The sequence below is a fragment of the Mytilus californianus genome, unplaced genomic scaffold (genome assembly GCF_021869535.1).
Source record: "Mytilus californianus isolate M0D057914Y unplaced genomic scaffold, xbMytCali1.0.p SCAF_9, whole genome shotgun sequence".
NCBI classification, from domain to species: Eukaryota; Metazoa; Mollusca; class Bivalvia; order Mytilida; family Mytilidae; genus Mytilus; species Mytilus californianus.
Window position 1 is genome coordinate 37,240,717 of NW_026262745.1, and position 62,216 is coordinate 37,302,932.

At 32.1% G+C, this 62,216-nt stretch overlaps 1 protein-coding gene across 2 annotated transcripts; it reads right to left on the reverse strand.

The window, feature by feature from the left end:
• Window positions 1-36,501: 36,501 nt before the first annotated feature.
• Window positions 36,502-56,454, reverse strand: LOC127716703 (uncharacterized). 2 transcript variants are annotated; one of them, XM_052222942.1, is made up of 6 exons: window positions 56,303-56,454; window positions 51,865-52,010; window positions 50,456-50,783; window positions 48,289-48,614; window positions 47,022-47,242; window positions 36,502-39,921 (listed from the first exon to the last, which is right to left on the reverse strand). In XM_052222942.1, exons 2-6 carry the CDS (start codon window positions 51,998-52,000, stop codon window positions 39,679-39,681), a joined length of 1,254 nt encoding a protein of 417 aa, XP_052078902.1. In that variant the 5' UTR covers window positions 52,001-52,010; window positions 56,303-56,454; the 3' UTR covers window positions 36,502-39,678. The 2 variants fall into 2 exon arrangements, with proteins under 2 accessions (XP_052078902.1, XP_052078903.1); XM_052222943.1 differs by having other exon boundaries at window positions 56,320-56,452.
• Between the last annotated feature and the right edge of the window lie 5,762 nt (window positions 56,455-62,216).

The window sequence follows — 62,216 nt, forward strand, 5'->3', positions numbered from 1 at the left end:
AAACCATGTTGACCTCTACAAAAATAATAACAAAGATAATAAACTAAAAAAAGGGAAAAAACAATATATATGTATATAATAAAACATGTAAATGAAAGGTAAAGCAAGCCATGTTGACCTCTACAAACCAAATAAAAAACCATTACACATAGTAAATGGCTGAAAGAAAAAACTTTAATTTGCAGAGCAAGCCATGTTGACCTCTACAATAGTTGACTAATTCTAACATATAAAAACAATCTTGTTAATCATTACAAAAATTAATCACCATAAGGTAAAGCAAGCCATGTTGACCTCTACCAATGCGTATGCTACTGTGGTTATATTAAAATTAAGTGTGAAAATTATCAGGTCGTATATAATGTTGAAAAGCATCTACCCATGTTAGAATGAGAATATCATAGGTTATTGGCAACCTTATATCAACAGAATGTCTCAACTGTTTTGTACCTCTCAACATCTTTTTAACAAAAATTGTGTCTGTTGGGTCCTTTAAAAACTAATTTTATGTATAAAACTGATGGCTGATATGTATGATGCAAATGTAGATGGTTGATAATTTTGAATAAACAAATGTTAAATAAAAAAATGTGTCTGTTGGGTCCTTTAAAAACTAATTTTATGAATAAAACTGATGGCTGATATGTATGATGCAAATGTAGATGGTTGATAATTTTGAATAAAAAAATGTGAAATAAAATGGACAACCATGACATGAGTAGATGGAAGTTAGAGGAGGGACGACACTCTGCACAAGGCACGCAGTTTTGTCTTATATTATCGATCGGTCGCGGTGGTATTGTGTCATTTATATCAAACTACTCGTGGTGTGGACATCACCGTTAATGACACCTGGACAAGCGAAATTTGTTGAATCAATTAAAAAAACAAGTAATATACAGAAGGGCTGATCATGCAATATACATATACTTTGTACATACAAGATAAACAAATTTGTTAGTTATTTCTTGGCAATAAACATATTTTTACCCAAACTGACTGTTTATTACCAAGGGCTAATTTCGACATCGATAATCATGGAATTCTCAATTTATTCAGTCGGTTTTAAGTTTTTAATCGGGACAAAGTTTTGTAAAATACTAAATTTTAAATATTGCATTATTTCGTCATTTGTCAGTAAACAAAACAGAGATAGCATTAGAGACAATGCAATTAAGCAATCCAATACACAAATAATGCACGATTCAATTATGAAAAAACTATATTTTTTCATGATGGCTATTCATAAGACAAAATTTTTATTTTGTTTTCAAAATAATTAAAATACATAAGAGTTTATATTCCTAAAATAACGTAATTACTCGTGGATTTGACATATATTTTTGATATTTTACTTACTGGAAATCATATTTTAGCCACTTATTACAAGGCAACGGCTGGAGACTTAAGGAGACTTAAGAAGATTTAGAATGTTCGAATAGTGATCTTTGATTTACAGAAATTTGAATGATTTTCACGTGTTGACATTTGTAAAATTAACAAAAATCTGTGCCTCGTGATTTCGCAAAGATCGAATAAAATTTCCCGCCATTACAGTGCATTTCTTTATTGATAGAATTTACTTTAAAGATAAAAAGCACAAAGAAAATATTTCATATAAAGTGATCTTCTATCATTGATTAATGTTTTTATTTCAAAACTTTCTATATTTTCAGCGAGTGCAAGAGAGTATATTTGATATAAAAACATGAACAAATCGATCTGCTCCATATTCAAAATTGTCGAGGGACGCTCAAATCGTACCACGTGACCTACAAAAATTTGCACACAGCACCTAAGGCTGTCGCCCCTCCTCTGGATGGAAGTAGTATAACTCCTGGAAATTTTTTTGGACAAAAATTTGAATAGATATAGGAAGATGTGGTATGAGTGCCAATGAGACAACTCTCCATCCAAGTTACAATTCATAAAAGTAAACCATTATAGGTCAAGGTACGACCTTCAACACGGAGCATTGGCTCACACCAAACAGCAAGCTATAAAGGGCCCCAAAAAATTACTAGTGTAAAACCATTCAAACGGAAAAACCAACGGCCTAATCTATATAAAAACGAGAAACGAGAAACACGTATGAACTACATAAACAGACGACAGCTACTGTAATCAGATTCCTGACTTAGGACAGGTGCAAATATTTGCATCGGGATCAAACGTTTTAATGGTACCAAACCTTCTCCCTTTTCTGAAACAATAGTATAACATCACAACATAGAAAAACACACTATAAAATATCAATTGGAAGGCTTAACTCAAATTAACACACAATGAACGAATACATTTGAATTTGACCTGTGACACCTGAATGCAAATACACACTTAACATTCTATTATATGATGACACAATAGCATCAGATAATGATGCACTAACAAGCTTATCAGTCATAGATGCAAAAATTGAGGTGGAATGGCCACAGGAGTTGGATTTAACCAAGGAGCAATCCGATGTGCTTCCTGAAACGAAAAACGAGACAACAAGTCACAAATAACGTTTGTTTTTCCAGGAATATGTTTAGCTCTAAAATAGATGTTGTACTTTAATGCAGCTAGCACTAATCTTCGAATCAATGTCATAATATTCTTTTCCCGAGATGATGTTTTATTTATAATTTCAGCAACAGCTGAATTATCTGTTAAAACCAGTATATTATGATTTGCCAATAGAGGACCCCATATATCAATAGCTAAAACAATTGGGAAAAGTTCTTTCACTGTAATGTGTAAATCAATTAACTCCGGTGGCCATTCACCTGAAAACCATTTGCTGCCAAAAACAGCAGCAAAACCACCATATGTACCTGCAGCATCAGAAAAAAAGTTTTAAAAACTCAGATGAAACCCATTCTTTAAATAAAAAACAAGATTTACCATTGTAACTTTCAATAAAATTGTACCATTATTTCAGATCTGATCTTGCATCAGAATTAAGATTGATTATATAATGAGGAGATGAATGGCCTATTGTCAGATCAAAAAGCCTGCGTAAAAAGGCTCTTCCAGGTATGATAACTTCGCATGCAAAATTAAAAGACACAATAGGGATTGTAATTCTCTAAGTGAGACACTACGTTTACGGTTGTATTTTCTTAATAATAGCAAAATTTTTTGAATTATTTCTACAGGTAAACGAGCAACCATCTGTGTAGAATCAATTTTAATATCGTAGATAATAATGCAAGTAGTAGGAAGTTGTGTTTTGTCTGATTTGATTGGTACCCCCAATTTATCGGCAAGACAAAGACAAGTTTGTAATGCTCTATAGCATTCATATGAGCCAGCTTTTCCGACAAAAGAAAAAAACATCTAACAAGTGCGATACCCCATAAATTTGAAATTTAGCGTTTAAAATCCAGTGGAGTGCTGTACAAAAAGACTCAAACAGCTGACACGAGGAAGAAGCCCCAATTGGAAGGGAGGCATCATAATAAAATTGTTTGTCCCAATGAAAACCTAATAGAGGATGGTCTTTTTTAGCAATTGGTATTAAGCGAAAAGCATGCTCAATATCTGTTTTTGAAATCAGACATTTAGAACCATAAGATTGGACTAAATCTATAACCGTCTCAATGTTTTGGTATTGTACAGCTGAAAATTCTGGGTAAATACCGGGTTTACAGTGTCACCTTTAGGATATGACAAATCATGTATTAATCGATAAGAATTGGGTTCCTGTTTTTGAACTAAACACAAAGGGGGCATACAAAAAGAGGGAAAGGGGGTTTTGTATAAGGACCCTTAACCCTACCTGCTTCAATCTCTTTATTCAGTTTTGATTGCACAACGTGATAATTCTCCCTTGCACTTTTATGATTTGGAGGAAAAATCTCCTTATTTAGGGATGTAGAAAAACAAGAATTGATTGAAAATCCAAAAGTAAAACCATGAATCAATTTATCTTTCAACTGGGTTTCATTACCTGCTAAAAAATTACTAAGATTTTTAACCTTTATTGACGTTGGAAGTTTTGACAAAGGTTGCTTGTTTTCCTTTTTCCTCTGGACATGAAAGGGTACAGTGTTTTTTGCTGCAATGTACACATTGGTGTTTAAGTTTGCAAAACTTTGCTGTTCATTCCCCTGATTTACAGAAGGCCCAGCAATAGCCATTTGGGAATTGATACTGATGCTGGGCCTTCCTTTGAAAAGAATTTGAACCTGAGTTAGACATTTTTAAAAATTACTTCTTATTCTGACCCGAAAATTCAGTTTGTCTGTCAAATATAGCTGCGGATCTCCAAAGTTCATCATTTATTTCATCCCATCTCAACCCTAAAATTTTCCTTACCTTTCTAAATTTTTCATCATATAATTTTGCTGCTTGGAAACCCAATGACTTGCCTAATGACCTTACGTTAAAACCATACTTAATCAACGCTTTAGCAGACCTCAAATTCTTTTCAAGATATATTGACATAAATAAATGAAAGCATTTATCCATAGGTGAATGGACAAAAGCTCTTTTTTAGATTTCTTATTCGAAAGTGTAATATTTAAATTTTCAAACAATGTTGAATCATTACATGTATCATCAATATTAGATCTCTTTGGCTAACTCGGCTGTGAATCTTTATGTGCTGGTTTATGTTGTTTTATGTATCCGTTTTTATACTGTAGTTAGTCATCATGTATATCTATTATATAGTCATTTTTTTTATTTACTGTTTGCAAAAGTATGAATTATTCTATATACTAGGATTTTCTTATCCCATACATATAACCTTAGCCGTATTTGGCACAAATTTTTGGAACTTTTGGTCCTCAATGCTCTTCAACTTTGTACTTGTTTTGGTTTTCGTACCTTTTTGATCTGAGCGTCACTGGTTAGTCTTGTGTGGACGAAACGCGCGTCTTGCGTATTAAATTTTAAACCTGATACCTTTTGTTCGTATGTTTCTCTGTCCTATATGTTCTCCCATTTATTTGTATTGTAGTCCTGTCATGTAATGTTGTCATTTGAATGTTAAATTTAACATTGCCATAAAAGCAGGAGGTTTGACAAGTCACAAAACCATGTTCAACCCACCATTCTTTTCTTAAAATGTCCTGTACCAAGTCAGGAAAATGGCCATTGTTATATTATAGTTCGTTTCTGTGTGTGTTACATTTTAATGTTGTGTTTCTGTTGTGTCGTAGTTCTCTTATATTTGATGTGTTTCCCTCAGTTTTAGTTTGTAACCCGGGTTTGTTTTTTTCTCAATCGATTAATGAATTTCGAACAGCGGTATACTACTGTTGCCTTTATTTAGAAGGTAACAATAAAGCAAAATTAACATAATGGTCACACCAAACATCAGATTTCACCTTATTGCTAACATGATAATCTAAGGGCATTGAATGTCTCAACATTTGACATGCATACGTCTTTTCATTTGAATTACTTGAATTTAGCAGTTCACCATCAGAAAGAGTGTTCAAAATTGGATCAGAAGAAATTGGTGGTTGAAAAACAACTAACATTGGCCCCTGCGAGTCAGTAGTTGTTTAATTTTCTGGTTGCATATGTGATGACAGCATACCAGTTACTTCATTGATTGGGATCACAGTGTTATCTTTGACCAGTTGATTGCCTGAATTTTGGAATTTTAAAAACAAGGCATCAGCAATGTCATTTACGCTCGTACCAGCTGACTGTTGTTGCATGTGTAGGTGCCTCACGATACCCATCATATAATTGATTGCGTGGAGCTTCTTGTCTGGCCTTGCGTCTCCGAACTGATGGCCTATATATTGGTGGTAGCTCTTGGCTCGGATTTTATTCCTCCACCAAATTGCAATCTTGATCATTTTCCGCGAGGTTTTGTATGCTATAAATACATAAAACCAAAAATAAATAATAATCCTGTATTATCTTTAGATTTTAAAAAATGTTACGTGTATGTAACATTCTTAAACCAAAATGGTATGTTCAGCAAATTCATGCATAGTTGACATGATGATATATCAAATAAAATGTATTCATGTTGGTAAAATTAGATTGGACTATCTATTGATATGCTAATCAATACTCCAAAACCAATTTTTTTTTTAAACCAACCAATATATAAGTAAACAATATACTTAAATTGTACCAAAATCAATCCCTATTGTGACACAACCATTATAGGGAAAGACATTTTTAGTCTCTGATTCAATAAACTAATAATATACTAATATAATAGAACATAAACCATGATTATAAATAAATAATCAATATGTAAATATAAACAGAGACATATATTATATATCTCTGATATAAATAATATAAACCAACCATAATAAAATATAAATAAAACATTTTTCATGTCACCAAGTGTCACAACCATATGCGTATAAGCAAAACCAGTCAGAGATTTATATAAATTATAAAATTGATATAGTTATGGAGTAATAATATGCAAAAAATTCATAGATAACTAAATAATTGCATTGTATGCAAAAAATCATAAACGATAGTTTGAAAAACAAGTATGCTCGACACTACATGTACGTGAAGGGCTGCCAACAGCAGCACAAACACTCCTAGCGTATATTTCCATACCTTCATCATTAAGATGAACATTATCTCTTAATAATAAATCTTGGGTGTTTTTCCACAACCCCCCTATGAAGGCAGAAAGTCGCATTATCTCTTTGTTCTAGTAAATGCCGAAGTTCTTTGTTTACAATATAAAGCTTGTTGTTATAATCTGTTTCCGGTCTTTCGGAATACATCGGGAGAAGTTGACCAATTACCACGTGGTTAACATGATAGCAATTATTTATGAAATCGGCAAAAACGCTGATATCTCTTGCTAATTTGACGGGCTCATTTTTAGAGGATAAATCGTTGCCTCCGACCTGACGAAAAACTAAATGTGGCTTATATTATTCAATTATATGCATATATTGTTGCTTTTGAACTCATTTATGACCATGGCGAAGAGTGCCTCCCCTTAAACCAAAAAAATCAAACTGAATATCTTTTCCGTCTAAACCTAAATTAAACCAACCTCGATCACAGTTTTCCTGAGTAAATGATTCTTAACGACGAATAAAAGAATTACCAAAATTTAAAGCACGCCGGACCATGGTTCAAAAGCAATTAGTCTATTATAAAATCAATAAATTAGAAATTAACCTTGAAAAACATATAATAATAAACAGTTAAGGTTCGCTTTTACCTTATAATGTGTGGATTCTTCGATGAATGTCTGGTAACCCCTTTCTACAGTATTTTTTCAGTTAAAATTCAGAAACGATCTTTTCTTTCTCCCAGAACAAAGGCGAATGACCGCATGTCCGAGCACATGTAGAAAATGATATATTAATTACTAATCTCAAGAACTGACCAATCAGATAATATAATTATATGATCATGCATGGAACATGCAGCCCTTGACCTAACGCTGATATACTTAAACAAAGAATTTTTTTCTTACACACATGGCATTATAAAACTAAACATTTTCGGAAATTCCAGCCAAAAAATCTTTTATTTACAATAAATATTATTATAAAGCTACGGGGTCTTCTGTATTAGGTTGGTAGATATATGACCTTGAAAATGTAAGTCAGAAGTGACCTTTTGTTAACCGAAAGTAGCCTATTCTTGCACTGATTTCATTAAAAAGCAAAAGTATATAGAAATCATATATTTTTGGAATCAGTGTGACTAAAGTCATCATATGAGATCATAAGAGACATTATCTCCCTTATTTCAGACAAAAGTATTTAGAAACCATATATTTTTTAATCAGTATGAAAAAGCCTGTGATTGATTACCAATAGTAGCTTTGAGTAAACCACAGGTAGCTAGCTTCTTATCAATTATTTAGAAGTAAATGTGAAAAAACCTTCAATTGTTCTCTGAAAAATTGTTTTTTAATTATTTATTTTTCTTTTTCTTCCGCCACTTTTCCTGCGAGAGGATTTTGTTTCACAAGATGTCGCTTAGATATTTGGTATATGATATCTAGCAGTTTATACGCTTTTGAAACTTACACCGTTTAACAGAACACTTTTTCTTATTAAAGTTAACTCCCCAAACACTATTTTCCTTGTGATAGCTACTACTTCGCAACCGTAAAAGAAACCGACAAAATTATTTGACATCATTGCTCGTTACATCCATAGGATGTTGAAAAAAAATTGAGAAAAGCGATCTGGAGACTCCATATGTAAGTTATTTCCCCTTATGAATGTGATATAAGTGATATGTATTTGTAACTGGTAAACCATAAGTGATAGAGACCTAGAGTCTCTTGATTTGAGGTCCAGGTCCACTTAAAAGAACATGAGGTCAAGTTCAAAGGTCAAGGTCATGTTTGAATTTAGATTTTTGGCTCATTAACGCTTCGACTCAGTTTCGTATAAGATATGGACAACAATATTTCCACTAAAATGTTAGTTGCGACATGTCGTATTATATTTATCTTGGTTAAAAGGGTGCGTTGACATTTAATGGAAGTTTAGTTCCCTGTAATGTTTGAAATAATCTGTATTGTGATATCATCAACCATATATAGTAGACACTTATGGCCTTTTGATTAGAGGTGCTTGCTTTATGACCTTAAAATTCATATCAAATTCAAAACTAAATTTGATGTTTTAGATTTTGACCTTTGCTATAAATTCATATTTATACATAATAAAGCCATGAAGTCTTTTGGATTAGGCGAGTATGCATATGACCTCGAAAAGGTGAACCAGAAGTTACCTTTTGTAAACTGGAAGTAGCCATGTTCTGCACTGATTTCATTTAAAAGTAACTAGAACCATGTATTTTTGGAATCAGTGTGAAGTAAAGTATCATTTGACACCGGAAATGACACTGATTTAACCGGGAGTGGCTTATTTTTGATGTTCACAAGACAGTAGTCTATCAGATATCAGTATATATGTATATTTTTTCAATTTTAAGGATGTACTTAGGTCAGATTTTGGAATTTTTGTCAGATTTTCGGACTCCTTGGTTTTTTTCCTACGATACAGGGTAAAATATTTTGCCCCTCAACACCCATTTTTCTTTTCATATAAGACTTCAATAGCTCCTAAAAGGTTATTTACCAAAATTAAATCAGATTCTAGATTTTCTTTCTTTCGATTTGAGACCAAAATAATACCAATGAAAATATAAGGTAAAAGTCTGAGTCATCCTTTTCCCGCCATTTAAAAAACATAAATATCTCGAAAAAGAGCTTCAAAACCTATCAATATTTTTAGCTTATTTCGTTCCTTAACTAATTTATCAATTTTAAATTCTAGATCTTTTTTAATTTCACCTAAGTACATCCTTAACTCAACAATTTACTTTTAGGTTAACAAACTTAATTTTGAGATCTCATTGTTGATGTTAACATGCCTTCCACAGATATCAATACTGTGATGTTTTATGTGAAAAATATATATTTACCAAACCTATCCATTTATGTGTAGGACTTAGAACCGCGATGGTACTCCAAACCGCAATGGTCACAATGAAGTGCGATGGTTTGACTCTGATGTTTTTTTGGATTTCGCTGAAGTGCGATGGTGTCATTGTTATGCTGTCTTGTTGATAGCTACACCGAAGTGCGTTAGTGGTAACGCTTAAGTGCGATGGATTACATAAACTTTCAATTCAAAGGTTTGTCATATTCACATGCCGATGTAAAGTCAACTTGTTTGTAAGAAGCAGCTTTTCGTTTTTCTAAGTGAATCTTCGAGAGTATGTCCCGTTAAAATAAAACAGTCACGGTAAATATTCATTATATTTCAAGTCATAACTGTATTGTTGTAGTTTACTTTGTAAATAAGCTCGGAGAAAAATAAGCCAACGTTCATACAATCGTTCAGAAATTAACCACTATATATTTATTTTCCATTATAACCAGTACTAATAACAATGACTGAAAATCATTGAAATGCAAATACTTCTTGATTAGTCAGAACGCAACAAATCTATTCGGCTGTTGTGATGGAGAGCAAGGACTACGATAGATCACAGAAGGTGGTTTTACTAAAACTGAAGAAAATATGGAACGTTTGATATTTATATAATAACCAATAAAAGAAATCAAACACCGAAAAAATAATTGTACATCTATAGATTTTAAATTGCGCGTCATATAGACCATCGCACATCAACAAAAGGGCCATTTCACATCAACGAAAGAACCATCGCAATTTGGCGCTGACCATCGCACTTCGACGTCCCCATGACACCTCAGAGTCCTATATACTAGTATATGATAGATTAAATCTGTCTTTTAGGTCATGTACATATTTTTGGACATGTGTATGAGCTCAAAGTTATCGCAAAGAAAACTTTTGTCCTCTCTCCATTTGTCGGTTAATCATGAGGGTCGGCTTGAAAATGTTAGTTTAGTCATTCATGGACTCCTCCATTCCCACATTTTAACCCATGCTAAAAAGGCCATCGATCAGATGAATGGGTTATATTTTAACGCAGTAAGGTCACGTAAGGGGTAAATTACAGCTTTTGAAAGACTGGATCTAGGCCTTAGCTTATCATCTCACAGAGAGGAGAAGATACCAAATAGAAAATCAAACCAAAAGTTCAAGAACAATGACAACAATGTCTTCAAAAGAAAAACTACGAAAGGCAAACATAATAGATATAAGAAGATGTGGTATGAGTGCCAATGAGACAACTCTCCATCCAAGTCAAAATCTATAAAAGTAAACCATTATAGGTCAAAGTACGGTCTTCAACAAGGAGCCTTGGGTCACACCAAACAGCAAGCTATAAAGGGCCCTAAACATTACTAGTGTAAAACCATTCAAACGGGAAAACCAATGGTCTAATCTATATAATAAACGAGAAACGAGAAACGAGGAACACTTATGAACCACATCAACAAACGACAACTACTGAACATCAGATTCCTGACTTAGGACAGGTGCAAACAATTGCAACGGGTTTAAATGTTTCAATAGTACCAAACCTTCACCCTTATCAGTATTGTAACATCACAACATAGAAAGACAGACTATAAAATATCAATTGAAATGGCTCAACTCAATCAAAAGACATATAAAACACCAGTGATCATACACTGAACAAATAAATTTGATCTATGATACAATGCAAATACAAAATAAATAAGTCCATAAACACTACACAGACACCTGCAAATTGAACAAAACAGTTCCCTGTCAATTCTTAGGGTGGACTCAGATTCTATATAATGCTATAACAGTTACTGATTCACAAGTTAATGTCTAGTCAATGTCGAGGACTAGAGGATTGGAATGGGGCTACGACAAGTAGAACAAATCCTTAACAATCTGACGAGTGGCTGTGTTTGTATCGAATTCTACATTAATCTTGATTTTGTAGGGAATAGTCATGTAAGCGACTGAGTGGCTGTGTTTGTATCGAATTCTAGATTAATCTTGATTTTGTAGGGAATAGTCATATAAGCGACTGAGTGGCTGTGTTCATAAAGTGGTCAGGCAATACTTGTTAACTATACTCTTTCTGTGAATGTATTTATTTTTTTTATTTATTCCTATTGTTTTTTTTTTTTTTTTTTTTTTTTTTTTGGGGGGGGGGTTATAGTTTATTTTGATAGCTTGTTTTTTTTTTCGTTTTTGTTTGTAATTTTTTTGTTTTTATTTTTCATTGTACAATTGTCCTTTGATGTCTAGCTATACATTTTCCTTCTTTCATATCGTATCCTTTCACGAAACCCGAGGTTGTGGATAATTTTTCATCTCTTCGTGAAAAATATGGTGTTGTTCTGTAAGCGTACTTCATTCCAACATGAAGATCTTCAAGAACATAAAATGCACTAGTGAACTCCTACTTCACACTACTGTGTTCATTCCGTCAGAAAATCTGTGGGGAAAACACGTCAGGGAACTTTAACAGTAGTGTATTTTTTCCAAAAGGAAAGAATATACTGGGCACTTATTGTGCACCCTTACTGATCCATTTTATCCATGAGCATGCGAAGCATAATTCATACAAAACCTTCTTAAAGACAAGAAGGGAAAAACATCTTAATTTCAGATATATTGATAGTGCCCTGTCATTTGATAACCTACATTTCAGTCAGTGCTTGCATCACGTATATCCACTTCCAAAATATTGCTTCATATCTTAATGGTTCCCTAAATATTGACACAGATGGACGACTTCAACTTAAAATATATAACAAACTGATGATATCAACTCCCCATTTGTCAACTTCTCATTTCTCAACAGTAACATACATGTACCCTTTGACATATCGTGTGACATTTGCATTACTCAATTTATACGGTACACTCGTGCATGGTCACACTATACAGACTTCATTAACTGGGTAGTGCTCCAATATACAGACTGGTCAGTATAAATTGAGATGTAGCTCTTTTCCGTCTTTCTTTCTAGATCGGAACCATTACAAGATGAAAAATAGGAAACTCCTTCCACTTCAGTTTTCGATGCTATCAACATCAGCAATGTTCTTTATCACAAAGAGGTAATATCTAAAATTCCACTTTATTTTCAAAATAAGTCTGTTCCTATTGTATTCTACAGTTACACCAAAACCATTGCACCTAAAGTTATCAACTATAAGCAAGCATTGCAGGACCCTCTGACATGTGACTGTTCCCACTCGCCTGATATTCACAGGCCCTCTGGCCATGTCATTACTTGGGATCTAACCATAATTCAACATGAATATCTCCGAAAGGTGATATCTCATGGTCCTAAGTTCAGAGAACCCCAACACATCAATTGGAACCATAGCTTGAAAATAATTATGGATTCCATTGAGGACTACACCAGAGCATGGGCTAAAAGAGAGGCAAAAGATACCAGAGGGACATTCAAACTCATAAGTCGAAAATAAACTGACAACGCCATGGCTAAAAAAGAAAAAAACCAACAGACAAACAATAGTACACAAAACACAGAAAACTAAAGACTGAGCAACACGAACCCCACCAAAAACTGGGGGTGATCTAAGGTGCACCGGAAGGGTAAGCAGATCCTGCTCCACTTGTGGTACCCGTCGTGTTGCTTATGCTAGTACAAACCCGGTAATAAGTCTAATTCGGTAGGTCACATTCGGGAAAAGGGGGACGGGATTGTAGATACGACATTAGAAGAAGAAGTTGAACTGGACACTTTGTCAGAATTTGTTAAAACTATCAAATCTCTGATAATATGTCGAATCCAAAAGTTGAAAAACTGTGTAAATGATTGACCAAAGTCCGTATTCAGAGACAAAGAAGCTGTGAAATATCTATCATCTCTTCACGATACACATGTTAATGTTCCTGTGAACAAAGCTTCAAAACATACTGTTTTTGAATGTAAACCGTACAACTACGAGTGTAGTGTAAGAGAATTAGGAATAAATGAGCACTCAGATAATCCCACATACAAAACCATACCATTTGACAAGGATGAGATTTTTGGTTAATCATAAGTCCTTCATGGCTTCAATGAACATTACATTGAACAGCAAATCTGAATTTACCTTGTTTGTATTGGATACTTAAGCTTCACAAAATTCCGTACAAACAACGGTACATTGCCGACTCATCTGCCTGTTCTACAAAGGAATTGTCCATTAGATTGACAAATATTCTGTTCGCAGTGAAAGACGGTTTTCAGAAATACTTTGAAACTGTTTACTGCTATTAACCATATGTGGATTCTAAAAAACTCTAAAGAACTTCTGGTTAATTTTAAATCTCGATCTTTCTCTGAAATTCATTCTATCAAAACCATTGATTTTTCAACCCTTTATACCACAATTCCCAATGTCAATTTGAAAAATCGTCTAAAAGAAATAATCCACAATGCATTTCAATATAATAATGGTAGCAAATGTATTGATTTGGGATACCGTACGAAATATTTTGTTAATAGTGAACAAAAAGGTAAAACATACTACACCGAGGAACAAGTGATCAGTATGCTCGAGTTCTTATTCACAACATATTTGTTGAATTTGGAGGTAGACTTTTTTTAACAAATTGTCGGCATTCTTATGGGAACGAACTGTGCGACTCTTTTGCCGACTTCTTCTTATTTTCATACGAGTCGGAGTTCCTTCAGACATTTGTAAAAAACAAGAAGATCAAAGAAGCCAGATCATTTAATTTCACATTCAGTTATATTGATGATGTTCTTTCCATTAACAATTCAAACTTTTTCTAATTGAGTTCCATTAGTATATCCTCCAGAACTAGAAATTAAAGAAACAAGAGACATGGCTTCTCTGCCTCATTTTTAGACTCATAGATTACACAAGTGGTCATCTCAGTACCAAAATCTATGACAAACGAGACGATTTTAATTTTGAAATTATAAATTTCCCCTATCTTAGCAGCAATATACCAACTTATGGGATATACATTTCCCAACTCTTTCGTTATTCAAGAGCTTGCAGCTGCTTCTCAAACTTGTGCCTAAGCAGAAAGTTGATGAACTAGGGTTATGGCAAAGAACGTCTCGTCCTTTTTTTAAAAAGTTCATCGGAAGATACCAAGACCTTAAGCTTTTTGATAGCTACTCCGTATCAACTTTACAAATAATGCATGATGGTCTTCAGGTATAAATTCTAGGTACTGACGTTGTTTCTCATCTTAATTACCTGTTATGATGTTCTTTTTATTTGTTTTTTTTATATTTTTAACCCTTACTGTTAAGATCATTTTTGGTAATAACCTTGTAAATAGAGTCCCTAATGAAGATAATGTATAACTTGCAATTTTTTTTCATTCACCTTCCAAATGTATTTTTTATAATTTATGCATAAAATAGTAAGTAGGGGAATGAAATTACATCTAAAAAAATTGGGGCATGAATTTTTAGGTAAAGTAGTGATTTGGTCAAGTTTGAAAAGGTCAAAAATTAGTATGTCTGAAGCTGTCAAACTGAATTACAGACCCTCTTAACTTAACATTTTCCATATTTTGAGTTAGAGCCGATAGACTTTTCTATAATTTTGACATAATTTGTCCCAAAAGTAGAACACTACATTGAAAAAAAGAAATTTTTGATAGAGCAAGTTCGATTTTTTTAATTTGCGTTTTTTGTCTAAAAGAAATGCACTATTAAATAACTGTGTTCTCGGGCCTAAGAGATGAAATCAGTAGATGTAGATTCTTATTTTGGCAGTTTCTCTGAATGATTTTGGGGTATCGACTTGTCAAAATGATTGAAAGTAAAGGATTTGCATCTTTATTTGATAGAAATTGTGTGAAAATGTCCAATTTTCGCATTCTTTGGCTGAAATAGGCATTTTAAAGCCATTTCCATTTTTATGCCTGAGGGGCAAGCTGACTTTCTATCTGACATGTTTTCATGTTTTGATATTTGTGTTCCTTGGTTTCATTCAATTTTGTTTCTATAATCATTTGTGAACCTTAAATCTAGAGAAAAGTAGATTATAACAGAAAAAATGTTCAAAATGTGTTGTATTTATGGTCCTGGTCTAACAGCCTGTTTGAAGGAAGTGAAATGTAAGGAGCTATGTACATAAAATCTGAAGTCCATCATAAAGAGTTCATTAAATCTGTATAAAAAGCACTTTACAATGATTGTTGTACCTGTTTCCTTTCATATAAAACCTTTTTTTTTTTCTTCTGTAGGATAGTAAGTGGTTCAAATATATGCCTGTTGAGACTAAAATTACATGCAAGTTTTCCACTCAATAGTGAAAAAACTTGAATCGGACTATACTGTCTGCAAAAAAAGTTGAATGCAAGAGTTCTATTAAACTCCGGCTTCTTGTATCATGTCACCTTAGCATAGAAATGACCAAAAAGAAACAAATTTCTATTTCCTATAGCTTCTGTATGCATTTTCATATGTAAATATGTATTACGGCCTAAATAGACACTAAATTATTTTAAGTCTTACATGGCCTAGGACCAAATTTCTTCATATAGTATGCTATTTGTAACTTTTCTTTCCAGTTACAGTACATTAAATATATATGGAAGAATTATTTATACCAAAATTACTTCACAAATTTTAATTTGGTGGACAAAATTACAATTTTATATAAGCCTTTCTTTCATTGGAAAATCTCTATTTTCAGGCACAGGCTAATATAAATTTGACTTTTAAAGAATTGTTATAAATCTGATTCATCAAATGAGTATTCAGCTGCTTTGAATACATGCTACAATATATATTAAGACATTAAAAAACACATTTTTTTTGCAATATTTAAATTCTGTAGGCCCAAATCTTGATAGTTGAAATTGTTCGATTTAAATGTCAAAAATAAACGCCCAAAGTTCAAATAGAAGAATGACCATATGGTCTTTAATATATATTCTATTGCCATGAAACTTTGTAAACTGTTTTATAATTCCCTAAGCTTAGATCATGCTAAGTTTTATTAAAATTGGTCAGGTCTTTCTTTCCTATTAGGTCCGGGGACACAGTTATCGTCCTTTGATTTTCGTTGTCTACAAATAGAGTCCCTAGTGTGGATAGTGTATAACTTGCAATTTTTTTTCATACACCTTCCAAATGTATTTCTTTATATTTTATGCATAAAAAAGTAAGTAGGGAATGAAATTACATATAAAACAAAATTGGGGCATGAATTTTTAAGTAAAGTAGTGATTTGGTCTAGTTTGAAAAGGTTAAAAATTAGTATGTATGAAGCTGTCAAACTGAATTAGAGACACCCTTAACTTAAAATTGTCCATATTTTGAGTTAGAGCCGATAGACTTTTCTATAATTTTGACATAATTTGTCCCAAAAGTAGAACACTACACTGTAGAAAAAATTTTGGATAGAGCAGGTGCGTTTTTGTCTAAAAGAAATGCACTACGAAATAACTGTGTTCTCGGGCCTGCTGTTGTAATTTTTGTGTATTCATGTCTTTAATTTTTGCTTATAGCTTTGTCTATAGAGTGTCTACGTGCCATTTTGTTTTTCTTTGTTGATATAGTTGTTTGTTTTATAGCGATTAACATTATAACACAATGTTGACTGCTTTGTTGACATAAAAAAAAACCTTTCTCAATTATCTTGTGGTATAAATTTAACGTTTCGTGTTGAGAAAAGTTTTATTAAAAATGTAAACACATTTTTGTAAGGATGTGTACAATTTCAACAAATAAAATGGAGCATCATTTCGTTATATTGCGTCGATATTTCCTTCTGTGCTGCCAGGGCATGGAAGATCAGCAAAAAATAATCATCTGTTTCCGACAAGATAATTTGAATGTCTTGACATTTAATCAAATGAAAATATATACACTTCCTGTACAATTTTGAAAAAAATTGTGGCATACGTTGTGTATTTAATTAAAATATTAATTGTATAAAGATTACACACCACTACTTAAATTTTATCTAATACCCGATTAAACTGTGTATTTCCACTCAGAAAAATGTCCATGTTAACTCATGTCCTTTATGTCAACATTAACAAACATATGTAAAATTTGCAATTTATTATTATAATCTTCATAAACAACTATATGTTAGGTTGTTAACTAACTTTTTATTTTATTGAGTAAAAATGATAAAAAGCTTTCAAATTTCTATATTCAATTTACATTAGCGTTTGTCATCAAACTTATATTGAGTTTGTTAGTGAAAAAACTATATGAGAACATTTGGATTTTTGCCTGAAAATCACGACCAACATAAAATTGATATATTAAAAATGATTAATTTCGAAAAAAAATTATATCCTCAATCCCATACAAAATGATCAAATGATGAATTAGCAAAGAATTGATTTGATTTGCAAAGGAAGTAGTTTTGTTAACTATGATTTGTGGGTACAAGATAGGGACGGATCAAATGCAAACTGCAAAATTGATACTACGTGCGCTATAACATCCCTAGCATCAAACCTCTCGCTTAACCCGGGATCAAACGATGTAAACCCTCCAATAATAAATATACAAACATCGTTTTTCGTATTTTCTTCACGGAAACATGAACTATCCAAGTTTTTAAACGTATAAATGTTCCACAGATATAAAATAGAATTTAACTTAAATATACAATATGACGTAAATATGCAAAAAAGTCAACACGTATATGCCAAAACAGAACATAGAAACCAAAAATATGCCGATTTTTAAGGTCTGCAATCTTCTAGTTTGTACTTTACAGTTTTATAAATATATTGAGGCAACAGAAGCTTACTGATGCTCAAATCCTATATATAGATTATGCTGTTGTATTATTGTACGGGAATGCTACAATACTACAGAATGTAGCAGTCAGAGAGTATATTCAATTTGAACGGGACAATAAATTTGTTTCAGAGTACGTGTTATGAATTGGGTTGAAAGTTAATAAAAGTGAAAGTGAGTTGTTGTCATCTTTCACCATCGTATAGGATCATAACAGTCTTTATTGAAATTATCGTTTACACTACACAAAGCTACCCAACAATAAATATGTTCGCTTTCATTTTTTTGTCTTCACATGTTGTATTTAAAGCAGCAGTTGTATTTTACGTTGTTAAATACCAACGTACCTGGTTAAACTAAATCTGAAATATATTATTCATAATTCGTGAAAAGTATACTTAGTGTGTATTTCACCTTCATTTGATTTATTATTTCATTATTTATCAATCGAAAATATTGCCCACGAGAAAAATAGTATTTGTACACTTAGTTATACAGTTAGCATTAAAAGACGGGCTTTACTTTCATTTCTGTTCTTTTTAATGCTGTGCGATTCTGCCATGTATACCAGTGAATTGTAGTTTGATCTTCAACTCCGTTCGTTCGATACAGTCCATTCATATTAGAACGGGAACAAGATTTAAACCACCAAGCACCATGATAAGTTATTGCGCAGTTTACATGGTTAACATCGTTGTCCCTGTCTTTCGTTGTAAACTTTTTTCCGTTCAAGCTACCTATATAGTCCCTCATGGCATTGCCTTAAAAATATGGTTTAAAATTAGCATAAATCTCCTTTGTGTTTAGGTTCTATTAAAATAAGCAAATTATTCATATTACGGTGAAATAGAGACATGCATGTTTTTGGATAATATTTAACAAAACCGCTCGAGACACATCATTAGATGTCAAATACATAAATCTGAAGAGCAATAATGAAAAAGGACGAAAACAAAACAAGCATGAAGTCCAAGGTTAATCTAAGCCTGACTCAGTGTTGTCTACCATATTAACAAAAATCAATGAAAACAAAAATCATTAAATTTGATTTTCGGATTCATAGATATAAGAAGATGTGGTATGAGTGCCAATGAGACAACTCTCCATCCAAGTAAAAATTTATAAAAGTAAACCATTATAGGTCACAGTACGGTCTTCAACACGGAGCCTTGGCTCACACCGAACAGTAAGCTATAAAGGGCCCCAAAAAATTACTAGTGTAAAACCATTCAAACGGGAAAACCAACGGTCTAATCTATATAAAAAACGAGAAACGAGAAACACTTATGAACCACATCATGTCTGTCTGCTCACAATTTTATCAAGATGAAGGAATTATAAACAAATGTCATACAGGTGGGAAGTTTAGTGCGCTATAAAACAAGATTTAATCCCAATTTTATTCGCAAAATGTCTGTACCAAGTCAGGAATATGACAGTTGTTTTCCATTCGTTCCGCTGCTTGATAAAGTCGTGCATTTGGCATTGTCAGGTTTTATTGACTTCTCTCTTTATAGTTTACTTTGGAATTCGATATTTATGTTAATACTTTTTGTTTTTATAAATTCCCCGTTAATAGATTAAGAAATTCTTCAGAAACTACGATTCCAACTCCCTCAGTCAAAATTGAGATTGGATGGATATAGCTATTAACTTTTATGTCCTTTTGGTCATAAAGCTCTTGATGTTTCTACATCTTTACACATCCCCTGCTTTCAAATGCTTCCTGATGAAAGTAAATCCATAAAAGCGCTACAAGATTTAACTAGATTGTTATTTTCATTATCTCTTAGTTTTCACTAGAAAACACGGACGAACGTTAAAACACTTATACAAAAAAACTTTATCTCAACCCTGAATAAAGCATTTAAAATTAAACACATAATTCTATTGTTAACTGTGAGATGTAATATTTTGTAGAACCGGTTCCGATTAATGGAGAAATGTTCATAGCTCCTTTAACTAAGGACGTTTAACTTGTCCTGATGTTGTAAACAAATTTACAAAACCGAGTCCTTGTATTTTGACATGACCATTTCTTTCTTTCCATGCCAAAAAAATACAAATATTAATATAAAGTGACTGATATTGCACTCTCCATGTACATATTTTTATTCCGCATAGACAAATCATTAAAGTAACAATATGGTCATAATCGTCATTTAAGGGCGATAACAAATAAAAGCAGTCGATTGAATATGAATAAATGATGGTATAGAGTTTTTCACATCTTTTAAGATGTTCGAAATATAAGACAACTATGTATATTTGTGTTTACGCCATTACGACCATGTTGGATGGGTGAGAGGAAACAAACTTCCTATGACATATTTAAGAATTGTTCAGCCCAAAATTGGTTGAAATTATCCCAGAGGTTTAGGCGAAAATTATTTTCTTAAAAATACATAAAAGCATCTTATACAATATGTACCTTATAGAAAAAAAGATGTGGGGTATACACTATAATTAGACAGTATAAATACAGTTGAAGCTGATACATATAGCGAAATGATAAGTGTTTTGATACACTCTCATGAATAACATGCAGTAATGCAATGATACTTTGATATTTGAATAAATGGAACTATAGAAATTGAGTGCATTTTATGACGTTCTGAACATTTAAAAAAAAATATCGTACTCGACTTGTAAAACTTTACACGATTGAATTACAAAAAATGCATTGATCTCTTAGGGCAGCTGGCTTAGTACATACCAGCATCTCCTGTGTAGCCCTGAATTGTCAGTTGATATTCAGAAGAGGTGTTCCCAATGTTGAATGTACTGTAAACAGCGTATCTGTTTTCTTCTTTAAAATCTTCAAGGTCAAATCGTAACTGATACCGCTTTTGGGAAGTTATAGCATGAATATTCCTGTTTCCTGGAAGAATTTTTTTTCTGATTGATTGATCGATTTATTTATTGCTTGATTAATAAATTTAAGATTTTGTTTTTCATTTATCATCCATTTCTTCCTTATGAACTCAACACGTTGGAATTTCAGTTATATATCATAAGTTTTATTGGTAGAGGATCATTTGATTCAAGAAAATTAAAAACCCGAACAAATGAAAAATACTCAGTTTACATGTTTGATTAACCTTTTAAGTTGATAAATACAAATGTCAATCCTAGGGTTGACTGGGATATGGAAATATAGCCATATCTGAATATCTCCCATATGGCAGTTAAACCCTTGCTATAAAAGTTGTTCGTTTGGCTATGCGAGATGTATAAATATGCACTAACGTCCAATTGGTTTATTCTTTATGTGTCTGTTCTAAATCAAGAGCCTGTAGTTCAGTGCTTGTCGTTGGTTCATGTCTGTCATATTTTTTTTCTTAAATGTTTTTGTTATAAATTATGCCGTTTGTTTTCTCGTTTGAATTGTCTCAATTTTTTTATGTCGATGCCATTGAAAGCCTACTTTAAAGTATGGTTTTTAGCTCACCTGGCCCAAAGGGCCAAGTGAGCTTTTCTCATCACTTGGCGTCCGTCGTCCGTCGTCGTCGTCGTCGTCCGTCGTCGTCCGTCGTCGTTAACTTTTACAAAAATCTTCTCCTCTGAAACTACTAAGCCAAATTTGACCAAACTTGGCAACAATCATCATTGGGGTATCTAGTTTAAAAATTGTGTCCGGTGACCTGGCCAACTAACCAAGATGGCCGCCATGGCTAAAAATAGAACATAGGAGTAAAATGTAGATTTTGGCTTATATCTCTGAAACCAAAGCATTTAGAGCAAATCTGACGGGGTAAAATTGTTTATCAGGTCAAGATCTATCTGCCCTGAAATTTTCAGATGAATTTGACAATCCGTTGTTGGGTTGCTGCCCCTGAATTGGTAATTTTAAGGAAATTTTGCCGTTTTTGGTTATTATCTTCAATATTAATATAGATAGAGATAAACTGTAAACAGCAATAATGTTCAGCAAAGTAAGATCTACAAATAAGTCAACTTGACATAAATGGTCAGTTGACCCCTTAAAGAGTTATTGCCCTTTATAGCCAATTTTTAACCATTTTTCGTAAATTTTACTAATCTTTTACAAAAATCTCCTCCTCTGAAACTACTAAGACAAATTTAACCAAACTTGTCCACAATCATCATCAGGGTATCTAGTTTACAAAATGTGTCCGATGACCCTGCCCGCGAACCAAGATGGCCGACATGGCTAAAAAATAGTACATAGAGTAAAATGCAGTTTTTGGCTCATATCTCTGAAACCAAAGCATTTAGAGCAAATCTGACAGGATAAAATTGTTCAATAGGTCAAGATCTATCTGCCCTGAAATTTTCAGACCAATCAGACAACACGTTGTTGGGTTGCTGCCCCTGAATTGGTAATTTTAAGAAAATCTTGCAGCTTTTGGTTATTATCTTGAATATTATTATAGATAGAGATAAACTGTAAACAGCAATAATGTACAGCAAAGTAAGATCTACAAATAAGTCAACACGACCAAAATTGTCAATTGACCCCTTAAGGAGTTATTGCCCTTTATAGTCATTTTTTTACAATTTTCATAAATTTTGTCAATTTTTGTAAATTTTTACAAAATATTTTCCACTCTAACTACTGGGCCAAGTTCATTATAGATAGGGATAATTGTAAGCAGCAAGAATTTTTAGTAAAGTAATAATCTACAAACACATCACCATCACCAAAACACAATTTTGTAATGAATCCATCTGTGTCTTTTGTTTAATATGCACATAGACCAAGGTGAGCGACACAGGCTCTTTAGAGCCTCTAGTTTTATCTCATTGTTGAAGGCCGTATGGTGGCTTATAATTGCTAACATCCACTTCATTTGAATTCAGGTGGATAGTTGTCTCATTTGCAATCAAACCACATCTCCTTGTTTTTATATGGACGATGAACATGATGAATGAATGTACAAGTGAGACTCACGCATGGAGCAAATATTGACAAAGAAACGCATCATAGAATAGAATTCCTTTTTCAAAGATAAATTCTACTGTATATAGTTGACTATATGGCATGTTGTTTATTGGATATGCTAAACAATAAAATATAATCATTGAGGTTTATCAAAAATATCTCTGTTGTGGTCATTGCAAATATGAATGTAATTACCTAACCAGAATTCATTCTCAGGATCACCAAAACCATTTTCATAATCTGTCCAGCCACGATGAAAATCAGTAGATCCATCTCTTCTTCTTTGAAGCACCTTATTTAAATTGATAATATTTAAAAAATTAAAAAGAAACATTTTACTCGTTACAATACGATATGGTGTTATTTGATGAAATATAAGTGAAGTTGAGAATTTGGAACAACTCTAACTTCTATTAAAATCTGCCAAGAACTGCCAGTAGAACTGTGTTATAGAACAGCCGCTAGAAAAGTTGTCCTGTCACATAAAGAGAATATTTCGACATTATGTGTTCTAATAAAAACATTTCTAACTTAGAACAGTTTTGGAAAGTTTGACCCTAAGATATATTTAATTATTCAGTTAAACAATTTTAGACAATTTTAACATGGAACAGTTCTGGACAGTTCTATCATACAGTTCTGTCACTCAATAACTCACATTTCAATGAGTGCTTATATTTCATACACCCTAGTGGACTAGATATTAAGGATACTACCGAAAATTGAAGTTCTGCGTCAAATCTTGATCCTTCCCTAGATATTTTCACAGATTGACGACTTCAAACTAGAATCTATGACAAACGTAATGATTTCAACTTTCCATTTTTCAGCAGTAACATACCTTTGTATGGCGTTTACATACAGCAGTTTATACCTGACGCTTGTGCATGTTCACACTATACGGACATCTAATTTATTTACAGGGGGTGCTCCTTAAACAAAAACAAAAAAAGCCTCAACAGAGTTATATCGAAGAATGGCTGAAATGGAAACTACATACGTTTAACGATAATCATCACAAATTGGCCATGGTTGAGCGATACAGTGTATCGGTGTCTCAACTCACTAGCGAAATGCTTTCGCGGTCATAGATCTTTAGTTTCAGTATAGTTGTTTGATCTGTAATTTTTACTAATCGCGTTCTCATCCCGATTGTGACATTTTGACTGTGTGAATTCACATAGCGGAAATTGCATGCATAGCAGGAGCAGTGAACAGGAGACGCTTACCTTGTCGATGCGACCGGTCTGGCTACTTTTGGTGTTTATACGATTCCCTCAGTTTTTGTTTTATTTCGATTTGTATCTTTTATAATAGATTTACAAGATATGAACATCAGTTAACTACTGTCGCCTTAATTTACCCTGAAACATGATTATCCTGACATTTCGATAGCCTTAATTACAGTATTGATGTAGTTAAGTATTTGGTTTATTTATTGGTTTATATATTAAAGTCATTTCTCTCTTTCTTTATAATTTAGTTAGTTTTTAATTTATCTTTATCTTTCAAACAAAGTATTCTGCAATATCGTCATTATTTTTTATGATTAATAAGTATTGTTCAATTTACTGTTTATTTTTAATGCTATCACTTTTCTGATTAATTAATTAGCTCTAGGAATTGTTCTTATCATATGCCAAAATTTACACATTAATACTAAATCACATTTGCATTATTTCATCAGATAAGATAATGAAAAGGATTATAAAAGGAAGACGCATAAAATCCTGACAAAAGGTTCTAATTGTCCCCTGACAAATGCCAGACGCAATAACTTAGCAAAGATTTTGACTTTTAATTTTTAGTTTTTAAGGAAATGAAAAAAATGAATGCCCTCGTGACTACACTGTTAATATTTTATCAAAATAATATGGTTTGGTATTAATTGTCTGCCTAAAACAACTTACAGTATGTTATCTAGTCAATTTAGTAATCGTGGCAATCGTATTTTTCATTAAATTTTTTATTTGGTTTTGCGCGATAGCCAATATGACGGATGTTGCATTCCGGAAGAATTTTGTTACGTTAAACTCACCGTCCAACCACCACCGGATGTATTCTGATCACAATAAACTTTCATAACATGAAAATGGTTTGGTCGTATTACATAAGTACCACTTGGAAGATCTGGGTGTAATCCACTACAGTCAGTAACTGGCTGCATTTGATCTAAATGTGTTATATTTGAAAAGCAACATGTACAAATGTTTTAATTATACTCTATGACGAGGACAATGGGGGTGTTTAAAAAATTAATAGTTTAGTTTAAGAAACCTTTGTAAGCACACTCACATTACTCTCTCCCCCCACATTGTCACTTTGTAAACAAAAATCTCACCAGAATCCTAAGTTCAAAGAATCATAACTTTTTAAAGAAACCAACTGATATAAAACTATTGTGGATATGCATATTATGTCCTCATTAACTACAAAGTTTAATAAGATTCTGTTGTCCGGTTTCAGAGGAGTTACGATGACAAGCAGTTGCAGAAGTATATTTAGGCCAGGACATATCTGCTAGAAATAATATTAAATAATAATTTCTTGTCGATATACACATTTACATAGTATGTCCTTATTATCTACAAAGCTTCATGAAATTTTGTTGTGTGGTTTCAGAGGAGTTGCGGTGGCAAACTGTCGCAGTTGTATATTTAGACAAAAACTCTTAAGTTTAAAGGCGCACAACTCGTAGAAAAAAATTAAATCATTATTTCCTGTCGATATGCACATCTACATAGTATGTCCTTAAAATTTTGTTGTATGATTTTAGAGGAGTATCGATGTCAAGAACAGAACGGACGGACGGACGGACGGACGACCGGACGTGCGGAGGGACGGGTCAAAAAAATTATACACTTCGTTGCGTGATGTATAAAAACCAAATATTAAATGGTTTTAATAAGGGCCACACAAACAATTAGAAATTGAATCGTTGATACCGAATATTTAAATAATATAGATATAAGAAGATGTGGTATGAGTGACAATGAGACAACTCTCCATCCGAGTCACAATTTGTAAAAGTAAACCATTATAGGTCAAAGTAGGGACTTCAACACGGAGCCTTGGCTCACACCGAACAGCAAGCTTAAAGATATAATAAACATGTGAAAGCTCTCTCACAGGCAAACAACCCATAATTGTAAAAAATAAGAGCATACACCACAAGCACGGGGACACTGTTCATTTTAACATCGTTGTAATTTTAGATTATTCCAGATTAAAGTCTACGAACCTTGAATGGTTGGATGGTTGGCAATCATTTTGAAAATTAGTTAATTGATTGGATCAGCATCTTCAGGAATCCGTACCATGGTGAATCGCGTTTTCAGATAAAAAAAATTATATATATTTACCAATTAATCCAGCACATTTCCATGACTGTGTCTGCGATTTGTCATGAAATTTTTTTTTAATCAGGAGAATGGTCATATGCGGCATGGGTCTGAAAGGTTTGTGCATGCTAAGACTTTGCAACGATTGTGACTTCAATGAATGAGACTTTTCGCCAATTTGTATAATCATTAACAATACGACAGGTGTCACGTGGAGCAGAATCTGCTTACGTTTTCGGAGCACCTGCATGATCCCACATTTTGTTTGTTTTATGTCGTGTTTCCTTTTTTTTTTAATAGCATTTTCACTTGCCTTCGGCTTGTATGTTTGAATATCCCTTCGGCATTTATTTTAAAACTGAAAAATTTGCGAACGTCGTACCTATAATTTTTTATAAATAAAGATTTAATTTATACTTACTGATGTCTTTAACACAAAGTGTTTCGCCGTCCCTCATAGTTTGGCAGATGTCGCCGACTTGACAATTTTCTATTTTTGAACAAGGGTCATATCTGGAAAACTGTTCGACATTATTTGATTTAATTTAACTTCGCATGTAAATTTATCAATTACGCTTCACGATACTAAAACTATTTTAACAATGTAATATTAGATGAAGAATAATATCTGAAAAATAACATTTTCTTACTGTCAATATTTACTTAGAACCTTGCATTAAGTAACCATTGATAAAAACACAGTTTAAAATCTTCAGTGATCTTATGGTCTTTCCAAATAATAAAAAAATTGCATGGTACATAATGAATTTGGTTGCATAACAACAAGACAAAATATACATATCCTGAATTGTTTTTTCTTTGTTGTCTTTTAAAACCTGAGTTCTATATGATTTTAGAATTAAGTAGCATTTTTTTTATAGACTAGCCACATCAATGATATTGCCTGTAAGCAAATGCACCGAATACAGGGCTGGTATGCCATCGGTGTTGAAACGTCCAATAGCAGTGACACCGACCCAGTGTTTTTCAGGGGTTTTTAAATGCATTAGAGATACTATGCTTATGATTTTGTACGCTAGATGTTTCGTCTAAATAAACCACGTCTTCGGTTATGCGTAGTGCATTCAAGCGAACAATTTGGTTGGTGATGATTCCAAGCCATATCATCAGCTTTTTCGGTGCTTCTATACTGTTGATCAATCAACAAGAATTGTATAGAAAAGAGAGTTTTATATTTTATAGGATATCTATCAAAAACACTGGTATTAAATAATATTAATATCATTTGAATCCAATATCGCTTCTGAAAGGGACCCTTTTAAAATAATTGTATTAGGGAAAGATAAAAATTAAGAAGTTGAAAAAAGTGTCTGATATTCAAATAAAGTTTTGCAAATTATTAATTCAATGACAATAAAATACTAGTATTCTTCTTAAATAATGTGCGAGTTCAAATTCTTTTATATGATTTTTGGAACGCAACTACAGCAACCTATTTCAATTTTTGACTTTATGATTGATACTTACATTTCTGTATTGCTGTATGTTTACATGCACATAACCAATTCCGTCAACTAAGTCGGTTTCGCTGTTTTTCTCGTTTATTTCGCAGTGGCGTTCATTTTCTTTGTAATTAAAAGAAAGACATCTTTTCCGACGAATACATTTATCAAAACATCCATTTGCACCAACGTTTTCAAATGTAATAAATGTATATCCATGCAATCGAACATTGATATGATCAGGGTCCACTCTTAAGCTTCTAAGATGACATTGCTGACAAAATGTTCCTATCAAATGTATGAGTAATGTAAGTCCAACATAATAATATGATACATGTACATTAAATAAAACTACTGACATGTTTGTCGCTGTAGTATGTTTTCTCTTTTGCTTTTAGTATTTACAAAATTAAGACTATTCGGAAAGTATACACGCCGCCTGGCCTTAGCAACAGTTCTAACCAATTTAATGTTTATACTTTGGAACAGTGTACAATGCATTATGGATGTTTTTTCTTTCAAAATCATGTTTTTTATTATGACAACAATATCTTATAATTGTGTTTTACAAATGCAATACTGATCAAAGACCAGTTCTCTCACTCAGTTTTTAATTATTTATTTCTAAATGTTTGATTCGAATTACGATATTTTTTTTGTTTTGAAAAGCGTAATGAACAGTTACGCATGCAAAGACGTGGCATATATAATTGTTTTATTACACTCTTTGTTGAAAAATTTCAGGCTTTCATACAAAGATATAACAAACGATGTTTGAGAATAAAATCTAATCTCTTATTAGAAAATATAATCTTATTTCTTTTAAAAGAATATAAAATATATATAAAATTTCAAAATGAAACTTCATGCCCCGATACAAAACAGTTCATTTTCTTGATTAACAATGACATAAATTATCCATTCATTTAAAAAAAAAAAAGAAGGAAAATCTATCGAATTTATAAACAGACATCGATATGTCTGGTTGATGTGTTCCTATAGTGATTTCTGATTATCAGTGGCGATGTTATTCGTTGAGAGTAAATGAAAGACACATTGTCCAACAAATGCATTTATCGTTTTCAAATGTAATAAATGTATATCTTAAATAAGGGTTTTGGTGCAATATTTACAACAACATGTGTCTTTAAAAAATCTAGGCAAACAAAACCGGATTACTTCAAATATAAAATTACACTTACAAAATCCAAATACACCCGAGAAATATCCAACAACAAGAGGATATAAGAGCACTTTACCCCCACGGATTTAAAATCTAAACCTCCCGATTGCTCTTGTGCATTGTCTGCATACAAACATTATCCCGATGATTATGTTAAAGCTGGAAACCTTGGTATCGTAACAACAACAATGAAAATATTAGATAGTTATTGGCCCACAATATCAAATTCCCCGTCCATCAACTATAAATAAAACTTCACGTCACTGTTACATGCAGTAAAGGACAATACCGGAATATGGGTAAAGCGTGAGAAAAATGAACCACAAGAGTGCGCACGCTGAAATGTCTCGCCTGCTTTACTGATCATTGATTTTATGTTGAAAGTCTAAAATATTTTTTACTAAAAGTATCACATAAACTTAACATTTTTAACGATCTATGACAACGAGATCAAGGTCAGGTAAATCCTATCAGACAGACAGGTACACCTTACACTTATTCCATATACCAAATATTGTTCACCTATTGTTTATGGTAATTAAAAATCAAACCCAAACACAAAAACTTAATATTGACAAATGAACCATGAAAATGAGCCCAAGTTCATATTTTAACTGCAAAAGACATGTACACCTTATAATCATTCAATACACTAAATATAGTTGACCTATTGCGTATAGTACTTGAAAAGCAGACCAAAAAACAAAAATTTAACATTGATCAAAGAACCATGAAAATAAGATCAAGGACAGATGAAACCTGCCAGACAGACATGTACCCTTTACAATCATTCCATACACCACATGTAGTTTACCTACTGCTTATAGCATTAGAGAAACTGACCTAATCACGTAACATTAACCTTGATCACTGATCCATGAAATAAGGTCGAGATCAGGTGAGCCTTGTCTGACGGACACATAGACGTCGCAAGGAACCCATTTTCCAAATAGAGTTATCCTTTTACTCATAATAATTGAGAAATTTACACGACAAAAAACAATTTTATTTTCAAGTAGTCGCAGAACCATGAAAAAGAGTTCAAGGACAATGGACATATGGCAGACGGAAACTTCGTAACATAAGGTATCTACATACCAGGTATGAAGCATCCAGGTCTTCTACCTTCTGAAATATAAATCTTTAAACAAATAGTTTAGGCCTCCTCCGCCGGATAGTTATACCTATGTCTGGACACTTTATTTGATAGGATCAAAGCTGTTCGGTCATGCATTCATACACGCATTCAAAATCAACGATGCACACTGAGCATACAGATTTCTTATCTTTTCCAGAAGCACACAGATGTGAATTCTTTATCTTGTGATCACGACAAATATGTCGTCATTCCAGCAGATAATGCTTCAAACAATATTGCTTTATATGCAGAAATTATTATTTGGAATGTCTCACTAAAGAATTAGGAATTTACAGTAAAACTGGAAATCACACATAAACCCCTACAACATTCACGAAAGAAAAGATTTTAGAAAATCAAAAAACCTCTTTCTTCCCTTTGGTATTAACCAAAAAAAAGGCGAAGAAAATCTTCCACTTTTATACTGTATACCTAAACTTCACAACAATCCGTGTTAAGAACGATATACTTAGGGAGTCAAGATGTTCGACTAAACATCTGCTTTAAATTTCTACCACAAATGATAACCTTCAGAAGTATTGTGATGAAGTATCTTCAGTTAGTGGTGTCAATAAGATGTGGATTCTTCAAAAGATTTGCTTCAAGATCTTCAACCACAGTCTTTACAATTTTGCAGTAATGTCAAAACCTTACGCTTTACACTACTATTCCCCATGCTAAATTGAAAGACCGGCTAAATTTCATTAAACAGAGTTTATTTTTTCTACAAAACGGGAAACGTACATATAGAAATAGTTCATGCAAATCTTACTTTGTGAAGAACCACACTATTCCCCAACAAATATACCGAAGACGATATCATCAAAATGTTTCTCTTTTATCGACAACATTTTGTAGAGTTTGGTGGATTGTTTGTTTTTGTTGTGATTAAGATTGTGACACGGTGTTGACTGCTGTACCCCTATTTTGACATTTTTACCTATTATGTCTGTTTTTGTTTATTCACGCATCGTTGTCAATATAATGGAATTTGATGCGACTGTCATACAAGTGAGAGGTTTAGCGCTATAAAACCAGGTTCAATCCACCATTTCCTACATAAGAAAATGCCTGTACCAAGTCAGGAATATGACAGTTTTCCATTCGTTTGATGTGTTTGTGCTTTTGATTTTGCCATTTGATTAGGGACTTTCCGTTTTGAATTTTCCTCGGAGTTCAGTATTTTTGAGATTTAACTTTTTTTCTATTTCAGTAGACAGTCAATATAAAAATAAGGAGATAAGGTATGATTGCCAATGAGACGACTGTTCGCCAATGTTCAAATAAAGTGGATGTAAGCAATTATAGGCAACCGCACGGCCTTCAATAATGAGAAAATCCCATTCCGTATAGTCGGCTATAAAAGGCCCCGACATGAAAAATATGAAACAATTCAATTGAGAAAACTAACGGCCTAGTTTATAACGAAACAATTAACGAAAAAAAAATATGACAGACATGAACCAACGACCACCACTGAACTACAGGCTCCTGACTTGGGATAGACACATAAAAATGTGGCGGGGTTTAACATGTTTGTGAGCGCTCAACCCTCCCCCTAACCTTGGACAGTGGTGTAACAGCAAAACATAAGAACAAACTATAAACATCGGTTGAAAAGGCGATAACAAAACTAATAGTATGATTTTAACTTACTGATAACAAAATCAATATTTATACCAATAAAAACAATATTTAAAGTTATAATTACGGTGTTGGATTGGTAACCTTTATGAATAAGTTTATTTAAAGAACTGATTGATAAGTTTACCCGGATCGTATATATATTTCCGGGCTCGACAAACAACATCACCGTAAAATTTAGGATGTGCTATTCCGTCTGATATAAGTGTTTTTTCAGATACAGCAACTCTTGAAAACCAAATCTTTGTATCTATGGATGAATTTAGTTAAGGTTTTAAATAATTTGTGGTAACGAAATCCCTGACTTGATAATTTACCAGTAATACATATATTACGCTCATTGAAATCCAAAACGTTGCTACAGACACGGGCATAAAGAACGAGTTGGGATACGTAAACACCGTAAGATGGTGCCAGAGGAACATCACCGTCCAAAAAAAGGAAAATTAACAATAGGGTGAGAAAATTCATCCCTTTTGTCGTCAATTTTTGTGTAGTTTCTGGTGTAAAACTGAAATATCTAAATCTAGATAAGGACACTTATCGCTGTTAATATCTGATTCATTTAAAGTAAGTTCCTGTGGGTAAATTTCGGCAGTATATTTAGAGAATTCTTGATTATTTAACGAAAAAAAATCATCAAGATAACGGTAAGTGTTGTTGAATTTATCAATTGAATGGAATTTAGACGGGTCTTTACTGAGTTTGGCCATAAACTGTGATTCTTAAAGTACAGGAACAAGTCTGCTATTAAAGAGGCACAATTGGTGCCCATAGGAATACCTGCAATCTGTCGATAAACTTTATTGCCGAAACGTACATAAATGTTGTCAAGGAGAAAATTTATGGCTGTAATCATCTCTTTACACCTCCAGTAAGGATATCTAGCATATTTACCTTTCTCGTTTGAAATAAAGGCTTTATATGAGTTTGCAATTAGACTGGTCAATTATCAGTATGTCAATGGGAACTAATTGTGCAGTACTACTGGAAGAAATGTTTTGTACTCATGTGAATCAGAATTAATACAGAACAAAAAAAAATAGAAAACGTAATCACTATCTTGTGAAGTTCTTTAATTTCACGTTCAGATATTTTGATGATATTTGGTTACTCAGTAACCCACATTTCAATTATTGTTTACATCTCATATATCCCAGTCTTGTCATGAAAATATTTATGGTTAAGGATTGGCGATATAAATATTTTTTATAGATTGCATTGAAAAGATCTTGCAATGGCAAACAAGAATATATATGGTTTTAGTGTTGACGTATTAAATATCAATATTTAAACTTTGACGGTCAATGACTAAGGTTATACGCCATCTTTTGTGTTCAGCGACACATCGTCATGAGGTGCTCCAGCTCTGTGCAAAATATCAGCATCAATTATGTCCCTTAAATATTATTATTTTTTCATGTGATAAAAGGTGGTTTGCGACACTCTGTCTGATATTAATACATTTCCATGTTAAATATCATCAGTCGATGCCATAAGATACGAACAAGATTGTGTGAAAACAAAAATCAGAAGAACCAAAAAGATGTTAAAGAAATACTACTAAAACATAACGTCTGCTTCGGTCGAATAAGATACATAGCTTTCCTAAAGACAGAGTACCAATCAAAGAGTACTCACAGTTACTGAAAGCTAGTTCAAAGATGTATTTCATATATATAAACCGTTTTCCAGGTTATAGTAAAAATTCAAAGATCTACGGAACACAGGCATAACTCATTATAAAGCAGGTGGAAAAAAATTCCAGTAATGTGATTCTGATTTAGTTTTAAAAAATTCGTAAGGGTTCCGCGGAACCTAGTGTCTCGCCTACTTCTGCTGTTTATCACAGGCTCAACAAAAATGAGGAAAAAAATTAATAAAAATATTCCTCTCTATACTATCTTTTGATTGTAAGTAGCTTCTGTCCAAGTTTGGTAAAAATCCAGGATAGTTTATGAATCTAATAAATGTTTTAAATAAAAACTTAAACTGTTATGTAATGTTAACTGGAAGAAAAACTAAGTCCATTTATAAGTAAAATACGGAAAAAATGGAAAAATATTTTAACAAAATTTCCTTTTAGATACTAGCTTTTAATCATAAACAAGCTTCTGTCCAAGTTTGGTACAAATCCAGGATAGTTTAAGAAAGTTGTTAAAATTTTAAAAACTTTAACCACAGAGTGAATGTAATGTTAACTGGCAGAAAAACTAAGTCCATTTATAAGTAAAATACGGAAAAAATGGGAATTTTTTTTTTACAAAATTTACTTCTGGATACTATCTTATGATCACAAACAAGCTTCTTTCCAAGTTTGGTACAAATCCAGGATAGTTTAAGAAAGTTATTAAAATTTCAAAAACTTTTACCACAGAGTGAATGTAATGTTTCCTGGCAGAAAAACTAAGTCCATTTATAAGTAAAATACGGAAAAAGTGGAATTTTTTTTTTACAAAATTTACTTTTGAATATTATCTTATGATCACAAACAAGCTTCTGTCCAAGTTTGGTACAAATCCAGGATAGTTTAAGAAAGTTATTAAAATTTCAAAAACTTTAACCACAGGGTAAATATTTGTGGACGCCGCCGACGACGACGACGACGCCGACGGAATGTAGGATCGCTATGTCTCGCTTTTTCGACAAAAGTCGAAGGCTCGACAAAAATCAAAGCATCGTCAATGTTTTTATTATTTTCATTTCATTTTTCTTTTTATAGTGATTAAGATTATAACACAATGTTGATTGCTGTACCCTTAATTTTTGACATTTTTACCTATGATGTTTTGCTCACAAATTGCTGTCTATGTAATGGAATTCTATGCGACTGTCATACAAGTGAGAGTTTTAGATAGCTATAAAACCAGGTTTCATCCACCATTTTGTACAGAAGGAAATGCCTGTACAAAGTCGGGAATATGGCAGCTGTTTTCCATTTGGTATTTTTGTTTTCTTTTTTTCCATAATCTAACTGTCAAATTTCTATTCTATGCCCGAAGATGGGGAATTTCGCAATATTTATTCAAATTATGTTCATATTTCAATTTTAGCCACTGACAGATTTTTAACATCTTCATATTTTAGAAACATTTGCAATTTAATGATTTTGACAAGAATGGAAACAGAAACGAGTAGTAAATTTTTCATATTCCATTAATAATAATTGGCTTAATAATTTCCATAAACAGGCATTGAAAATACATTTTCTCAACAACAAAAATTAAAAAAACATAAATAACTAATTTTAAGAAAAAATACATTTCCTGTATTCAAATATTATGTACAAATACCTAATGCTGAGATATTTCCAATTATACTGTTAAATAGATATATATACATTGGGGAATAAACAAATAAATTTTATTGCAGGAAATGCTCAGGTAACAGTTTTGCAATTATTGTTTCGACCAAATCACAATTAATACTTACGCTTTTGAGTGTAATTGTTTGAAAATCATGACAGTTAATAAGAATACTAGTATTACATCAGTACTCCTACTTGCCTAAGGAAAGAACTGGAATAATAGCATTTCAAAAAAGTGTTGGAATCAACTCTGATATCAATACACATCTTGTACCAAATTTTATGCAATGACTTACACGAACACAAGATATTGATAAAATAATTTCATAATTCTTATCAACTGATTAAATTTGATATATCACTTTTTCACATTTAATTAATAAATGTCTATTTAATATAAATTTTGATTTACAGAGGAACTATATGGAAGTGTATATCTAAAATAAAGTAGCTGTTTGACCAATCTTTTCTTAATTTAAGGGCAAATAACAAGTCAAAAGTTGGCAGTAGATGATTAAAATGGTGTATAAAGTTTCTGCAAGTCATAAAAACACATAATTAGTTTCATGATATGGCATCAACTTAGAATTCTGCACCATCTCAAAATCCAAAGTGACTACATAGTTCCAGTGTGGCTGAATCTAAAAACGAAATATTTAATTGGAGTACAAAAATCTGGTAAAAAGAAACGCGTCAAACAGTTGAAACCAGCTGACCACATAATTAGTCACCAACTGAAACAATACTGACAATAATTTTTTATTTTGATATAATGATGATTAATAATTTGCTGCTAATGTCCAGCAGCAAATCAATATGCATATTCAGGACGAGAACATGTTAATGTAATATAAGTATTAATACTGCTTTGTACTAGACCGACACACTGAGCCGGATTTTTAACATGCTAGTTCACAAGGTAACAGTCTGCAGGAAGACATGTCACCTTACCCTGACACATTATTCTGACTCCGAGCCGACCAGTCTTTGCTCTTACTCCTTAATGCCGCGTGCTTAGCTGAGAAGCAGCAAATACCAATTTTTTAAAGTCTTTGGTTTGACCTGGCCGAGGTTCGAACCCACGACCTCCCACACTCGAGGCGAACATGCTACCACGAGACCACCGAGGCGGTATATTTTGATATATACCACCACTATAAAATTTTCTTATAATGACAGATGTGATTTGCGGGACAGAATGACACGTATGAATAATAAGATAAAAGGTCACGAGGTTCAAGAGATTCCTGTAATAGATTTGTACAAAAGGAACCCCACCAAATCACTTAAGTAAGTAACATCTCTGTAAAAATTTACTGAAGGTCTCCAGTTGGCAGGTACAGTTGCAACCCTTTTCTTCATGTCCTTGTCAAAGATTGAGATATATTGACCAAACTTAAGTTATTTAAACAATAAAACATAACAAATCCAAATTTTATTATATTCAACTTAAAACTCAATGAAAAAACTGTCCTTATGCCAACAATTGGCATTTACCTTCCTATTTTTCATCATTTCAGTACATGTATGTCGAGTAATTTATAAAATTCTACCTCATCTAAAAATTTCAGAAAATAAACAGAGACTGACTGCTTTGATCACAATTAACAGTATGGAATAGTATTGTAATTAAAAAGAAAACATAGCTCTAATTATAGCCATTTATAAATCATGGTTTTATCAATGAGACTATAAAAAGCCTTATTAACAAAAAAGGTGGACTAAAACTAAAAAAAATGCCAAAATAAAAGTATATAATAGTTAATCTAATTAACCGATAATCATTTAAAAAAATACAAAATTACACCATCGTATTTCATTAGATAAATTCTGGTTATAACCACTTATACACCAACCAGACGGACGGACAGGGTGATTCTTTTTTTTTTTTTTTTCATAAACAGGATTCATTCAACAAAATATTGTAATAAGTGGAGGCTAAAACGAGCCTGATCCTAATGCTAATCTGGAAAAATATATGCCGAAATGATATTCACCTAATATACATCAGATAAAAAGAAAGATTTTAAAAATTTAACTCCACCTCCCCCTTAACTATTATTATGTGATATCAATCTATTACAGTTTTCAAAATGAATAGCAGAAACACTTAGAAATGGGAAAAAGTCTCAAATAAAGCATGATAACTACCATAAAAATTTACTGAAAGTTTCAAATTAGTTTTCTTGAATAGGGCATGAAATAATTACAACTGGGTGTTAAGCAAGCAACAATCAAATTCAAACAATCATTATATTGGCATTTTTGTAGATCTTGTATTTCTCATATTGTTTTTGCTGTTTATAGTTTCTGTCTATCTTTTAAAGCATTCATGTGTGATAATAACTCCTATAAGTAATCCATTTATGGTGTCAGTCATATCTGCTTTTTTATAGATCTTCTATTTCTCATCAATTTTCTGTTTACAATTTTGTATCTATCTATCATAGTATACATGCTTGTTAACAGCAATAATCATGCCTGACCAGTATCTCCATAGGTGTCAGTCATATCTGAAAATTTTTGTAGATCTTCTATTGCTTGTCACATTTACTGTTGACAGTTTTTGTCTATCTATCATAGTTTTCATGCATGATAATCGGCAATAATGAGTCAACATTCGTCATGCATGGACAGTAAATCCTATAAAGCGTTCATTTATGGTCACTGCTGTCAGATATATCTGTTTGTAGATCTTCTATTGCTAATGATATTTGCTGTTTATATATAGTATAGTTTGCAAGCATAATAACAACAATAATCATGCCTGGGCACATACTTCAGTGGTGTCAGTGATATCAGCATTTTTGTAGATCTTTTATTGCTTTTCATAGTTGCTGTTTACAGTTTCTGTCTATCTGTTATAGTTTTCATGCTTGATAAAAGGCAATAATGAGTCAAAATTCATCATGCATGGGCAGTAACCTATAAAGCATTCATTTATGGAGTCAGTTTTTTATCTACAATAGTAATCCAGGTAAAAAATGCTAAAATTTACCAAAAATCAGTCATTTAATGGCCATCATTCCTGTAAAAAGTATCTCATTTTGTGAAAAAAAAAGAAAGACTGTATGCATTTTGACATTATGAGAATTGTCGTCCCCTTGTAGAGTTTTCTGTATTAATATGGTTTTCAACATATTAGTCAATCACCTGAATTCAACCCTTATAATTTATTAACCCATACATGGTGTCCATGTAGACTGATGCACCAAAATAAAACTTACAAACTTAAACAAAGTGACAGAAAAATTAATCATATGAAGTTTTATTTAAATTAGTTCAATATTTTCAAAGGGAGTTATCTTTTTAGAAGTTTAAGAATGATGGACACTAATAACGTATGCAAAGTGATAGCAAAAGCTCATACTGGACTTTGCTCTGGTGAGCTAAAAATATCAACCCATGAAAAAGGTTAATGTTTGACCACATCAATACTCCATGGTAAATGACAGTACCCTAAAGTACTGGGAACTAACAAATGTAAAAAATACTAAACACAAAAAGAATGCTTATGTTTGACTACATAAATAAATTCCTTTACAGTATTATTTAATAAAATATTGTCAAAAAAACTGAACCAAAAATAGTGTCCATATTTGACAACATCAATACTCAAAATTAATTTCCCTTGCAGTATTTCTTAAAAAAAAACTGTAAAAATAATAAACGTAAAAAGATTGTTTATGTTTGACTACACAAAACTTCAAGGATTATTGCCCCTACAGTATTATTGAATAAAATATTGCGCAAAAAGCAAAACACATAAAGAACATTCTATGTTTGACTACATAAATATTCCAGGGTAAATGCTCTTACAGTATTATTGAATAAAATATTGCACAAAAAGCAAAACACATAAAGAACATTCTATGTTTGGCTACATAAATATTCCAGGGTTAATGCTCTTACAGTATTATTGAAAAAAAATATTATACAAAAAGCAGAACATATAAAGAACATTCTATGTACGACTACACCAATACTCCTAGGTAAATACCCTTACAGTATCCTTAAAGATAATATAATAAAAAAGCTGAACACATTATTACTCCAAGGTAAACACTCTTACAATTTTCTTAAACAAAACATTTCAAAAACACATAACACATAAAAAACTTCTTATGTTTGACAACATCAATACTCTTGGGAAAACACACTTACAGAATCTTTAAACAAAATATAGTATAAAAGCTCAACATATAAAAACATTTTATGTTTGATTACATTAATACTAGATAAATAATACAGCATCCTTTAACCAATTTTTTTTTTTAAATATAAACTTAACACAATAGGAATATCTATACTCCCAGGTAAGTAACCTTTAACAAAATATTTTGAAATCAGTAAACACCCTGATAGTATCCTTTAACAAAGTATTTTGGAAACACAGAACACCCTAATAGTATTCTTAAACAAAATATGTTTAAAAAAAACTAAACACATAAAGACAACTTACATTTGACTACATCAATACTCTGGGGTTAACACACTGACAGTATACTTTAACAAAATATTGTATAAAGCAGGAAACATAAAAAAAAGATAATGTTTTGAAAATGCCAATGCTCAAATGTTAATACATGTAAATTGTTCATCTCGCAGTGGCATTTACAGGTCTGTTAAATTTGATATAATATGTACACATATACAAAATGAACAATATCATTATAAGTATGTAAAAGATTGACTTGACCACTGAAAAGTCTACTGCCAGGAAATATTGACAGCCAATAAGCAGACATCCTATGAAGAAAAAGTTCTTGATGAAATAGATAACTTCATTTACATAATCTCCAAAGTTCATCGTTGAATCACCTGGTTCAGGGGTCAATATCTGAAAAAAACAAATGCTTTAATATATAACAATGCTTTTAATATTGTTTATATCACCAGAACTCTGAACATAATCCAGTAAAAATGGTAAAATTAAAATGACGGTAAAATATTGTAAACAGCAAATGATGGCAAATAATCCTACCAAGTATAGAGGATTCTATCAAATAGTCTAAGAGGAGCTGCATTGTGAAGGTGACAATGTCATAATACTACATTAAATGGTTTATTCCTTGAATGCCAACATCCTTTGATCTACCGACAATTTACCTGTAAAATTATGTTGGCGTTCGAGGAATAGGTGCAAGTGGTTATCACAACAAAAGTGCATGCTTATCAAAACAATCATACTAATTATACAGATAGGTAAAATACAGGTAGCTAAATCTAGTTCATGTTTGTCAAGTTGTTGAAAATCATTGTTTGCTGTTACTGCTTGAAAAATATGGATTCTCTTAAAATGAAACTTTGAAAAGTGTTGCATCACAAAGTCAACATGTGCATATTGTCAGGAATTCCAGTTTGCACAAATTCTGCAATAGCCTCTTTGGATTTTGATGGTTTTTTTTCAATATTTCTATAGTTGTGTGTGCTGTAATATCTCCCCTATTACTTGATGGAATATCTTGAAACTTTGTATCTCGTGTTAGATTACTATGTTTCATTTTGTTCAGTTGTTCCGGATATTTTTCTTGGTTATAATATTATACTCTTTTTGATTGTATGTGATTCATAATATATTGTTTAGGTGTTTGTTATGTTCGCAACTCATCGGAATTCTTGTTACCCTATTTTATGGATTTTCTTGAAACTTTGTAGAGTTGTGGAAGATATTTTCATACTTTTTTCATAGCATAAAAAGAAGAAAAAAATCAATTTTGAATAATATATTTTTTATTTGTACACAGAGCGCACAGAAAACAATACATATAACATAAGCAAACATTTAGCAGATTGACAAAAAGCACTACATATGTGATCTGATAACAATTGTTGAATAGTTTATACAAGCACTTTTCACATTTAACAGTCTATTCCAAGTGTAAAAGATACGATGCTGAGTCAGCCAACTGTACAGTTGTCATTTCTCTGTTGGCGTGTCGCTGTTTCAGGTTACCGAGTTTGTTCTCAATTTCTCTGTATTTTCTTTTTCTGTTGATTCGTTTACCAACGGCTGCGTACTGCAGCATTTGACATCTGGAAGCAGCTTCCTGGCGTTGTAACAGCTCGATCAACTTGTAGATATTTGGGTGTGGAGTCTGGACGATTTTCCTGATCTTTGATTGCCACCCCTCTAAGTTGTTCTTGGTCCTACAGTGTTGTAATGGTTCCACAGATGACGGTTGCCTTCTACCCAGTACTCGGTCACGTAGTCGGTAAATCTTGCGGTGTTGATGTCGGTATCTGCATCCTCTAAGTCTTGGAGAGCTTGAAATCAGACGTCCTCCACCTCCTCAGTTGGTACCATTGGAAAAACAGCTGCTCTTCTCACCAGTCTGTAGATGTCCTCGTTGTTTCGAATATGGAACTTGCAGGCCACACTCTTTGAGTTTTCCGCCAGATACTGGTTGAAGTTGCGGTTGGTGTTGTTGACAGTAATCTTTAAGTAGTTGGAAGAAACGAATGTCGGTTGCTTGGTCTTTTCCTTTCTTTATTTCTTTAAAATTCATAATAATTTTAACCCCAAAATCTACTTTTTTTTCTTAACAAAAAGTGATAAAATGTTGCAATTTTATCAAGTTCACTAATTATTTTTACAGTTAAATACTTATAAAAACATTTAAATAGTTATAAAAACACCTATTGTTATTATAAAAACATCTATTGAAATATTTTTGTTGGCGTTCAAGGAATAGGTAACATATAAAATGTTGGCATTCGAGGAAGACACCATCACCACCCATTTAATATTCAAAAAGTCCAATAGCTTCCATAAAAGACCAAAATCAATATGGCAGTATTATATGGTGGACTACATATGTTGTCAAACAATAGTACCAAGTACGAAAGCTTTCTGTCAACTGGTCTCAGAGGAGTTGTGTTCACAAAGTCTTATTGTCATAATACTCCAAAATTGGTTATAGCCCAATAAATCCTGTAAAAATAGTGGAGTCAACATAGAGATACAATATGGTCAACTCTATATGATTTAAAACAATGCACTGAATGTGAGTTTTCTGTAAAACGGACTCAGAGGAGTCATTGTTACAATACTAAGAAAGAGCTGCGCCATGAGCACATGATATGCCCATTGCCCTTATGCTTTAAATGAATTTATATGATCAACTAGAAATACTGTGAGCAATGCTCAAATTGAAAATCATTCAATACACCACAAATAGTTAACCTACTGTTTATAGTATCTAAGCAACAGTCAAACATAGACCATATCCATATTCCTCACAACACAACACTGGGGGAGGGGGGATAAAATTAGTTAGTAATATAAAGACAATTAATTCAAAAATTTTATTACAATAATCAATTTTGATGACTTTTAGAATAAGTTTATTGAAATGACCAATAAGTTTACATGGATTAAATTTTGTTCTTCCAGTTAAGTATGTTATAAATGCATTTGCTATATTGAAATTTTGATTTGCCTCTGTACCATAGTCACGACAGTTATGTACAATAGTACACCATGTTTTCTAGTATGTCCATCTGTCGGTCACATCAATTGGATACTTAAGTACACTTACAAGTTCATTATGACTTTAACTGATCTATAGTAGTGCTCCACTAGCCCAGGTATGGAGCGCAGTTTTATATTTACTAGATCAAGGGAATATCAACACTACGCTTCCCTTACCTCAACAGTCATTTACCATAATAAAAATATCTGACTTCATGTTTAACTCCTTAAATCTATTTATTTACCATGGTGTTTTTTTGTTGTTGACATATACCCTTCTTCTGGCTTTGTTAGAAACACTGATACAATTAAAGTTTTGATTTTCAAAACTGCCGGTTCCATGAAAGGGTATATGGTTTGACATTCCTATTATCATGATTATTATCTCATTATGATGACCAAGTATATGCCTTTGCACAATTTACAATTTCAGAATTAATTGGATTGTCCATAATTCATTGTTTGCACATAAGGCCAATTAAAATTAATTGATAGATTTTCATCCCCGCCAGCCCCTCTCAAATCGTTCCGCCCTAATTTTTTTATTTTGAAAAATTTACGATTTCCGGATTTTGTTCATTTTCATTACCGGTAACTGTCGATAATTTCGTTTCATTAATAACATCCTGTTTCAAATTTTGGTTTTTGCATTTCTTTGTATGTTTGATTCGTTATACATGTATATACATGATAGAACCTTATTATTACACTTGCATATATGAAGAACACGTCACAAGAGCGTTTCATATCTAATAAAAAATAAAAAATAAAATCCTCCCACCCACCCCATTTTTTTCAAAAATTTGGATGAAAATCTACTAATTAAATTTACTTGGCCTAAAAAAGAAAAAGTATTACTTTTATATATGTAGTGTGTTGTTTAGAATTTATCATCCTATTACAACCTTTCAGAGAATATTACCCACAATGTATGGTGAATTTGAATCATGCGTTTTGTCAAGCTTGCAACATTAGTGGTGGAAGTCAGACATAGCGATCCTACAGTCTTCAGCAAGGATAGTGTCAACACTTAGTTTCAGTAAATAGTTAAAGGTTTTTTAAACATCAATAACTTTGTCAAATCATCATGGAATTTTATGAACCTTTGGCAGATGGTTTTGATGATCAAAATACCTAATATCAAGAGCAAAATTTTGAATTTATTTTCTTCAATTTTCTGTTTCAATTAGGAATTGACTTTTTTTTGCAGTTAACATCAAGAAACAGTGTGAGCTTAAAAATTCCCAGACATCAATTACTTTGCCAAACCTTCATGTAATTCTATTTAATTTTTGCAGAAGCTTTTTTATGATTCATCGATAATGTCTGATGCATAATAAGAAAAACTTTTCTTTTTTTCTGTTTTTTACTGATAAATTTACTGAGGTTTTTTGCAGTCAACATTTAGATACAGTCTGGGTTTATGTTCCTTATACATGAATAACTTTGTCAAACCTTCATGGAATTTTATGAACCTTTGACATTAGCCTCTTTAAGAGCAGGAAATAGCTTCTAAAGACACAAATCAATTTTTATTTGTATGTTTTTTCCATTTTTTCCTGATATATGGATTTAGTTTTTGGTGATCAACATTACACTTTTACTCTTACAGGTATAGAACCACTAATTTGGGCCAGGTGTAATATGGTATTTTGAACCCCATGGAAAATGGACCCGCGGTCAAAATACCACTATGTTAAATTGACCCCCCCCTCTGTATGGATAATTGACCCCCATGGTAAATTGACCCCCCTTTTTTTTCTAGATACTTATTAGAACATTATACATTATTTTAAAGCTGGTTGTAGATTGAAAATCAGACATACAAAGAAGGGAGGTCAATTTTTCATGGTAGGTAAAAAAAAATACCATGGCTTGGTATAAGTGCTCTGAAGTCTTTACCAACATACATTTTGTAATTTCATTCAAAATACTTATTGAAGCATTATAACAAGACCATGTAGCTTAAATGCTTTAATTATTTGAAATCCTAATATATAAAAGGAGTTAAATTTTCCATGGTAAAAAAGGGGGAGGGGGTCAAATTACCATGGCTCAGTAAAATAGTCAAAACATCTTTTTCAACATGTTTTATATATACCATATATTTATTAGAGTATTAAAACTTTGAAAAGCAGTTTGAAATAATTTGATTTTTCAAATTGGATGTGTATAGACAAGGGGGTTTAATTTACCATGGCAGGGGGTCAAAATACCATGGTTAAGTAAAATTGTTAAAAAATCTTTTCCAACATGTTTCATATATACCAAATACTACTTACAGCATTATAACTATGTAAAATAGTTTGAATAGATATGATTTTTTGAAATTGGAGGTGTATAGTAGGGGGTTCAATATACCATGGCAGGGGGGGTCAAAATACCATGGCTAAGTAAACTTTTCCAAACATCTTTATAAGCATGTTTACATACCAACTACTTATTGGAGTATTATTACTATGTAATCAATTTTATGTGAAATATGCAAGAAAAGTCATGTACAGTTCAGCATTATCATAAGTAGTTGGTATGTATTAAACATGCTGGAAAAGATATTTGGAAAATTTTACTTAGCCATGGTATTTTGGCACCACCCTGCCATGGCATATAGAACCCCATACTATACACCTCCAATTTTAAAAATTATAGCTATTTTAACTTCTTTACATGGTAATAATACTCCAATAAGTAGTTGGTATGTATTAAACCTGCTTGAAAAGATGTTTGGAAAATTTTTCATAGCCATGGTATTTTGACCACCCCTGCCATGGTATATTGAACCCCCTCCTATACACCTCCAATTAAAAAAAAAATATAGCTATTCTAACTCCTTTACATAGTTATAATATTCCACTAAGTAGTTGGTATGTATTACATATGCTTTTAAAGATGTTTGGAAAATTTTACTTAGCCATGGCATATTGAACCCCCTACTATACACCTCTAATTAAAAAACAAATTAAAGCTATTTTAACTCCTTTACATAGTAATAATACTCCAATAAGTAGTCTCATATTGGTCACTATTAGTATCCCTATGGAGTTTTCTTTGTATAAAGCATATGTTACTACCAGTCCAATTTGAGCTTTAATTCAGTTATATAGTGTTTTGACAAAAGCTTGATGTGTTTTTCTATGCTAGAAATAGATCATAGAAGGAAATTAAGTAAAGCAGAACTCAAAATAACAAGTTTGGTGCTGTTACAGGTATAGAACCACTAATTCGTGCCCTGTCAGAAAGAACATACAAGAAAGTAGTACATATTTTAAACAAAATAGTTCCTACGCATACCGTAATCGGCCTTGTATAGTTCGCACTGGAACATAGTCCACCCCCCCACCCCCCTTTCTCGCAACGAAATTTCAGGAAAAAAACTTTTTGTAACTGTTAGAAAATGTCAAATAATTTCGAATCGTGTGCGGTAGTTTGCGGTATTTTCATGGAAAAACCCATTTTCCATCATAAAAAAGAAGTTGAAACTGCTTGTAAATGATTCTAGAACACTTCACGGTTGTTAAAATAAGTAAAAATCACACAAAAACAGTATAGAAACTTGTGTATGTTCAAACCGGAAGTTTGAGTAGCATGTGTAAAAGAAAATAAAAACAGTGAGAGTATAGTGAAAATCCGTACTTAATAGATATCATTAGAATTCAACTTTGAAAGTTAAATAGTTCCATCCTTGTGTAAAACAATGTTTAATATATCTATCACATAAATGTTTGATGGATCTTAAGCTAATACAAAACACATGCGTTAGTATGAAACACCAAAACGGAACAAAAACCTATTACGTTTTGTACTTTAAACATTGTCAACAGGTTTACGGTCGACTTTTATACTATTTTCGTTCCATTGGATTCAATCAGATTCCAGTTTATTTTAAGCAATGCAGTGAAAAGAAACGAGAAATTTGTAATAAAGCATTTAATTTCAAAATTTGTCAGTATTAATTTGATATTGAATAAAAATAACATATTAATATGGATTAGGTATAATTATTAGTTTTGAAAATGATAAGAGCGCCCTCTACAATATCAATAACAAACATGGCGGAACGTAAACAAACCACATCGCTAAATCAAGTTTTTTCTCTTATTTCTTGCTTATCGTACTCTATAGTCCGCACTACCGGGAACCAGTGCGCTTTATTATGCAATTAAAGGTATGTTGAATTTTTCAGCACAAGTCAGGATAAGGTATAGTTTTGACATGAAATGACTGCCACTTTATTTGAACTGAAGACAAAGTAGCCATTAATGCTTGAAATTGCAGAATTTAACATAGAAAGCAATGGGGCTATGAATTAGTGGTTTTATTTCTACAGCAGCAATTTGGAGGCAAATCACAGGATTCCTAATTACAATCTTTTTTCTACTATTACTTTGTTCCTGATTTTCAAATTCTTGGAAATTTACCACCCAGACCCTCCTTTCATGTAACTTTTAATCAGTTTAATAGCATACCTGTCTCATGAGCCTCAGTACAGGTACATCAAGAGCTGGTAATAGAGTATCCTCATATGATCGATCAGGATCGACATCTGGGCAGTAATTAATTACACTTGCCAATCTATTTCTAGGCAAACCAAGGGTTTCCCTGAACAATTGCTCCCTGCTTTGTACTCTTTTATCATATTTTGCTCGAAATATATCAGCATGAGTCATGACACCATAAAATGTAATGTCTATAAAAAGAAAACATTAATTACATTTAAACAAATCATTAACATGCACTGAATATTTTGTTCTGTACTGATGATACAATTCAAGACCAAAGAAACCATATATGCATGGACTTTTTTTTTTATTCACATTAGATAGTGTGGTAGATTGCTTCAATGACTACCGCAGTTGAGACATAAAAGCTATGCTCAGAACCACTATTCTAAACCTTGGCAGTGTCATACTTTTTAAAACAAATGTGGCTCTGCAATTGTTATAAACAAAAACAAGAGGCTCACATGAGCCCTTATCGCTGTCCTAATGAAAAAGTGTCAGCCTACTAGTGAGGACCTTTAATTGCACATACTAGTTGTGTGTGTGTTGCTAATCACTTTTAATACACTTTTTTAAAAATTATTGCTCCTACATTTTTTTAGAAAACTTCAAAATACTGCTAAAAACAGTCAAATTTGACCTTTCAAGGATTACAACTCCAAATAAGGTTTTTGGATTCTCTGAAATTTTCAGATAAGAAAGATCATGTCGAGTCAAGTAAGGACAAACACAGAAGCTGTATAATATGTCTACAGTTCTGATTATTATATGAAATCAAACAAGTGACCTTTCGTTTGTTTACCTGTCTTTGATTTTTGAATAAGACTTTCTTTTCACCACAAATGGTCCTTTGATTTTCTATTTCTGTTCATTAATGCTTGTTTAAAAGAAGTCTTCAGCAATTTCATACATGTATAAGGCAAAAGATCTTTTTGAAATTAGGACTGTTCCTTTTTAACATACAAGCTTAAGGTACCCAGGCAGAAACTTTCAAAATGGGGTAACAACCTATAGAGGCAAATTGAGAATTTCGCTTACATTTTCACTATACTTGAGACTCACCCATAGAGGAAGTGCCTACCCTGGGTTCCATGTATGTTTTTATAGAACATTGACCCTTATTACAGATGGTTAAGTTTGAAGTTTAATATTTTAGCATTATATAAATTAGAAGTATAATTCAATTACCCCTATGTATAAGCTTTAGACAGATTAATGTTATCTCATATATTACCTAATTCATTGGCTACTTTCACCACGGTCTTTAACAAAGCAGAAGGCATGGCAGAATCTGGATTTGACGAACACACAATGATGATCCTATCGATTCTTCTGTGTGAAAACCTATTTCTGTACTCCTGTCTCATAGTTGTTATTCCATGATATCTTCCAAATGCAACAATGTCATTCAACACCTCTTTTTCTTTCACTTTACCACAGAAAACAAGATATAAGAGTTCTTCATTTATCACTGAATCGTCGTTTTCAAATCCAGTCATGTCTATAAATGTGGGTAACCTACACCAATCATTCTGTGTGTAGTACTCTTCCTTTGGGAAGCTGAAATATATCAGAAAAAACTTAGATTACGAGACACCAGATTGATATAGGAGATTAGGAGTAAACTCCTATAGTACAATGTGTGCAATATCTTACCAGGTAGTGGCACTTTAAAATCCAATGGCCAACACAACCAGATTGATAGGAAGGTTAACTGCTGTTGATGAAGAAAAGCTGCAATATTGAATATATTATATATTCCTACATTAGCTATAAATCTTTACTTTTCACTATATAATTTTTTAAACTGTCATTTCAACTATGTTCATATTACAAATGAATAAAATTAATATGTATACATGTATGACAAGAACTGCAAACAAAGGAACAGATAAACAAATATCAATTAACACCAGTAATAATTTCTTTTTTATGAGAACCACTTGGTGGTCTTGAGGTAGGGTGCTCACCTGGAGTGTTAAATGCTGTTGATTGGATCAACTCTGGGTCAAACCAAAAACTTGAAAATTGGTATTTACTGCTTGTCTGCTGTAGACATGGCATTTATGAGTAAGAGCAAAGACTGGGGGAAATTCAATACAAAATAATAAACAAAAAGAATAAACAGCCAAGCAAGTTATCATAATAAAAGAATAGAGTTCCAATGTCCCCCACATTACCCATATTTTATCTGTCCAAGAACAAAAACTAAATAAATGGGGAATGTGTCCATGGGACACAGATGATGCCCCCGCTTGTATATAACGTTACAAAGGGACATAACTCAAGAACTGTAAAACTGACGCTACCCAAATTTGTACTTGATCTGAGTTTTGTGGTAATAAGCATTGTTTATAGGTTTCATTACATTTAGTTGAGGAAACTTAAGTTAGAGAATGGAAATGAAAATTTCAGCAATTTTTCCATTTGTAAAGGGGCATAACTCTAGAAAGGTAAAAGTGACACCACCAAAATCCAAATATGATCTGTGTTTTGTGGTAATTGGCATTGTGCATAAGTTTCATAACATTGGATTGAGGCAAACTAATGTTAGAGAACAGAAACGAATATTTCAGCAATTTTTCCATTTGTAAAGGGGCATAACTCTAGAACGGTAAAAGTGACGCCACCAAAATTCAAATTTGATCTGTGTTTTGTGGTAATAAGCATTGTGTATAAGTTTCATAACATTTGATTGAGGTAAACTAAAGTTAGAGAACGGAAAGAAAAATTCAGCAATTTTTCCATTTGTAAAGGAGCATAACTTTAAAACGGTAAAAGTGACGCCACCAAAATTCAAACTTGATCTGTGTTTTGTGGTAATAAGTATTGTGTAAAAGTTTCATAACATTTGGTTGAGGCAAACTAAAGTTAGAGAACGGAAACCAATTTTGTGACGTACGGACGTACGGACGGACGTACAGACGGACAAGGGTAAAACTTAATGCCCCCTCCGCTATGGCGGGGGCATAAAAATACTTTTTTTGTTGTTCTTTAAAACCTTTTACAAATATCTGAAAGAAATGAAAACTTGATTGTGCTTACAATGCAATTTTCCATAGTATTAATATTTCCAAGGGGCATAACAATTTTATAAACAGTTGATTGACAGAGATTTTCAAAATTGTTCAAGACATTGCTAATAGGAAGCTCTGATAACAGTTTCATAAAAATCTGGAAATGTACACATGAGAGCACTTACAATGAAATTTAGAAATAAGTAATAAATCCAAGGGGCATAACTCTTTTAAAAATTTTGATTGGCACTTATTTTCAAACTTGTCGAAGACATTGCTGATATTAACCTTTGATATAAATTTGATAAAAATCCAGCAAAAATTACCAAGTAGTCTTGAAAATATGCAGATCTATATGAATAGTAATCTTTAACAAAATGATACCTTCTTAGATGTCTTGTAATTTGCATTCCCATGACATCTTCATTGTTTCCAAAATACCCACACTTGGCATATTCGTACCAGCGATCACTGTTTAAACTTGCAAACACAGTATTAAGGAATGAAGATTTACCACATCCAGGTGGTCCAATGATAGCCACGTTCAACGGCTTTCTGACACTTTCTGTTAAACATTTACAGTCACGAAGAAGTTCCTGTTTCCTGCCATAGCAAGGGTCCTCCTTCTCATCTTTTATTTCATAATTCACTTCATAGTTAATGTCTTCAAAAAGATCGTCTTCATAATCAGGTTCCCATTTATCTCCATTGTCTAAAAATAAATTTCAATTTACTGTAATTCAGAAATTATTGCGTTCATTTATGAGTGTTTTTAAAGAATAGACAGAAAAAAGTGAGGTTAATTATTGCGAATTCATGAAAATCTGCATACAGATATATATTATATATATGTATCTGATATACATCAGAATGTGAGTTCTAATTATTGCAATACTCACCCAGTCCCACTATTCCCATTAATAAAACCCTCTTAATAATTTCTGAATTTATAGAATGTCATGATCTTTTTTTTTTCTTTTTTCATTCTCTCCATGTTCAATGGACATTGTCATTCTTCTTTTATTTAACATATCTAAGGACATGTCATTTGATGTTTAATTTCTTTTGTCAAAGAATCCCTATTCAGTGAATCCATACCATTTACAATATATATGATCTTCATGATTTTAGCAGTTATTTAAAGCAAAAACACAAGATTAGCCATAAAATGGTTATGTGGTGGAGAGTTGTCTCACTGGCAATCCTACCACATCTTATTTTTATATGTGGTGACCCTTTACAGTTTTACAAATTTAAAATAAAAAACAAACTGTTTAATTATGCATGCTAAGCACCTGCCCTCACCTCTAACCTTATCTACCACAATAAGTGCATATAACTTATTTCATTCTAAATAAATTTTTCACATTTTGTTATGCTGGGCTTTTTATAGCTTACTTATCACATCACATCTCCTTATTTTCATAAATATAGTAAATTTTTGAATTCATAATGTATTTTCTCACTAGATGAGAGGCCTCAGTGGCTGAGTGGTTTATATAGTTCATCTACAGGGATCTGTTACCTTGCCAGTCAAAACTAAAGTTATGACTTCAAACCCCACTTGTGGCAGGGGTGTTTGATTCATATCTTAATTGACAAGGAATGCCAGTTTTATCTGCAGAAGGTTGGTGGTTCTCTCTGGATTCTCCTCTTCCTCTACCAATAAAAACTGGCCACCTAGATATAGCCAAGTGTGCTGAGAATGGAGTTAAACACCAACAATCAATTTATCAATCTCAATATATGTAAGTAAAACATCTGTGTACATTATATTTGTTATAATAGAGTACCTGGTTTGTCTATTGGATCCCCTTTTGAGTTTGGTTTATGTAAATCCTCCCCATCCATGTCTGAGAACTCATTATACTCATACTCCTTTTTAGATGCCCTTACTGTTGTAGCAGTCTTTCTTTTGGGACGACCCATTTTTCATATACTACAAAAAAATAATATACAACTGACAAATAATAAGATATATACATGTAATAGGTGTATGATGAAATCCTAACATGCAAAATTCAAATCACATTTATGTATACAATTCTGCAGGATTAAGAACATGTCTAAAAATCCATTCTGAAAAGCAAAAAAACATAATCCAAACAACCAAGTGTGACTGAAAGGGAAAGATAAGATTACCAGACATAGATTAAATACTTTAAGAAAACATAACCAAAAAAAATGAATCAGAGATTCAAATGGATGAGTTGCACAGTATGTATCTTAAACAATGGAGAATGGTAAAAATGGTATATCATGTCTACACTGAACATTGAAATATATATATATATATACATGTATGTGGAAAACTATTGATAACAAAAATTATCTGCTAGTAACCACCCTACTATAAGTGAGTTTTGGACTTTATCCAACCCAGCAAAAAAGCTGGAAAATTATATACTGAACAGCAATACTGAGATTAAGATGACAAATGTAAGTTTTGAGTAACATTTATGAAATAATAACTGCATGATTCCAGATATTTTTACTATTTTTATGTTAACCTCCATATATATGGGTCATTTTCAAATCCGTCAATATTTTAGTATGGCTGACCAGTGAGGAAAAAAACGCTTTATCATTATTTGAATGTTGGTGTCCTGCATAGTGCAACACAATTTCTACTACTTGCAGAAGAAAAATAAGGAATAGGTACATGGACTTTCTAGGAAATCATGCTCAAAGCTCTAAAATTACCCCAAACTATGTGTCCCCACTTTAAAAATACACAAAATATCATATCAAAATGGACATCTTTATAATTACACAAATCTTACAATTTTCTGTTTTAAGATAGAAAATACAATGTAGAATGATATTATAAAGGCTTTAAACATGTTAAATAGTAGCTGGCTATGGTTTCAGATTTATTTTAATTTCTTATAGTGTCCTTGATATTTTGTCAACTACATAATAAAAACGATTTTGCTTGCTATAATATAACTTCTGACACCCCTTTTTAACTAGAAAAGTGCCTCAGCACTAACTCTACATATCATTATAATGATGGAAGCATAAAAAGATAACTCTGTAAATGGTATCAACAATTAATGGCATTTAAGTACAACACATGAAGGAGGTAGAGGAAGCCCTGTAGTTTTTAACTTGTCCACTTGGTAACAGGATTTTTTATCAAAATAACAATGGAACATCACATCCACATCTATATCATTATAATCAATTTTCTGTGTTTTATAGAAAAAGCATAGTGTATGTGATGACCAAGTATCAGTGGTATTAAAAAATGCCCCAAAGTGTGAATACGTCCACTACATAACAATTGACCTAATTTTGTTATGTAGTGGATATTTTTGTTGTGTAGTTGACAATATCGCTATGTAGGTGACAAAAAGCAATAGTTAAAATCGGTATCGGGTCCGTTCGCCCTTATTACATGTTCGCCCTGGGTCCGTTCGCCCACAGAGTCCGTTCTTCCTGGGTGACCGTTCGCCCTAATTTTTATAAAAAAAATAATATTAATGGTTTAATTTAAAGTTTTGTAATCTTATTCAGATATTTAAATGGTAATATATTTCTGAGATGGAAAAGCCTTAGTATTCTGAAAATTCAAAGTTTTGTAATTTAGTATGCTGATTAGATATGATTACGATGTCTTTGATCTCACTGATTGTTGTAGTTATTGTTTTTGATGGATTAATAATGAAATTGTTTTTTTAAATAAACAAGTCAGCTTGAAATGAGTTAAAACAATGATGTAAGAATTGTAAGACATTAAAGGGAAATTGTTTCGCCGCTTGGCTTCTTTGATCTCAAGGTGTTGAGTTAGTTGGATCTTGTTATACCTGTTTGGATTGTTTTCAAAATTGTTACAAGGTTTCAAAAAAGATAAATTCATACAGATAACTTGGTCTCCTGAGTTCCTGAACACTTCTTCTTCTTCTTCAAAACACTGTCCACATTCAACATGATGAATATTCTGGCAAGAATATTCAATGCAAATCAAAAGAAAAATAATTATCTGCAGGTGGCATCAATACAACATAAATATTTCAGCGGAATTTTCAACAAACTTTAACATAATTAATTCAAATAATTTATATCATACAAGACATTACAATTAGAATAGAAATCAGGGCGAACGGACTTAGTGCAAATAGGAATTAGGGCGAACGGATCCAGGGCGAACAGGTATTAGGGCAACAGGTACTAGGGCGAACGGACCCGGATTCGTTAAAATCGGTCCTTGAACACTGTAATAACCGAAGTAATTAGAAAAAAAGTAAATTTATCTTATAATATTTAAGCAAAAGGTCATCATGTATTAGTATCAAACATAAAGATATCAACCTAATTGCTATCAGTATGTAGTTGACAAATTCCATAATTTCTGTAATCTCATTTTGCTTTCAAAATGATCTTCCCAGTTTCATTAAGACTGCATATTTTAGATTTTGTTCATATAAATAATTCAGAGTTCATTATATTAATTAAAACTGAATTAAATTGATAAAAATATTTTCTCAATGGATCTCCTGTAGTTCACAGGTGATCGCAATACTGGTATACCAGTATTGTCCACAATACTGGAAAATTTTGTACCAGTATTGTAACTTTTTTTTTAAAAACAACAATACTGGTACATTACTGATATACCAGTATAGTAGTTGTATTGTTCACTATACTTTAAGGTATATAATGAAAAATGAATTTTAAGCAAAATTAGATATTGAAGATCAAAGGGAGATTAAAAGAACTCAAAAAGATTATAGAGGATAATTGTGAAATCAATTAACAACCAGTTAAAAATAATTACTATACTTGTACAAATAAACAAAAATTATTGTTATTAACTCATCTTATTCAAACAATTGTTGATTATATAAATAATTGCTAATAATTTTATCATATTTCTATATTTTATTTAATTCAATTTAGATAAAAAAATAAAAGCTTTATTATCTGAGTTACTATTTAATAAATTCAAGCAAATTATTACACTATAACACTGTAAATTCAGCATTTACATGTATGCCAGCGTATATTTTTTACAGATATTTTAATACATGTATACTAAGATTCTAAGCATTTGTTTGTCTTTGTTTTCTTATCAATCTTTCACAATAAACATGATAAAAGATACCAATATCCATTAAACATAAAAAGTTGCTTAATAGGGGAACCAGATTATAATCAAATTAACTAGTTTGTCTACATGAATGTTAAGGGTAGTTAAAGCAGTTGATTCAGAACCATGGGCAATACAATTTGTAGCAGATATATCTACTGGTACAAATACTCAAATACTAATACTAGACAAGCACTCCTACAGTAAGAGAGCCGTACAGGTGCTATCTAAACAAGCTTGTAATCTAGTAAGCGTAAGAGAAAGTCGCCAGACTGAATACATAAATATAAATATAGGAAATGGGGGTTGCAGAAATGCCACCTGAAGAAGAAATAAACAATACCAATGTTGATGATACAGAAGCTTTAACAGCATTAATGTCAATGTAAAATTCACTAAAATATACTATTGAGACTTGTAAAGAGAGAGCTGGAAGAAAACATAGAAGAAAGTAAAGAGTTTGTTAAAATGCTGAGACAGTATGGTTCCCTTAAGAAAAAGACATCAGAAGATTTAAAACTTTCTTTGATTACAATCACAGTGTACCATCAATGGCATCATCTGAGTTAAACATACAATCATTCCATATAAAATTGTCATGTCATATGTTAATATCATTATACATATATATGCGACACCTTTAATAAGAGATTAATTACCTATATGTATTGTTTATTTAAAAAAAAACACAATACTGGTACAATACTGGAATACAATACTGGTACAAAATTTTATACCAGTATTGCGATCACCAACTACAGGAGATCCTTCTCAATTTCTATCTAAATATGGACAGATTTTGAAAACGACCAATATGTCATATATATATATATATGTTCATAATGTTGCTTGGTTATTTGTGTGGTTAGATTACTGTCTAATGGACATATATATAACTCCATATCTACCATAATTTAAATAAGGAAATAAATAAATAATCTATAGGATTTTTCAGTTTACGGACATGGATAGCATACTGCTAGTATAAATACAAATAATGGCGCCAACATAATACATTCATGCAACTAGACAGGAAATACGAAAAAACAAATTAAATGACAATGAATTAAAGATCATCAAAAGATATATCCGCTAATCGAGTCTCTGTGCTTGTAATTTATGTACACAAATACCCTTACAAATAATTAATTAATACTTGTCAGCATCTAGTTCTCAATTAACTTGTGGTAAACATGGACACGTCATGAAGTAAATATTCTACTTTCACTTTTAAAATTCTTTAAAACATCTCCAGTTCAGTTTCGTGTATTTTCCTCCATTAAAAGTGGAGCACTACCCTTGGAGTATCGCGTTGATACGGAAGCCCATTTAATAGGACGTCACAAAATATAATTTGAATTCGATATCACGACTTGTAGAATTCGTTATAACAGTTTTTATAATTCGTAATAACGGATTAAATTCGTTATCACAATTTTTTGTAATTCGTGATAACGGATTTAAAACGTGATAACGAATAATTCGTAATCACGGATAAAATTCGTTCTCACGAATGATAATTTGTTTTCACCATAATAAATTATATAATTCTTGATAACAGATTAAATTCGTGATAACTATTTCTGCGAATTCGTGGTAACGAATTTAATTCGAGGTAACTATTTCTGCGAATTCCTGATAACGAATTAAATTCCTTATCACGAACAGAGACATATAATACATTATATTGTATGTCTCTGTCACGAATTACAAGAAAATGTGATAACTATATCTCTGAATTTGTGATAACGAATTCAATCCGTTATAACGATTTCTACAATTCTTTATACGGATTTATGCAATTCGTTGGATAAGGGGGGGTCCAACTATATGTCCCCATTCAAATGCATTGATCGTCAAAATAAAAGGGGGGTTCCAACCCTTGGAACCCGACCCCCCCCCCCCCCCCCCCTGGATCCGCCACTGATACAAATAAAAAGTACTATTTTTTTAAAAGATATCTGACGCATTCAGATGTGAGCATTTAGTTTAAAACAAACCATGAATTAATTTGACGGCTAAAGCCTGACTATTCTGAAAGTTGAGTACATGCGCTTTTCTCCAAAGAATATTAAAATGAATACTGGTACTGAAATAATGGTATATATAGGCATTTTTTCAAAGGTATAGAAGTACGTACCTAGCTGTGAAATAGACATAACCATAACGGATATTATTAGGTAACAATCTGTAATGCGTAGCTTACATGAAACAGTTTAGAACCACAAAGAAATGTCAATTAGAACTATAGAGTAGAATAGAATATACTGTATCTCAAATGAAAGGGCCCACAAGGGATTATAACATTACACAAACAAATACAAAAGAGCAATACTGAGGGAAAGAATTGATTGATTGGTAGCATTTAATGACACTTACAAAAAAAAAGAAAGAAATACATATTATTTAACTATCATGTCTTGTATATGTTGTTAAAGTCAATAGGAAGGTCAATAGCATTTACATGTACACAAATTAATACATATACGTATCTTAGATAAGATTAAGATAGAGTTTAAGTCAAATGATCATAAAAAAATTTTCTCACAAAATATAAAATATTCTTGTTTTCGCTATTTGATATAAAAACTTTTCCTTCTCATTTAAGTGGCTAAAATTTTTCACTTTACTAGATATAAAGGTAAAAATTTCTTTTCTCTCAATGTGGTATTTGTCACATTTAATTAAGAAATGTAATTCATTTTATTTTTCTACCTCATTTTTTCCACATTTACAACAAACTCTATTTTGTTCTTGATATGTTTTATATCTTCCAGTTTCTATAAATAATTTGTGCGATGATATTCTTAAACTGCAAAATGCTTTTCTTAAATGGAAGTTTTTTACCACACTAAGATACACAAAATGTAATTACTGAACTAAAATTTCTGTTTATAAATAAGTATAAGTACATCTAGTTTTCCAGCCTTGAGTGTTTCACTATTGTTTTTCCAATCACTTATGTATTTTATGTGTAAAAAAGCTTGGTTTAAAATGAAACCGAATTTTCTTTTACTAGAAGACAGAACGTCTTCTTTAATATCTAAAATTTTAAATAATTTAGTTATTGGGGAGTACCAGGTTGTTTTACCTTGAGCATGCAAATCTTTAGAGTTTGCAAAAGCATCATATAATAATGGAAATTCTGACAAATTCTGTAAACGGTAACAATATTTCAACTTAGATTTAACAATGTTATATTAATAATTGTATTGGAAACCTTCAAAGCTCTGATAGTGATGCAAATTTAACACTTTTTCTATGCACATCTAATCCAAATTTGCAAAACTTGACATGTAATTGTTCACATGGTAAATTTTTATAACATAAGTCCAGGCTAGCGTTTCGTACGATTTACGTTTACGATTAAACTTACTTTAAGCGTAAGATTTTAGCTACGAGTATTTCACAAAGGTGATCGTAAACGTAACGTCACAGGAATCGGAAATTCTATCAATAAAATTCTGTAAATAATAAAGTCGACTATCAATAGAGCTTCTCGTAAATTCTGTAAATAATAAAGTCGATTATCAATAGAGCTTCTCGTAGTAGAGAAGCTCTATTGATAGTCGACTTTATTATTTACAGAATTTTATTGATAGAATTTACGAGAAGCTCTATTGATAGTCGACTTTATTATTTACAGAATTTTATTGATAGAATTTCCGATTCCTGTGGTAACGTAAACTTATTACGATTGCAAAGAAAAAAGGGTGCTTTCTTTGACAACCGCGTTAATGTCTAAAAAAAAGAATCTTTCTTTCAAAACCAGAACAAAATTTATATCACAGATTTTTTTCAGCTCAGCTTTCAAAATCATATTTTTGAAATGGCAATCAGTTTCTTTTGTTTGTATGGTAAATAGGCTTTGTGAGGTAAGTGTCCCGTCTAGTTTTAAGACATTTTTTTTGCTTTGGTTTTATAAGAAAACTTGGCTGTAGGTGGGGTTTTTTTGCAAGCTTGGTCTGTTTTTGATATTGTTGAAGAATGGTGAAATCATTAAAAAACCAGACAAACTCATTAGGACTTCGGCATTTCTTGAATCCAAATTGAATTTTTACATTGTTTACATGAAATTATACGTATCTTCAAATGTTAATTATCAAATGGTATAATATTCTTTAAGGATCGAGATAGTTTCTGATGCGTGTCTAGGCTTTTTTTCAAAGAGGAACCCACCGGCAAGACAACGTTAGGACTTGGACATGTAAAAAGTAAATGCATAAACATATGTGTAGCTCTATAAGGGGGCGCCCCATCCCCAGCCCACACCCCAACTCAAATCCGCCTCTGAGTTTTAATACTGATTTAATCAGACGTTTACTTCAAAGGGACATGACATGGAGACTTACTATAGAACAACTGATATTTTGTTATAAACGCCTAAAACTACATTCCAATCTCCCGTTAAAAACCCATATAAAAATAAGGAGATGTGGTATGATTGCAAATGAGACAACTATCCACCAAAGTTCAAATGAAGTGGATGTAAGCAATCATAGGCAACCGTACGACCTTCAACAATGAGAAAAACTCATACCGTATAGTCGGATATAAAAGGCCCTGACTTGAAAAATATGAAACAATTTAACGGCCTAATTTATAACAAAACAATTTACGAGAAACAAATATCCCGGTATGACAGTCATGAACCGTCAACGACAACCACAGAATTACAGGCTCCTGACTTGGGACAGGCAAGTATAGAATGTGGCAGTGTTAAACTGATCTGCTGGCGCCAAACCCTCCCCCTAACCTTAGAAAGTGGTGTAAAAGTACAACATAAGAACAAACAATTAAAATCAGTTGAAAAGGGTTTAACTCATCAGATCGATACAAAGCAGAAAACTTCTTACGAAAACACAGACTGGACTTGTCAGCGTATCTATCATTCAACAACAAAAAATACACTAAGTAAAGATCTGAGAGTACTTGCAGTTACTGCCAGCTACTTCAAAGCCAATAACAACAAATACAAAAGTCATGTAATTAAGACTAAAATATCAATCAGTACATATCCAACATACAATGGATTAAATGTGAAGACGTCATTAACCGTCAGAGAAAAACATGACCTTGTGCATTGCCAAAATAAAGGTATCGACATATTGTAGTACCGTTAATGTGCATATGTTCATTTCATATTTTATAAATGCTATGCATTTGCTGTGGCATCCGAAAATATAATGGTCATCAGGAGATTTAAAAGATTTTTAAAAGCATAAATTATTATTATTTTTTTTTATCTGGGGGTTGTCGTTTCTTCAAATTTCTAATTCATGTAAATGACGAAAATCAAATCGATTTTTTTTATTTGTGTATTTAGAAAGGGCGAATCTAAAATCCCGCTGATGCACATTCCCAGACTCCCTTTGTCTAAATTTCGTTAGGAGTGCGCTATGGCCGTGAATTCAATGTAACTATAATAATGAGATAGCAAAAATATAAGAGGGTTTGGGTTCCTTCTAATCTGTATTCTTTAATTTTTTAATCATTTTCTCTATTCTATATAAATTTTGCACATTATTCTCTATTCTGCACATTATTCTCTATTCTGCACATTATTCTCTATCCTTATTATTTTGGCCTATGTTTCTCTATTCTTAATTTTTCCCCCATTTTCTGTAATGTTAGCCCTTTATTCTCTATTCTGTAAACTCCATTCAGTCCCTCATATAACTTTTTCTTAATTACAGGACCAGTCAGCAATTTGTGCCAAAACATTAAAGTTAAATAAATAAATCGATGCATTAACAAGAATCGATGCCAGAATATGTGCCCATAGGACACCAATCCCCGCTCCCACTATTACGTATCCATGTTAATTTTGCATATTTGTTAAAGTTTTCTGCATAATGATAATGTGCACCAAGTTTCATATTGATGTGATCTCAAAGTAACTTAAACCAAAAAGTTAACCTCATACACGCTTTACTGTGACTTGACTGTTAGTGTTGCTCTCCACCCATTGCAACTTATTCAAAATTCTGACCAAATTGCAATTTGTTTTATAAAACCAAACTGTTCAACTGGTCAGAAATTTGAACCAACTGCTGTAGAAAACCACAGTCAAGCCGTGAAAGTGCAAGATGATAAAATAAAGCATACTTTTCGAAAGAAAAATTGATATCTCCCATGGAAACTTACAAAAAGCGTATTGTAATTTCACACATATTTTACTGAATATAAAATGTTTTAATTCAAATGATGTCTGGTTCTTATGAATATAGAAGATTTTTCAAAAGAAAAATTGTATGAAAGCTTAGTTTGGACATTTTTATAGCAATTCAAAATTACTACCCATCACCTTTAGCATGACAATAACAATAAAATTTCTATACAAACTGTTACTGTTAGACTGATATTTCATAATATTTATTAACATTAAAGTGGAATTAAAGTCTTATAGGATTGTAAGTATGCTTTATTTTATCACCTTGCACTTTCACGACTTGATTGTGGTTTTCTACAGCAGTTGGTTCAAGTTTCTGACCAGTTGAACAGTTTGGTTTTATAAAACAAATTGCAATTTGGTCAAAATTTTGAATAAGTTGCAATAGGTGGAGAGCAACACTTACAGTCAAGTCACAGTAACTGACATTTCATTGAAAATTGACCCTTAAGATCTTGGTCAAACCATAATGACAGGTGGCGATAAGGGTCGATTTTTGGACCCGTCGCCACTTTCATCTAATTTGTCGTTGTTACCACCGGGAAATCGTGACAGGTTTGTATTTATTTGGTATACCGGTATTCTGTTCGTAGCAACATTTATAATGGAGTTGATTAAATAAATAAATATGCTTAAAATACGGCTTTAATTTATTTCTCTGACAGATTAAACCGGGTGAATAGGACATTTATACATCAATATGCTCTTTAAGTATTACTCAAAATTAAGTGTATACTTTTTGGCAATTGTTTTTATACTTTAATTTTGAGAGTTTTCGAATTATACAGATACTAGAAGATACATGTAGTAAATATACTAAACTCAAGGAAAATGTCAAAGACAAAAAAAAATCTCAATACTATCAACAAACAATACTATAA

Coding starts and splice junctions, on each gene's coding strand:
- LOC127716703 (XM_052222942.1), bottom strand. CDS start 52,000: ATGGGTCGTCCCAAAAGAAAGACTGCTACAACAGTAAGGGCATCTAAA. Junction 50,784..51,864: donor GGATCCAATAGACAAACCAG/GTACTCTATTAT, acceptor ATTTATTTTTAG/ACAATGGAGATAAATGGGAA. Junction 47,243..48,288: donor GAAAGTAGCCAATGAATTAG/GTAATATATGAG, acceptor TTCTTTTTATAG/ACATTACATTTTATGGTGTC.